General features: G+C 43.4%; 2 protein-coding genes across 3 annotated transcripts; both read right to left on the bottom strand.

The window, feature by feature from the left end:
- Positions 1 to 36040: 36040 nt before the first annotated feature.
- Positions 36041 to 37508, bottom strand: LOC120111641 (putative monogalactosyldiacylglycerol synthase 3, chloroplastic). 2 transcript variants are annotated; one of them, XM_039129323.3, is made up of 5 exons: positions 37289 to 37508; positions 37008 to 37177; positions 36844 to 36906; positions 36687 to 36761; positions 36041 to 36272 (listed from the first exon to the last, which is right to left on the bottom strand). In XM_039129323.3, exons 2-5 carry the CDS (start codon positions 37134 to 37136, stop codon positions 36207 to 36209), a joined length of 333 nt encoding a protein of 110 aa, XP_038985251.2. In that variant the 5' UTR covers positions 37137 to 37177; positions 37289 to 37508; the 3' UTR covers positions 36041 to 36206. The 2 variants fall into 2 exon arrangements, with proteins under 2 accessions (XP_038985251.2, XP_089784866.1); XM_089928740.1 differs by lacking the exon at positions 37289 to 37508 and having other exon boundaries at positions 36043 to 36272; positions 37008 to 37250.
- A 3535-nt stretch (positions 37509 to 41043) lies between these two features.
- Positions 41044 to 64303, bottom strand: LOC103708276 (uncharacterized). The gene is made up of 6 exons (XM_088713678.2): positions 63290 to 64303; positions 63034 to 63207; positions 61453 to 62559; positions 43143 to 44078; positions 42887 to 43060; positions 41044 to 42412 (listed from the first exon to the last, which is right to left on the bottom strand). Exons 1-6 carry the CDS (start codon positions 64176 to 64178, stop codon positions 41304 to 41306), a joined length of 4389 nt encoding a protein of 1462 aa, XP_088569804.1. The 5' UTR covers positions 64179 to 64303; the 3' UTR covers positions 41044 to 41303.
- Positions 64304 to 72089: the final 7786 nt, after the last annotated feature.

Here is a 72089-nt window from a genome sequence, read left to right as displayed (position 1 = left end):
TAGAGACCTATCTCACAGGAGGGAGGTCGTGTCGGAGATGGGTCATGGCCTCGATGGAGTCGGGTCCAACTTGGCCGAGGAAGAGTTGGAGTTGATCCGCGCCCGATTTTTCACTCAGTGCAGGTTTCGCCTTGAGCCTGCAGGGCCAGAAGACCGGGTGACGAGACCTCCTCCAGGTCGGATCGGGGTGTACGTAGAGACACTCTGGACCGGCCTGCAATTCCCCCTGCATGGGTTTGTGAACGAGCTTGTTCGTCCTTTCCTGTCTAACTAAAAATATGCTAGACAGATCGTTGTTAGAACCGACGAACAAAGTTAAATTTAAATTTCTACTCTTACCTGTTCTACTCGAAGGATAGAGGTTGTAAGAGGTCGATCCACAGGGAGGCGATTGGAGTTGCATAAAAATTAGAACGTTCACTCGGATTCAAAATCGATTTTTGAATGATTAAAGAAAAACATTATTTTGAGGATGTTGATGGATTCTCTAGTCTACCGAAGAATGTTTTTTTAATTGAAATTAACTAAAAGATAGGTATTTAAATTCGAAAAGCATTTATATATTTAACTAATCAAAGAAAAGCTTTAGCATAAATTAAAATGGATGAAAACAAGAAGATTGAAGTGAACACAATTTGCATAAAGGAAGATTTAATGTATTGCATAAAAAGAACAATTAAAAGATTGCATAAAAGGAACAATTAAAAGATTTCATAAAAAGAAAACAGAAATTAACTTGAATTTAGAACGGGGATTGCATGAAAGAAAATTGATGGATTTCATAAAACGAAAAACTGATTACAAATAAAAATGGAGATTAGAGGCCTAATACTCCTTCTACTTTGCAAATAAAACAAAAAAAAGAAAAACAAATCTCTTCTCTCTCTCTCCAAAAGAAACAGAGCTCCCCTGTTCTTGGACAAAAACCAGCCGAGCTCTCCTCTTCTTCTTTTGGCCACCCTATTTATAGGCTGAGGATGCTTGGGATTCCGGGATCGCTCGCGGAAGGAAGGAGGCGCGATCCATGGAGCTCGGGCGCGGGATGATTCACGGCTGATGCTTGGATCCCGGAACCGTTGCTGGAGGAGGACGCTGCTGTGAGCGGCTGGGACGTTGGCGTTGAATGCCGACGGCTGGAATGGAGGAGACGCGGGCTGAGGCGCAACGCATGGGCCGGCTGCAAGGCGGGGATGACGCGGACGTTGAGAGTTGGTGCTCGAAATCATTTGGAGGCTGCCGCGGGATCATGGGAAGACACCATTCACGGACGCGTGATGCTGGGAGCTTGATCCGTGGAGGGGGTGATTCACAGGCTGCTGGCAGTGGGATTGCTTGGATGCTGTGAGGAGGTGATGACCCGTGGGCTGGTCGCTAGGATTTCGGGATGAAAGCGGAAGGGAGGAGACGCGCATGGGATTTGGGGGAGAATCACGGGCGGCTGAAGCGGCTTCTTGAAGGCCTGCGGGATCGCCGGAAGGAGTGCTTCACGGATGGAAGAAGATCCATCTTCTTCTTTGGCTCTCGGACGGATACGGGATCCGTGATGAACGCGGACGGCGCTTGGTTCATTCTTTTTTTTCTCCCTTGCGCGGATGAAGCTGGGTGCGGTGACGGCTGGCAGCGATCGTGGAAGGAGGGAGGAGCCGGGAGCTTTGTGATGCGTGCGGATGGCTGGGAGGATATGGGAGACATCAAGTTCCATCCGATTAGTCATATAGTATGATATGAAATTTTGCTTGTAGACGGACGGGTCATCTATTCTGGCTGGAGGTCAAGTGCAATTCTCACGGGTCACCCAGCACCTCATGGCAAATTTAGCTTTTCCCAAAATTATTTTCCAAAGGCTCAAAAGAAATGGAGCCGATTCGGACCCGAACCCGACTCGGACCCGAACCCGACTCGGACCCGATTTGAAGTCAAATTTGTACTCAATGTGCATTTTATCTCTAATTTATACTAATCTATGTTAAACCCAAATATAATATTAATCTAGTGAATTTATCATTATTAGTTAGCAATAACACTAATTTTAGTAACATGTAGGTCGCACTTTTGTGCTCTCATCACACCCCCCAACTAGCTTATTGCTAGTCTCTAGCAATTCAGTGCGAAAATGATAAAATGAGAGAGCAAAAGTGTTATTTATTATATAAATATCCTAAGATAAATACTCACTTTCGTAGAGCATTACGATTGCACTTAGCATGTGCAACAAGCCGTTAAACCCCTAGGTTATCCTAGCGGACGAGTGTTGTCTCGTGAGGGTTTGCAGTGAAGTTACCCACAAACTTCATCAGTCAGGAATTTCCAAATTTTAACTCGAAATTTGAACAAGTATTACTGTATGAAACTAGAATTGCAAGGACAATAGAGACTTGTTGTTATCATATTTAAACAGACTCTAACTCAAGTTTCATTACACCCCATCTATCTGCTAACAAGTCAAGAATGTAGTGAGGTGCAAGATAGTATCATATAAATGAGTGGCTTTCACTTACTTCCAATATGATCATTCCAATTTTCAAGACTTTCTAGAGTTAAATGGTAATGAACACCCCGGATTTATTTATTCTTTTTTTTTCAGACTGAATGCTAAGAAGAATGACTTGTGCAATATCTAGCCTTATTAAGCTTTCTAGCTAACCCATGTAGCGAGTGTTAGGCCAATGACTCCCGATCCAGATGGCTCAGGGCACTAGGTGTAGAGACACCCTAACAGGCTTAATAACTCAAGTTAACTAGGCTTCAAGGCCAAATTAGTCACTCAGAGTTTAATCTCAATGTCCTTACCTTTTTACGCGAACACTCGCTGCTTGCCAGGCAGGAGGCCCGGTTACTCAGTGAGGAGACTTAAATTAAACTCATTATTTTATTTTATCTCTTCTTTTTTTTTTTTTTTTGGTTAGGTTAGGGTGTTCATCACACATATAACTCTAAATTATCCCAAAAATTAAAAGTATTCATATTAGTCGTAAGTTTACATACCCCACTATTCATGTGCTTACGTGTAGGTGCTAACTCATCTTGTATCATGTTAGCAGAAGATAGGTGGGATGAAAACTTAAGCTAGAACTGCTATCATATTTCTTAACTCAAAGCTATTGTCAGAGCAATTCCTAGTTTGTACAGCCAAAAAAATTAGAGTTTGAGTTAAAAATTTGAAATCCCCTTTTTTTTTAATTATTTTTTAATTTTAATAATTTTTTTAATTAATTTTTTTTTTAATTGCATAAAAAAAATCAAAAATATTCTCTCCCTTTTTTTATTTTTTATTTATTTATTTATTTATTTTTGAAGAAAAATCAGAAATATTCTCACCCCCATACCTAAATCTAACATTGTCCTCAATGTTAAAGAAAATTTAAAGCAGTAAGATAGAGGAGAAGGTACCTGATATGGGCGGGTAAATTGGGGCAAAATACCCCCAAACCTGCATTTTTTTTTTTTTGAAAATATTTACATGTTGGGTTGCCTCCCAAGAGCGCTAAGTTTTATGTCTTCAGCCAGACAATTTTAATTCATTCATGATAAACAGGGTCGGTCAGAAGTGTCTCCTCAACTTCTGGACTCAGATACTCAAGGTATGGTTTTAAACGATGTCCATTGACTTGAAAGGACCTACCATCCTTGGTATTGCATATTACTACTGCACCATGCGGGTGCACTTTCTCTACTGTGTATGGGCCAGTCCAGCGAGATTTAAGTTTTCCAGGGAATAGATGTAATCGAGAATCATATAGAAGGACTTTTTGTCCTTGGTGAAATTCCTTACGAATGATCATTTTATCATGCATGATCTTCATGCGATCTTTGTACTTCTTGGCACACTCGTAAGCATCGTTTCTAATTTCTTCAAGCTCATCGAGTTGAAGCTTCCTATGTTCTTCTGCTTTGTCAAGATCGAAATTTAAATGTTTAATAGCCCAATAGGCCTTGTGCTCTAACTCAACAGGTAAATGACAGGCCTTGCCATAGACAGTTCTATATGGAGACATTCCAATTGGTGTTTTGTAGGCCGTACGATATGCCCACAATGCATCTGTTAACCTAAGGGACCAATCCTTTCGAGATGGATTGACAGTTTTTTCAAGGATGGTCTTGATTTCTCTGTTGGAAATCTCAACTTGTCCACTTGTTTGTGGATGATATGGTGTACTGACCTTGTGATTAATGTTGTACTTTCTCATAAGGGCTTTAAAAATTTTATTGCAAAAATGTTTCCCCCCATCACTAATGATAGCACGAGGGGTGCCAAAACGAGCAAAGATAGATTCTTTAAGGAACTTGATCACCACTTTGTGATCATTGGTCTTACATGCGATAGCCTCAATCCATTTTGATACATAGTCAACTGCCACAAGAATGTACTGATGCCCAAACGACATAGGAAAAGGACCCATAAAATCAATACCCCAAACATCGAAAATTTCTATAATTAAGATAGGGTTCAGGGGCATCTCATTCTTTCTCGAAATTTTTCCTAATCGTTGACATCGATCGCAAGATTTACAATAGTCATGCGCATCTCGAAAAAGTGTGGGCCAATAAAATCCGCACTGCAAAACTTTTGCAGCAGTTTTCTTCCCACTAAAATGACCACCACAAGCATGGTCATGACAAAAGAAAAGGACATTCCTTTGATCGTGTTCAGGGATGCATCGTCTAATGATTTGATCAGGACAGTATTTGAACAAGTATGGTTCATCCCAAAAATACCACTTCACACGAGCTAGGAAGCGAAATTGTTCCTGTTTGGTCCAAGAGCTGGGCATTTGTTCAGTAACAATGTAGTTGACTATGTCAGCATACCATGGAACATTGGTGTGGGAAATCATCATTAGTTGTTCATCCGGAAAAGTTTCGGATACAGGTAAGGATTCCGCAGATGACTCAACAATCAGTCTGGACAAGTGGTCAGCTACTACATTTTCAGATCCCTTTTTATCTCGAATTTCGAGATCAAATTCCTGGAGCAATAGGATCCAACGAATGAGTCTCGCCTTAGCATCCTTCTTTGTGAGAAGGTACTTAAGGGCGGCATGATCAGAATAAATAAGGACCTTGGATCCTATTAGATAGGGACGAAATTTGTCTAGAGCAAAGACAACAGCCAACAACTCTTTTTCAGTGGTAGAATAGTTAAGTTGGGCATCATTCAGAGTTTTGCTCGCATAGTGAATCACATGGGAAGCTTCCCCACTCGCTGACCTAGGACGGCACCTATTGCATAATCGGATGCGTCACACATGATTTCAAATGGCAGACTCCAATCAGGGGACCTTATGATGGGTGCTGAGGTTAGTTCAGACTTTAGTCTTTCGAAAGCAGTTATACAAATTGGCGAAAAATTAAAAGTAACATCTTTCGCCAACAAATCACATAAGGGTTTCGACAATTTACTGAAATCCTTGATAAAGCGGCGGTAAAAACCCGCATGCCCTAAAAAGGATCTGACTTCCCTAACAGTCTTAGGAGGTGGCAATTTAGCAATTAATTCTACTTTGGCCTTATCCACCTCAATTCCTCTTTGTGACACAATGTGTCCCAAAACAATACCTGATTGGACCATAAAATGACATTTTTCCCAGTTAAGAACTAAATTTTTCTCTTTACATCGTTCTACAACAAGGGTCAAGTGATGCAAACATTCATTAAAGTTAGATCCGAATACAGAAAAGTCATCCATAAAAACTTCTAAAAATTTCTCCACCATGTCGGAGAAAATACTCATCATACACCGCTGGAATGTAGCCGGTGCATTACATAACCCAAAAGGCATGCGACGATAGGCAAAAGTACCGTAAGGACAGGTGAATGTGGTTTTCTCTTGATCCTCACGTGCAATTGGTACTTGGTTATATCCAGAATAACCATCAAGAAAACAGTAATGAGAGTGGCCAGCTAGACGTTCTAACATTTGATCAATGAAGGGTAGTGGGAAGTGGTCTTTCCTAGTCATGGCGTTAAGCTTCCTATAGTCGATGCATACTCGCCATCCCGTTTGGACTCGAGTAGGGACTAACTCATTGTGATCATTTTTCACCACAGTGATGCCAGACTTTTTAGGTACGACTTGAACTGGGCTTACCCACTGACTATCAGAAATAGGATATATAATCCCTGCATCTAACAGCTTGATGACCTCGGCTCGAACTACGTCCTTCATGATTGGATTAAGTCGCCTTTGTGGTTCTCTAGAGATTTTTGCATCTTCTTCTAGATGGATTTTATGTTGGACCACAGAAGAACTAATCCCCTTAATATCAGCTATAGACCAGCCGATCGCTTCTTGATTTTTCTGAAGGATATTTAACAACTTCTCTTCCTGTTCTTCAGTTAAATTTGATGCAATAATAACAGGTAAGGTGTTGTTGTCCCCTAGAAATGCATATTTTAAGTTTTCAGGCAGATCTTTAAGTTCGAGCTGGGGAGGTTTGACACTTGAAGGTACTAGCTGGGATTCAAGTATAGGTAATGATTCGAATTTAGTAGCCCATCTGCTAGTATCCATTACAGGAATAGAATCTAGTAATGCATTAACCTCCTGATTCGACTCTCCTTCCTCACAATCTTGACTGAATTGGGCCAAACATCTTTCTAGTGGATCAGAATAACTTGATTCCTCGAAGGACTTGCTGATTATGTTTTCAATCATGTGAATTTCTTCTAAATCGTCCATCTCAGATGGTTGATTACTACTGTAAAAGACATTGAGTTGGACGGTCAAGTTTCCAAATGCTAAGGTCATTATCCCATTTCGGCAACTGATCACAGCATTTGAAGTGGCCAAAAATGGTCTACCAAGGATTACCGGGATGTGACTACCTGGGTTTTTCACTGGTTCAGTTTCGAGGACTACAAAATCCACAGGGTAGTAAAATTCATTAACTTTTACAATCACATCCTCCACAATTCCTTTGGGATACTTCACAGTCCTATCTGCTAATGACAAAGTAATGTTTGTGGGCTTTAATTCCCCCAAACCTAGTTCGGTGTAGACAGAATAGGGTAATAGGTTTACACTTGCTCCTAAGTCTAATAGGGCTCTTCGAATGATGGTTTCTCCTATTTTAATTTCAATAGTGGGGCAACCAGGGTCCTTGTATTTTGGGGCAATCTGTTGTTGAATAAGAGATGAGGCTTGTGCCGCCATCACAGCTTGCCTAGGAATACTGGTTTTTCTTTTCACCGTGGTCAAGTCTTTTAAGAATTTTGTATAGGAGGGGATCTGTTTGATTGCATCTAGGAAGGGTAAATTTATTTGAACATTTTTAAAGACCTCCATGATTTCATCGTACTGAGATTTTTTCTTTGAGTCCTGAAGTCTACTAGGAAAGGGAGCCTTGGGTGTGTATGTCTCTATTGGTTTCTCCTCTATTCCTTGTGTTTTCTGTTCTTGTGCCTTTTCTGAGTGGGATTCGGTTCATGCTTTTCTTCTTTTTCTTGTATAGGAAGTTGAACCTTGTTGTCCACTTGCTTGCCAGACCGTAAAGTGGTAATTGCCTGGACTTCATGGGTAGGGTTTCCATTAGAATCAATCTGAAACTAGCCTCTCGGCCCTTGATTCTGTTGTCTACTAGGGTTAGGTACTGGCTGACTGGGTAATTCACCTCTCTTCCTATCCCCTAGAGAGTTAGCTATTTGGCTCAGACTAACCTCAAGTTTTGCAATTGCTTGCGCATGGAATTGATTAGTCTGGGTTTGAGCTATGTTGGTCTGTTGTTGCTGTTGGACGAAGTCTTGTTGCTGCTTCATCATGTTAGCCATCATGGCTTCTAATGATGTAGTTTGCTGAGGGATAGGGGCACTATAAGTAGGAATAGGTGGAGCCAATGATTGTTTTATTTGTGATGGACCTATCCTAGGAAAATTCTTCTGAAAACCTGGTGGACCACCTTGATGCTGAATAGGTTCATTTTGCTTGTATGAAAAATTTGGGTGGAACCTATTATCAGGATGGTAGACTGGGCTGAATGAATTGAGAGTGGGCTTCTTGAAGGCACTATATGAGTTAAGAGCATTTGCCTGTTCAGCCTTAATGTTGGGTAAACTAGGACAACACTCCACTAGATGCTCAGAACTATTACACAAGATACATAAATTATGTGACTCGTGATCCACTTTCATGATAGGATTTAACTCTTTATATGAACTCGGACTAGTGGAAACAGTGAAAGCATCAAACTTTTTGCTTAAGTTGTTCATTCCAGTCACCAGATTGGACATGACATTTTTTAGTTCTGGGTCTGCTTTCATTTCATAATTACCCGGTTTTCTAGACCCGAACTCATCTATATTTGTTTCCTCACCATAGCTACTCCAATTTTGGGCGTTTTCAGCTAAGTCAACAAGAAATTCATAGGCTTGATCCGGGGTTTGGTTCATGAACCTACCCTTGTGCATGGACTCAATCATGTTTCTATGTGCTGGAGGTAGTCCTTTATAAAAGAAGTGGACTAGATCAGCCTTATCAAGCCCATGGTGTGGGCATTTGACCAACAAGTCATGGAATCTTTCCCAAAGTTGGGAAAATTCCTCCTCAGATTTTCCTCTAAAAGTTCTTATGGCATCCTTAATTTTTTCAGTTTTTACCATGGGATAGAACTTAGCCATGAACTTCCTAGATAGTTGTTCCCATGATGTGATGGAATTTGAAGCAAGGGAATACAGCCATGCAACAGCACGATCCTCTAAAGTCATGGGAAATAACCTTAATTTAATACCCTCTTCATCTAAATTTTGATTTCTAAACGTTTGACAGATTGTCAAAAATTTGTTTAGATGAATGTAGGGTTGTTCACTCTCGAACCCATGAAACTTGGGTAACATGTTTATTGTTGCAGCCCGAATCTCGAATTGGGCTGCATTATTAATTGGTAATACTATGCAAGTAGGGGGACTAGCGGATGCGGGTGCAAACAATTCATTTAGGGTTCTAATATGTTCACCCATTGTAGAGATCGACGGTTGGTTTACAGTTCGCAGGTTGTGATGAAAAGTTCTTTCAATCTCAGGATCAAATGGGGTTAACTTATCCCTTAATGACCTTCTACCATGCATACATTTTCCACAACTTAATTAGATTCGACTCCTACAATGAACGAAATCCTAAAAGAAGAGAAGGGCTAGACACAGATGACCACAACCAACACCACACAACAATTTGACCCTATTAGTCTTAGAACTAAGTGAGGTTTAGTAGCTTCTTAAATCTAGTTGCACAGAGATGTATCAGGTTAAAAAGTTCCTGAAATTCTCTCCTAGATTAGACAGCTCCTAATCTCCCTTTCAGATTAAGCTTGAGCTTACCAGTTAAGCAATCCAGTAATCAGTGACCAGGAAAGTTCCGGGGTGTGTGGTGGTGCCAGAAGGGATACACCGATACCACAATATCCGTAACAGTTCTCACTGTTGTAAAACTTTCCTAGACATCACCAATTACTAAATTCTCACTGGAGTGGCTTTCAGCCGCTTCTTTCCAAGAGCCTAATTGAGCTCGAAAACCCTAAGGCCAACGTCTAATTTGATTTTAATTTAATTTGGTTTAGGATAAGTATGCAAGGTGGTGATTTTTGGGCTAAGGACAGGTAATGACTTTCCGACCTTATCTTTTTAATGGGTTTTGCCCTTAATTACTTTATGCAAATGCTTAATACTAAATGCAGCAAATAATCAATATTTTTTTTTAAAGTTTATGCAATGTCATTAGGTTGTATTGATTAAATGAGCAATCAATAAATTTTTTATTATTATTATTTTTTTATATAATTTTTTTATTTATTTTTTTTATTTTTTATATAGCAATAACTTGAATGTAAACTAAACACAATTCTTATGCGTCAGTCAATCTCCGAATGCCCGTTGAATAAGCTCTGGAGATTACTCCGTGAGGAGCCCTAATAGAGGTATGATCACCTCGGGGGATTGCGCCTTATCAATTACTAGCAAAAATAATATAGATTTTTAATTTTAATATTTTTTTTAATTAATTTTTTTTGAATTTTTTTTTAATATATTTTTTTTAAAATTTAAATTTAAATTTCAAATTTCGAATTTCAGAATTCAAATTTTGAATTTAAATTTTTGAATTTTTGAATTTTGAAATATTTTTTATATTTTATTTTTTTTTTGAAATTTTTTTTTTCAAATTTCAAATTTCAGAATTTAATAACTACGAATTGTTAACTGAAAATAATCAAAATAATAAAAATAAAAACTTACTACCGGAGTGCGTTCACTCCGGGCATCCAAAATCCAATTTGATCTTCGTGATCGTTCTTGCTTCTCGATTTGCCTCCCCGGCAACGGCGCCAAAATTCTGTTCGTCCTTTTCTGTCTAACTAAAAATATGCTAGACAGATCGTTGTTAGAACCGACGAACAAAGTTAAATTTAAATTTCTACTCTTACCTGTTCTACTCGAAGGATAGCGGTTGTAAGAGGTCGATCCACAGGGAGGCGATTGGAGTTGCATAAAAATTAGAACGTTCACTCGGATTCAAAATCGATTTTTGAATGATTAAAGAAAAACATTATTTTGAGGATGTTGATGGATTCTCTAGTCTACCGGAGAATGTTTTTTTAATTGAAATTAACTAAAAGATAGGTATTTAAATTCGAAAAGCATTTATATATTTAATTAATCAAAGAAAAGCTTTAGCATAAATTAAAATGGATGAAAACAAGAAGATTGAAGTGAACACAATTTGCATAAAGAAAGATTTAATGTATTGCATAAAAAGAACAATTAAAAGATTTCATAAAAAGAAAACAGAAATTAACTTGAATTTAGAACGGGGATTGCATGAAAGAAAATTGATGGATTTCATAAAACGAAAAACTGATTACAAATAAAAATGGAGATTAGAGGCCTAATACTCCTTCTACTTTGCAAATAAAACAAAAAAAAGAAAAACAAATCTCTTCTCTCTCTCTCCAAAAGAAACAGAGCTCCCCTGTTCTTGGACAAAAACCAGCCGAGCTCTCCTCTTCTTCTTTTGGCCACCCTATTTATAGGCTGAGGATGCTTGGGATTCCGGGATCGCTCGCGGAAGGAAGGAGGCGCGATCCATGGAGCTCGGGCGCGGGATGATTCACGGCTGATGCTTGGATCCCGGAACCGTTGCTGGAGGAGGACGCTGCTGTGAGCGGCTGGGACGTTGGCGTTGAATGCCGACGGCTGGAATGGAGGAGACGCGGGCTGAGGCGCAACGCATGGGCCGGCTGCAAGGCGGGGATGATGCGGACGTTGAGAGTTGGTGCTCGAAATCATTTGGAGGCTGCCGCGGGATCTTGGGAAGACACCATTCACGGACGTGTGATGCTGGGAGCTTGATCCGTGGAGGGGGTGATTCACAGGCTGCTGGCAGTGGGATTGCTTGGATGCTGTGAGGAGGTGATGACCCGTGGGCTGGTCGCTAGGATTCCGGGATGAAAGCGGAAGGGAGGAGACGCGCATGGGATTTGGGGGAGAATCACGGGCGGCTGAAGCGGCTTCTTGAAGGCCTGCGGGATCGCCGGAAGGAGTGCTTCATGGATGGAAGAAGATCCATCTTCTTCTTTGGCTCTCGGACGGATACGGGATCCGTGATGAACGCGGACGGCGCTTGGTTCATTCTTTTTTTTCTCCCTTGCGCGGATGAAGCTGGGTGCGGTGACGGCTGGCAGCGATCGTGGAAGGAGGGAGGAGCCGGGAGCTTTGTGATGCGTGCGGATGGCTGGGAGGATATGGGAGACATCAAGTTCCATCCGATTAGTCATATAGTATGATATGAAATTTTGCTTGTAGACGGACGGGTCATCTATTCTAGCTGGAGGTCAAGTGCAATTCTCACGGGTCACCCAGCACCTCATGGCAAATTTAGCTTTTCCCAAACTTATTTTCCAAAGGCTCAAAAGAAATGGAGCCGATTCGGACCCGAACCCGACTCGGACCCGAACCCGACTCGGACCCGATTTGAAGTCAAATTTGTACTCAATGTGCATTTTATCTCTAATTTATACTAATCTATGTTAAACCCAAATATAATATTAATCTAGTGAATTTATCATTATTAGTTAGCAATAACACTAATTTTAGTAACATGTTGGTCGCACTTTTGTGCTCTCATCACACCCCCCAACTAGCTTATTGCTAGTCTCTAGCAATTCAGTGCGAAAATGATAAAATGAGAGAGCAAAAGTGTTATTTATTATATAAATATCCTAAGATAAATACTCACTTTCGTAGAGCATTACGATTGCACTTAGCATGTGCAACAAGCCGTTAAACCCCTAGGTTACCCTAGCGGACGAGTGTTGTCTCGTGAGGGTTTGCAGTGAAGTTACCCACAAACTTCATCAGTCAGGAATTTCCAAATTTTAACTCGAAATTTGAACAAGTATTACTGTATGAAACTAGAATTGCAAGGACAATAGAGACTTGTTGTTATCATATTTAAACAGACTCTAACTCAAGTTTCATTACACCCCATCTATCTGCTAACAAGTCAAGAATGTAGTGAGGTGCAAGATAGTATCATATAAATGAGTGGCTTTCACTTACTTCCAACATGATCATTCCAATTTTCAAGACTTTCTAGAGTTAAATGGTAATGAACACCCCGAATTTATTTATTCTTTTTTTTTTCAGACTGAATGCTAAGAAGAATGACTTGTGCAATATCTAGCCTTATTAAGCTTTCTAGCTAACCCATGTAGCGAGTGTTAGGCCAATGACTCCCGATCCAGATGGCTCAGGGCACTAGGTGTAGAGACACCCTAACAGGCTTAATAACTCAAGTTAACTAGGCTTCAAAGCCAAATTAGTCACTCAGAGTTTAATCTCAATGTCCTTACCTTTTTACGCGAACACTCGCTGCTTGCCAGACAGGAGGCCCGGTTACTCAGTGAGGAGACTTAAATTAAACTCATTATTTTATTTTATCTCTTCTTTTTTTTTTTTGGTTAGGTTAGGGTGTTCATCACACATATAACTCTAAATTATCCCAAAAATTAAAAGTATTCATATTAGTCGTAAGTTTACATACCCCACTATTCATGTGCTTACGTGTAGGTGCTAACTCATCTTGTATCATGTTAGCAGAAGATAGGTGGGATGAAAACTTAAGCTAGAACTGCTATCATATTTCTTAACTCAAAGCTATTGTCAGAGCAATTCCTAGTTTGTACAGCCAAAAAAATTAGAGTTTGAGTTAAAAATTTGAAATCCCCTTTTTTTTATTATTTTTTAATTTTAATAATTTTTTTTAATTAATTTTTTTTTTAATTGCATAAAAAAATCAAAAATATTCTCTCCCTTTTTTTATTTTTTATTTATTTATTTATTTATTTTGAAGAAAAATCAGAAATATTCTCACCCCCATACCTAAATCTAACATTGTCCTCAATGTTAAAGAAAATTTAAAGCAGTAAGATAGAGGAGAAGGTACCTGATATGGGCGGGTAAATTGGGGCAAAATACCCCCAAACCTGCATTTTTTTTTTTTTAAATATTTACATGTTGGGTTGCCTCCCAAGAGCGCTAAGTTTTATGTCTTCAGCCAGACAATTTTAATTCATTCATGATAAACAGGGTCGGTCAGAAGTGTCTCCTCAACTTCTGGACTCAGATACTCAAGGTATGGTTTTAAACGATGTCCATTGACTTGAAAGGACCTACCATCCTTGGTATTGCATATTACTACTGCACCATGCGGGTGCACTTTCTCTACTGTGTATGGGCCAGTCCAGCGAGATTTAAGTTTTTCAGGGAATAGATGTAATCGAGAATCATATAGAAGGACTTTTTGTCCTTGGTGAAATTCCTTACGAATGATCATTTTATCATGCATGATCTTCATGCGATCTTTGTACTTCTTGGCACACTCGTAAGCATCGTTTCTAATTTCTTCAAGCTCATCGAGTTGAAGCTTCCTATGTTCTCCTGCTTTGTCAAGATCGAAATTTAAATGTTTAATAGCCCAATAGGCCTTGTGCTCTAACTCAACAGGTAAATGACAGGCCTTGCCATAGACAGTTCTATATGGAGACATTCCAATTGGTGTTTTGTAGGCCGTACGATATGCCCACAATGCATCTGTTAACCTAAGGGACCAATCCTTTCGAGATGGATTGACAGTTTTTTCAAGGATGGTCTTGATTTCTCTGTTGGAAATCTCAACTTGTCCACTTGTTTGTGGATGATATGGTGTACTGACCTTGTGATTAATGTTGTACTTTCTCATAAGGGCTTTAAAAATTTTATTGCAAAAATGTTTCCCCCCATCACTAATGATAGCACGAGGGGTGCCAAAACGAGCAAAGATAGATTCTTTAAGGAACTTGATCACCACTTTGTGATCATTGGTCTTACATGCGATAGCCTCAATCCATTTTGATACATAGTCAACTGCCACAAGAATGTACTGATGCCCAAACGACATAGGAAAAGGACCCATAAAATCAATACCCCAAACATCGAAAATTTCTATAATTAAGATAGGGTTCAGGGGCATCTCATTCTTTCTCGAAATTTTTCCTAATCGTTGACATCGATCGCAAGATTTACAATAGTCATGCGCATCTCGAAAAAGTGTGGGCCAATAAAATCCGCACTGCAAAACTTTTGCAGCAGTTTTCTTCCCACTAAAATGACCACCACAAGCATGGTCATGACAAAAGAAAAGGACATTCCTTTGATCGTGTTCAGGGATGCATCGTCTAATGATTTGATCAGGACAGTATTTGAACAAGTATGGTTCATCCCAAAAATACCACTTCACACGAGCTAGGAAGCGAAATTGTTCCTGTTTGGTCCAAGAGCTGGGCATTTGTTCAGTAACAATGTAGTTGACTATGTCAGCATACCATGGAACATTGGTGTGGGAAATCATCATTAGTTGTTCATCCGGAAAAGTTTCGGATACAGGTAAGGATTCCGCAGATGACTCAACAATCAGTCTGGACAAGTGGTCAGCTACTACATTTTCAGATCCCTTTTTATCTCGAATTTCGAGATCAAATTCCTGGAGCAATAGGATCCAACGAATGAGTCTCGCCTTAGCATCCTTCTTTGTGAGAAGGTACTTAAGGGCGGCATGATCAGAATAAATAAGGACCTTGGATCCTATTAGATAGGGACGAAATTTGTCTAGAGCAAAGACAACAGCCAACAACTCTTTTTCAGTGGTAGAATAGTTAAGTTGGGCATCATTCAGAGTTTTGCTCGCATAGTGAATCACATGGGAAGCTTCCCCACTCGCTGACCTAGGACGGCACCTATTGCATAATCGGATGCGTCACACATGATTTCAAATGGCAGACTCCAATCAGGGGACCTTATGATGGGTGCTGAGGTTAGTTCAGACTTTAGTCTTTCGAAAGCAGTTATACAAATTGGCGAAAAATTAAAAGTAACATCTTTCGCCAACAAATCACATAAGGGTTTCGACAATTTACTGAAATCCTTGATAAAGCGGCGGTAAAAACCCGCATGCCCTAAAAAGGATCTGACTTCCCTAACAGTCTTAGGAGGTGGCAATTTAGCAATTAATTCTACTTTGGCCTTATCCACCTCAATTCCTCTTTGTGACACAATGTGTCCCAAAACAATACCTGATTGGACCATAAAATGACATTTTTCCCAGTTAAGAACTAAATTTTTCTCTTTACATCGTTCTACAACAAGGGTCAAGTGATGCAAACATTCATTAAAGTTAGATCCGAATACAGAAAAGTCATCCATAAAAACTTCTAAAAATTTCTCCACCATGTCGGAGAAAATACTCATCATACACCGCTGGAATGTAGCCGGTGCATTACATAACCCAAAAGGCATGCGACGATAGGCAAAAGTACCGTAAGGACAGGTGAATGTGGTTTTCTCTTGATCCTCACGTGCAATTGGTACTTGGTTATATCCAGAATAACCATCAAGAAAACAGTAATGAGAGTGGCCAGCTAGACGTTCTAACATTTGATCAATGAAGGGTAGTGGGAAGTGGTCTTTCCTAGTCATGGCGTTAAGCTTCCTATAGTCGATGCATACTCGCCATCCCGTTTGGACTCGAGTAGGGACTAACTCATTGTGATCATTTTTCACCACAGTGATGCCAGACTTTTTAGGTACGACTTGAACTGGGCTTACCCACTGACTATCAGAAATAGGATATATAATCCCTGCATCTAACAGCTTGATGACCTCGGCTCGAACTACGTCCTTCATGATTGGATTAAGTCGCCTTTGTGGTTCTCTAGAGATTTTTGCATCTTCTTCTAGATGGATTTTATGTTGGACCACAGAAGAACTAATCCCCTTAATATCAGCTATAGACCAGCCGATCGCTTCTTGATTTTTCTGAAGGATATTTAACAACTTCTCTTCCTGTTCTTCAGTTAAATTTGATGCAATAATAACAGGTAAGGTGTTGTTGTCCCCTAGAAATGCATATTTTAAGTTTTCAGGCAGATCTTTAAGTTCGAGCTGGGGAGGTTTGACACTTGAAGGTACTAGCTGGGATTCAAGTATAGGTAATGATTCGAATTTAGTAGCCCATCTGCTAGTATCCATTACAGGAATAGAATCTAGTAATGCATTAACCTCCTGATTCGACTCTCCTTCCTCACAATCTTGACTGAATTGGGCCAAACATCTTTCTAGTGGATCAGAATAACTTGATTCCTCGAAGGACTTGCTGATTATGTTTTCAATCATGTGAATTTCTTCTAAATCGTCCATCTCAGATGGTTGATTACTACTGTGAAAGACATTGAGTTGGACGGTCAAGTTTCCAAATGCTAAGGTCATTATCCCATTTCGGCAACTGATCACAGCATTTGAAGTGGCCAAAAATGGTCTACCAAGGATTACCGGGATGTGACTACCTGGGTTTTTCACTGGTTCAGTTTCGAGGACTACAAAATCCACAGGGTAGTAAAATTCATTAACTTTTACAATCACATCCTCCACAATTTCTTTGGGATACTTCACAGTCCTATCTGCTAATGACAAAGTAATGTTTGTGGGCTTTAATTCCCCCAAACCTAGTTCGGTGTAGACAGAATAGGGTAATAGGTTTACACTTGCTCCTAAGTCTAATAGGGCTCTTCGAATGATGGTTTCTCCTATTTTAATTTCAATAGTGGGGCAACCAGGGTCCTTGTATTTTGGGGCAATCTGTTGTTGAATAAGAGATGAGGCTTGTGCCGCCATCACAGCTTGCCTAGGAATACTGGTTTTTCTTTTCACCATGGTCAAGTCTTTTAAGAATTTTGTATAGGAGGGGATCTGTTTGATTGCATCTAGGAAGGGTAAATTTATTTGAACATTTTTAAAGACCTCCATGATTTCATCGTACTGAGATTTTTTCTTTGAGTCCTGAAGTCTACTAGGAAAGGGAGCCTTGGGTGTGTATGTCTCTATTGGTTTCTCCTCTATTCCTTGTGTTTTCTGTTCTTGTGCCTTTTCTGAGTGAGATTCGGTTCATGCTTTTCTTCTTTTTCTTGTATAGGAAGTTGAACCTTGTTGTCCACTTGCTTGCCAGACCGTAAAGTGGTAATTGCCTGGACTTCATGGGTAGGGTTTCCATTAGAATCAATCTGAAACTAGCCTCTCGGCCCTTGATTCTGTTGTCTACTAGGGTTAGGTACTGGCTGACTGGGTAATTCACCTCTCTTCCTATCCCCTAGAGAGTTAGCTATTTGGCTCAGACTAACCTCAAGTTTTGCAATTGCTTGCGCATGGAATTGATTAGTCTGGGTTTGAGCTATGTTGGTCTGTTGTTGCTGTTGGATGAAGTCTTGTTGCTGCTTCATCATGTTAGCCATCATGGCTTCTAATGATGTAGTTTGCTGAGGGATAGGGGCACTATAAGTAGGAATAGGTGGAGCCAATGATTGTTTTATTTGTGATGGACCTATCCTAGGAAAATTCTTCTGAAAACCTGGTGGACCACCTTGATGCTGAATAGGTTCATTTTGCTTGTATGAAAAATTTGGGTGGAACCTATTATCAGGGTGGTAGACTGGGCTGAATGAATTGAGAGTGGGCTTCTTGAAGGCACTATATGAGTTAAGAGCATTTGCCTGTTCAGCCTTAATATTGGGTAAACTAGGACAACACTCCACTAGATGCTCAGAACTATTACACAAGATACATAAATTATGTGACTCGTGATCCACTTTCATGATAGGATTTAACTCTTTATATGAACTCGGACTAGTGGAAACAGTGAAAGCATCAAACTTTTTGCTTAAGTTGTTCATTCCAGTCACCAGATTGGACATGACATTTTTTAGTTCTGGGTCTGCTTTCATTTCATAATTACCCGGTTTTCTAGACCCGAACTCATCTATATTTGTTTCCTCACCATAGCTACTCCAATTTTGGGCGTTTTCAGCTAAGTCAACAAGAAATTCATAGGCTTGATCCGGGGTTTGGTTCATGAACCTACCCTTGTGCATGGACTCAATCATGTTTCTATGTGCTGGAGGTAGTCCTTTATAAAAGAAGTGGACTAGATCAGCCTTATCAAGCCCATGGTGTGGGCATTTGACCAACAAGTCATGGAATCTTTCCCAAAGTTGGGAAAATTCCTCCTCAGATTTTCCTCTAAAAGTTCTTATGGCATCCTTAATTTTTTCAATTTTTACCATGGGATAGAACTTAGCCATGAACTTCCTAGATAGTTGTTCCCATGATGTGATGGAATTTGAAGCAAGGGAATACAGCCATGCAGCAGCACGATCCTCTAAAGTCATGGGAAATAACCTTAATTTAATACCCTCTTCATCTAAATTTTGATTTCTAAACGTTTGACAGATTGTCAAAAATTTGTTTAGATGAATGTAGGGTTGTTCACTCTCGAACCCATGAAACTTGGGTAACATGTTTATTGTTGCAGCCCGAATCTCGAATTGGGCTGCATTATTAATTGGTAATACTATGCAAGTAGGGGGACTAGCGGATGCGGGTGCAAACAATTCATTTAGGGTTCTAATATGTTCACCCATTGTAGAGATCGACGGTTGGTTTACAGTTCGCAGGTTGTGATGAAAAGTTCTTTCAATCTCAGGATCAAATGGGGTTAACTTATCCCTTAATGACCTTCTACCATGCATACATTTTCCACAACTTAATTAGATTCGACTCCTACAATGAACGAAATCCTAAAAGAAGAGAAGGGCTAGACACAGATGACCACAACCAACACCACACAACAATTTGACCCTATTAGTCTTAGAACTAAGTGAGGTTTAGTAGCTTCTTAAATCTAGTTGCACAGAGATGTATCAGGTTAAAAAGTTCCTGAAATTCTCTCCTAGATTAGACAGCTCCTAATCTCCCTTTCAGATTAAGCTTGAGCTTACCAGTTAAGCAATCCAGTAATCAGTGACCAGAAAAGTTCCGGGGTGTGTGGTGGTGCCAGAAGGGATACACCGATACCACAATACCCGTAACAGTTCTCACTGTTGTAAAACTTTCCTAGACATCACCAATTACTAAATTCTCACTGGAGTGGCTTTCAGCCGCTTCTTTCCAAGAGCCTAATTGAGCTCGAAAACCCTAAGGCCAACGTCTAATTTGATTTTAATTTAATTTGGCTTAGGATAAGTATGCAAGGTGGTGATTTTTGGGCTAAGGACAGGTAATGACTTTCCGACCTTATCTTTTTAATGGGTTTTGCCCTTAATTACTTTATGCAAATGCTTAATACTAAATGCAGCAAATAATCAATATTTTTTTTTAAAGTTTATGCAATGTCATTAGGTTGTATTGATTAAATGAGCAATCAATAAATTTTTTTATTATTATTATTTTTTTATATAATTTTTTTATTTATTTTTTTTATTTTTTATATAGCAATAACTTGAATGTAAACTAAACACAATTCTTATGCGTCAGTCAATCTCCGAATGCCCGTTGAATAAGCTCTGGAGATTACTCCGTGAGGAGCCCCAATAGAGGTATGATCACCTCGGGGGATTGCGCCTTATCAATTACTAGCAAAAATAATATAGATTTTTAATTTTAATATTTTTTTAATTAATTTTTTTTTAAATTTTTTTTTAATATATTTTTTTTAAAATTTAAATTTAAATTTCAAATTTCGAATTTCAGAATTCAAATTTTGAATTTAAATTTTTGAATTTTTGAATTTTGAAATATTTTTTATATTTTATTTTTTTTTTTGAAATTTTTTTTTTCGAATTTCAAATTTCAGAATTTAATAACTACGAATTGTTAACTGAAAATAATCAAAATAATAAAAATAAAAACTTACTACCGGAGTGCGTTCACTCCGGGCATCCAAAATCCAATTTGATCTTCGTGATCGTTCTTGCTTCTCGATTTGCCTCCCCGGCAACGGCGCCAAAATTCTGTTCGTCCTTTTCTGTCTAACTAAAAATATGCTAGACAGATCGTTGTTAGAACCGACGAACAAAGTTAAATTTAAATTTCTACTCTTACCTGTTCTACTCGAAGGATAGCGGTTGTAAGAGGTCGATCCACAGGGAGGCGATTGGAGTTGCATAAAAATTAGAACGTTCACTCGGATTCAAAATCGATTTTTGAATGATTAAAGAAAAACATTATTTTGAGGATGTTGATGGATTCTCTAGTCTACCGGAGAATGTTTTTTTAATTGAAATTAACTAAAAGATAGGTATTTAAATTCGAAAAGCATTTATATATTTAACTAATCAAAGAAAAGCTTTAGCATAAATTAAAATGGATGAAAACAAGAAGATTGAAGTGAACACAATTTGCATAAAGAAAGATTTAATGTATTGCATAAAAAGAACAATTAAAAGATTTCATAAAAAGAAAACAGAAATTAACTTGAATTTAGAACGGGGATTGCATGAAAGAAAATTGATGGATTTCATAAAACGAAAAACTGATTACAAATAAAAATGGAGATTAGAGGCCTAATACTCCTTCTACTTTGCAAATAAAACAAAAAAAAAGAAAAACAAATCTCTTCTCTCTCTCTCCAAAAGAAACAGAGCTCCCCTGTTCTTGGACAAAAACCAGCCGAGCTCTCCTCTTCTTCTTTTGGCCACCCTATTTATAGGCTGAGGATGCTTGGGATTCCGGGATCGCTCGCGGAAGGAAGGAGGCGCGATCCATGGAGCTCGGGCGCGGGATGATTCACGGCTGATGCTTGGATCCCGGAACCGTTGCTGGAGGAGGACGCTGCTGTGAGCGGCTGGGACGTTGGCGTTGAATGCCGACGGCTGGAATGGAGGAGACGCGGGCTGAGGCGCAACGCATGGGCCGGCTGCAAGGCGGGGATGACGCGGACGTTGAGAGTTGGTGCTCGAAATCATTTGGAGGCTGCCGCGGGATCTTGGGAAGACACCATTCACGGACGCGTGATGCTGGGAGCTTGATCCGTGGAGGGGGTGATTCACAGGCTGCTGGCAGTGGGATTGCTTGGATGCTGTGAGGAGGTGATGACCCGTGGGCTGGTCGCTAGGATTCCGGGATGAAAGCGGAAGGGAGGAGACGCTTATGGGATTTGGGGGAGAATCACGGGCGGCTGAAGCGGCTTCTTGAAGGCCTGCGGGATCGCCGGAAGGAGTGCTTCACGGATGGAAGAAGATCCATCTTCTTCTTTGGCTCTCGGACGGATACGGGATCCGTGATGAACGCGGACGGCGCTTGGTTCATTCTTTTTTTTCTCCCTTGCGCGGATGAAGCTGGGTGCGGTGACGGCTGGCAGCGATCGTGGAAGGAGGGAGGAGCCGAGAGCTTTGTGATGCGTGCGGATGGCTGGGAGGATATGGGAGACATCAAGTTCCATCCGATTAGTCATATAGTATGATATGAAATTTTGCTTGTAGACGGACGGGTCATCTATTCTGGCTGGAGGTCAAGTGCAATTCTCACGGGTCACCCAGCACCTCATGGCAAATTTAGCTTTTCCCAAAATTATTTTCCAAAGGCTCAAAAGAAATGGAACCGATTCGGACCCGAACCCGACTCGGACCCGAACCCGACTCGGACCCGATTTGAAGTCAAATTTGTACTCAATGTGCATTTTATCTCTAATTTATTCTAATCTATGTTAAACCCAAATATAATATTAATCTAGTGAATTTATCATTATTAGTTAGCAATAACACTAATTTTAGTAACATGTAGGTCGCACTTTTGTGCTCTCATCAGAGCTCCAGGCGGCGTATCAGCTCGTCCCAGTGCAACTCGCTCCAAACTCGTGGAAAATCATTATCGATTTCTTATCCCTTTACCTTGCGCACGAGATACTGACCTCGGTGAACGTCTTTCAGCGTGCTTCATGTTGAAGTCTAACCCGGCAGACGGGGAATGGCTCTACCCGCCCTTCGGGACAGTAGGCCGTTCTTCCGAGGTGCTCCTTCCTCTATTCGTGGATGGAAGGAGAAATTTTTCTTTCTCTCATCCGAGCACACGTAGAGATTTGACCCGAGGTGGGGGTAGCCCCGGCTCAAGGCCATCAACAAGCCCCCCAAACTCTCGTCGCTCTCCACAGCCTCGAGGGAGATATCCTTCTGAACGACCTCCTGAGCGAGGAGGCTCTGGTGAGCGTCGGCCTGGACTCGGCGCGTCCCTAGGGTAAGGGCGGTTGTACTGCTTCTCCTCTGTTTTGTCATTCTTTGCTTTACTTGTTCCTTTTTTATCATCATTTCATCATTTGTGGTGCCGATCTGACACTTGAACTTTTTCTTCTTTTCAGACATTGCACAGATGGTGGCTAGGAATGCAGCTCTCCTCGCCCGATACAAAAAGAGGGTGGCCGAGGCCGGCGGAGCCCCGCCCGAGCCCAGAAAGAAGGCTAGGCCGGCCTCGACTCCTGCTTGGGCCGAGGCAAGGGATCCTGAGGCCGGGACTTCCGACTTCATCCGGAAGGAAGTTCCCCCCACCGAGCGCGTGAGCTCCAGCTCTTCCAGGGGCACGAGGGATCCGGTGGCCCCCACTTGCACATTCCCAATTTTCGAACGGCCAAGTCGCCAGGTCATTCGTTTGCGGCCTCGGGGTCCCGAGCCGGGCAGCGGCCTCAGGGTCCCGAGCTCTTCTCTGCCGAGCTCGGCAAGGTCTGACCCCCCGAGTTCTTCAAGGGCCAATGTTCCGAGCTCGCGAGGGCTGGGAGCCGCCCTGAGAGGAGGCCCTTTTGCCCAGAGAGGGTAGTCTACGAGGACGACTCGGCCCTCCATTACAGCCAAACTGCGCGCCAGGTATTCCGTTGCGCAATGCTTTCGGTCAACTGGGCCGAGTTCGAGGTTGCTGACTTTGGCAGCCTTGTCGATCAAACCTACTGCTCCGCCATCCTGGTAAGTTAACTTCTTGCCTTAACTTTCATATTCTTTTGAACTCTTGACCTCTGCTTACCCCTATTTTTCCTTCTTTACAACATCTTCACGAGGTCGACATGTTAGTCGCTGTGGCGGCCGACTGTCGGGACAAGGCTCGGAGGAGCCAGAGGGGGTAGGAGGAGGCCGAGAGGACACTCGGCGACGCCAAGGCTGCGCGGAGGGAGGCCACCGCAAGAATGGAGGCTGCCGAGGTCGAGCAGCTCGAGGAAGAGAAGGCCTCGCATGCTTTGGCCAGGTCGGAGCTCCGCACCGCCGAGGCGCATCTGGTCGAAGCCCGCTCCGCGATCACTGGCCATCAGTACGAGGCAGGGGTTGCCTAGCTGAAAATCGAGTGGCTTGAGGATAAAAATCGAGCGGCTTGATATCTCATACGGTATCTCATAAATCTTCATTAGTGTTTTCAATGCTTTTCATTCTATTTCTTTTTTATTTGATCCAAATCAATTATCTTTTCGTCTTTGGGCTAAATTTCGGTCATATTTTTGGCCCGTGACGGGGTAATCAGTAATATCATATTTTTAGCCTGTGATGGGGCAATCAGTAGTTTCAAATTTCTAGCCCGTTATGGGGTAATTAATAGTATTGCATTTCCAGTCTGTGATAGGGCAACCAGTAGTTTCATTTCTGGCTTATGACGGGGTAATCAATAGTATCATATTTTCAGCCTATGACAGGACAACCACTAGTTTTATATTTTCGGCTTATGATGGGGCAATCAATAGTATCACATTTCCGACCTGTGATGGGGCAACCAGTAACAAAATAAGCCCAAAGTTCCTATTCATTTAATCAAGTTCATATCCACACATAAATTCCTTTTTATTTTTATTTTCGGCTTTAGACTAACCACGGTCACGTTTTCAGCCTGTGATGGGGCAACCAATAATAACATAGTTAGTCTAGAGCACCACATCCATTAGTCCGATCATGTAAGTGTAATTTATGCTCATATATGCACCTATCATACTATCAATCACAAGCAAACATGATCAAAATATAAATTAATATCAAAACCATCATAAAACTATTCTTACTTTTTACTTATCTGGATAATAGCATTTCATACATAAACAAGTGCAAAAATATCTATATCGTGCAGGTCAGTGTACAAAGATTCTTACCTCTTTGCTGACAACCCAGGCAGACCACCATAATCTACGAACCGAGCTGCACAGTATACTGCTCAATATCCTCTTGTCCAAAAGATTGTTCTTCTATAGAACTAAGTCAACATCAAAAATTATCCGAAGTATCCGTCAAACTAGAATTCTCTATAGGTTCACTACAAGGTCTACTATCACGTAGCAACCTAGGACTATCCAACAACCCCCTCAACCAATTTTTTTTTTCAAATCAAGCTAAAGACAGAAAGTACCAACAATAAGAGAGAGACACTAGAGTATAAGATCTCGTTAGGCTTCTTCTTGCCCGATTGACAATAGCCATACAAAATTAGGGATGAGCATGACAATAGATTAATATAGGAAGATATACGAGGCTAGCTAGATGACAACACCCATTTGTTTAAATCAGTCAATACAACGTAACTCAATCCATCTAATCAGAAAGCATATATCCAAATCAAGGAAATAGATCAACGGTTATCAATTATGGGTTCAATGGTGGCTAACAATAGCTAGATGCAAGACGGACATGGTCGACTAGGTAGTAGCGTCCGATGATCCGGATCGGTCCGCTCTAGCCAATCCAACTAGTCAAATCATGAAACGAGAATCAGACCACAATACTAGTAATATAATAGAGATTCATGATGATAGAATCCAATGGCACTCAATGATGGTCTGGGTAAAGCTAGCACGACGGGTGGTCGGAGCGACATTGGTCTAAGACCCTCTACCGGAGTCGATCTATGTCTACAATAAAAATATCTGGGACCCTCCTACTCGGTCCATAGAGCCATGCAAAGAGAGAAAAATAAGAGAGAGAGAGAAACAATCTAGGTAGAGAGAGAAATAAGAGAGAGAAAATCAAAAGAAAGGAGATAGAAGAGAGAGGGCTCTCTTCTCCATAATAGGGGAAAGTTGTCCTCTCCCTTCCTCTTCTTGGATCATAGGGGGGCTGACCAAGGTGGGCCAACCCCTAGAGATGATGGCCTTGGGCGGCCCTTCGGCCATGGCAACACCGGCAACGGTGGTCGGCCGACGCAAAGAAGGGTAGAAAATCAATTGCACCACTCACCTTCAAACTCTTAAAATTGACTCTTTATCGTGGCTATCTCCCCAACCACAGTCACACGAATACAGGGGTCCCCAAGGGTGGCATAACTTGGCCTTTTTTCGATGACCGGTGACAATGAACACGGAAGGAGAAGACTGAAACAGGGCAAACATGGGATCTCTTTCTCGGTCCATTTTTGGCTGATTTCTCGGCTAGCGGCCGTGATTCCAGCTTGAAGGAAGAAGTGCAAGGAAAGAGGAAGAAGACTAGGATGATATGTCGGCCTTGGCGGCGTCCGGTGGTCCCGATTTTTGGTGAACACAATAATGGGCAACTGCGAGCTCAATGGAAAGTAGAAGAAGAATGAGGGAGAAAGAACAGAGATCGCTCGGAGAGGAGGCTTTGGAAGAAGAGAGAGGACTTGCGGAGCCTCTAAATAGAGGCGGTCGCGATCGGAATCCGACACGGAGTCGGATTCCATCCGGCGATATCGAGAGGAAGAAAACTCCCATCAGAAGTCCTCTCCCTCCAAAGGTTTTTTTTTGTGTGTGTTTTAGCACAAATTCAATTGGGCCGGTCAAATGGACCAGGCCTAATTTGCTTAAAAGGCTGGGTCGTATAGGGACACTGCAGCATGGGTTCTTAGAGGCTGACCATGAGCGGATTGTGGCATTTGTGATTAAATTTGAATGGATTTGAACTCTTAGCCCGACGAGGTTGTTAGATTTTATCTTTATCGACTCAACATGTCCGTCAGTGGGAGAGAGGTGAGTCGAGCCGAGTTGCAAGGTCTGACTCCATCTAGTAGATAACCATTCCATCCGAAGTTTTTGGTGGTTGAAGCATCGATAGAAGCAGCAAACCTGAAAGGTGTGAATTCAAATTCCCTCTCTAGTATTCAAGATAATGGGCGCATGAGGGATGACAGTCCGACATGGCTTAAGCCTCGATTCTCGGAATCCGAGCTGCGAATTGTGCCAGAATATGGAGCTGGGCCAGGATATGAAGTTGGGCCAAGTTGTTTCTCCTTGCCAACTGGGCTTGCCACATTCTACAAAGCCCATTGAACGGCGTCGCTCTTCGCCAGGTGGGCAGGTAAGTGGCTTCGGTCGGGCCCGTTTCAAATGGCCGGTCTCTTCACTCGCAGTCTCTTAAGAACCGCACTTAGAACCTCAACCTCTCTGACCAAGATCCCCTCCTCTCTCCGTCTTCATCGAGCCATCCGCCGGCTGCCCCACTGTCTCCTGAGGATCTCTCATTGTCCCTCGTTCATGGTTCCGTCCCGCAATCTCAGCAAATCTCAGCCTCCGTGGTGGGAGAGCTAAATCCCGTCCCCGTGAGTGTTCGAAGTGTTCAACGGATCAAGGCCCTTCCGGGGGTAAAGGGTGCCACGTCCAAACTCTTGCTGGGACGAAAGAAGAAGGTGCAAACCCCCTCTACCAACCATCTGCATTCTGACTTGGGCAAGGAGCCGGATGTTACACCGAATGAAAAAAAAATTTGCCGCTGCACTCTATAGACTCGACAAAGATCATTGATTGGGCAAGCAAATCTGGCGTAGAGATTGTGGACTCAGAGGCAGAAAAGATTATCAAGATTCTCCTGGGGTTAGAAGAGACCAAGGCAGCTTTATACTCAGTTTGAATGTTTTTGTTTCCCATTGTGGTTTTGCTGGTTACTAGCTACTTTAGAATGTTTCCTTCCTTGCCTCATCTTAGATGTGAGTATGGCTTCTTCATCACAATGTTCGAGTGTGTCTTCTGTTGCTACTATGGCTTTTGTGTCTCTTCTTTTGATGCTCGAGTGCATCTTCTATTATGGTATTTCTTGTGGCTGGTGTGCTACAAAGTTGTATGCTTTTGCTCAGAGGACAGTGCTTTTGCTCAGAGGTTGTATGCTTTTGCTCAGAGGACAGTGCGTGGGGAATTCCATCCAAAGTGAGCTTCCAAGGCAACTTTAATATATAGGATTCAAGCAAACAAACGAACTTGCCAAATGAGTTAACAAAATAATGTTCTCAAGCTCCCTAAAACTACGTATCATTTACAAGATGGCAAAAACCCTTGCATGCGAACTCCTTATCTCTACCGGGCTTGGACTTTATCCGAACACTCGAGCCCATCTACTCTCCCATCTAAACACGATTCCAAGATTTCCCTTTCCCTCGGCCGAGCCACCAAAGAGCTCGTTTAGTTCGCGGGAAGCATTTTCTCTCCTAGGAATATGATTCCTGAGAAACAAATTTCTAGAAAGAGAATGCTTAGAAAAGTACTTTTGGCAAGTTTGGTTGATCATGGAAAAGTGACAAATTTCCAAAGTGCTTATGTTTAGTTGGCCATCCACTTTCCTGAAAAAATTATGTATAATTCCTATTATGCCCTTAATAAAAATTAGGTCTTTAATGCCTCTTTAATGCTTCTTTAATGCTGAAGGGTCTTTTTGGAAAAAAATAAAAATAAAGTGATTCCCGCCTCATGGAAAATTAACTTTTCCATGTTTCTCATGGGAAAGACTTTCCCATGAATTGTAAGAATCATATTCCTATAGGAATACAACTTTTCCATCTCTCTCTTTTAAAAACTCTAACCAGCCCAAAGTAGTTAATTAAAGAGGAAAAAAAAGGCCCATTCTCCCTCGTCCTTGCTCCTCCATCCTAATCCCAATAACGTGGTGATGGAACACAACTAGAGTATTTAATTAAGCTTACTACCTATAATAATGTTGGCATATAATTATATATATCTTGGAAAATGGGGGCAGATTTACGGTCGAGGGGGCGTGTCGACGGTGTCTCATGTTGGGTTCCATCTTCCATGTCATGGCCACATCCAAAGCCTATCACAGGATCTTCAATTTCTATCTAAAATTTACGGATTCCTTTGCTCCTTTTTTTAACCTCTAAGGATCGGAACTATCTCTCTTTCTTGTAGATTTGAGACCAAGTGTAAGAAAATATAAAGTATATAAATAAATCTATCTCATTCTATCAACTTAAGCTTTTGGAACAAGTGGTAATTTTCATCATGGTATCATGGTACATGGTATCAGAGTAGAGGTCCTAAGTTCGAACCTTGATCAAAAGTGAAATTAAAAAATTTAATGTGACAATTCATTGGATAAATCACATTCTCAACATCAATTGGACATTCAGGTGCGTGTATGTATCCAACTGCACACAACCTTAGAACCTTTTCGGGAGAGAGTTGAAGTATGTACATTCCACCTTTCTTGGGCCTTGGATTGTTGGAGAGAATTGCAATGCCACCTAAAAAGTTCAAAAGTGGAATGTCCCTACGCAATGCCGGAAAATTTCAAGAGCTTTTATGTCCTTCATCAAAATGGCACATTAGTTGGATCTTCCTCTCAAACACTACAAAAGAAGGAATAACTCCCGGCGCTTTTTTTTGTCTCTACCGACGCTTATAAGCGTCGGCGAATTCCCAGCCCACGCGACCCAAAGCGTGGGTCAGACGTCGGGCAGGTGGGCGTGGGTCCGGTTTTTGCCGACGCTAAGAGAAAGCGTCGGCAAAAACATGGATTTGCCGACGCTAATGAAAGTGTCGGCAAAAACGGCTTTACCGACGCTTTAAAGCGTCGGGAAAAACAGATTTTCCGACGCTTTAAAGTGTCGATATAGAGCAACCAGTTTTGCATTTTCGCCGACGCTTTAAAGCGTCGGCAAATGTATTTTGGCCGACGCTTTAAAGCGTCGGGATTGCTCTTTTTTTTAAAAAAAATAAAAATACGAATGTAAATTATAAAGGTCAAAATACATATATACATGAGTTGTCTTGTAGCTTATTGTTTTACAAAAAATCAAAGAAGTTAAAACTTTATGCCGAATCACTGATGCTTCCTTTCCTATAATTTGAAAGACAAGCTTATATGATGAGATTAATGTAACAAATTGCTGTCATGCAGAAATTAAAATGCAATTATTTTCATAGCAAGTGGATATCTATTTGGCAGCTAGGCCATTTCAATAACTTCCTTCCGAAGTAGCATAATAATAATTCTAAGTTTCTGAGTAAGCTTTTCATGCCTTGCCCCCTGAAAAATAGCAAAATATGTAATAATCATAACTTTGAAAGATGCCCCTTCGAACTTATGATTTGAGATGTATATAGGACTCTTTAAAGGGAAGACAACTGAGCGGGTGTGAGCGGGTGCGCCAAAAATCGTGCTACCGGTGTGGCATTTCCCCGAACAGTTGGGGAGGGGGGTGGAGGATGGCTAACCGGGGGGACAAAGGCAAGGGGAAGGAGACGGAGGGAACGAAGTCGCCAATGCCTGGGAAGCGTCAAGGTCCGGGGAAGGCTGGGTCCTCGCGGTCCTGGTCGGAGGTGGCTAGGGGCTCGGCCCGACCTCCCGTGTGGACCAACCACGAGATCCCAGCCGAGGAGTTAGAGGAGGTCCAGCGGAGGTTTCCGAAAGTGCTGGAGCTGTCGCCGGAGTGGGTGGAGAAGGAGAGGGAGGCTTGGAGCTCCACGGCGGTGATTGGGAGGAGCTTGGGAAGGAGAGTTCCGGCTGAATGGGCTGCCCGGGAGATGAAAGCAAAGGGGAAACTGGACTACGAGGTTGAAGCTTTTCCTATGGCTGCTGGGTATTTCGCCATTCGTTTCCGGAATGAGGAGGACAGGGAGGCGGCGCTGGCAAGAGGCCCATGGATCATTGCTGGCCAGTTAATGGCGGTGGAGAGATGGCAGGCCGACTTCGTCCCTGGGAGGAAGGAGGTGAATAGGGTGGTGGTCTGGTTGCGCCTCCCGGGGTTGCCACTTGAGTACTGGCGCAAGGAGTCCATCTGGGCGATTGCAACGGAGGCCGGAGTCCCAATCGAAGCGGATGGCTTCACGGTGGATCGGCGTCGCATGGGGTATGCGAGGATTAAGGTTGAGGTGGACGCCGGATTACCCGTGCGGCCGGGGGTGTTCATCAGGGGGAAGGAAGGGAAGCTCTGGCAGACCTTCCAGTATGAGTTCCTGCCGCCGGTCTGTTTCCGATGTGGTCGGCTTGGCCATGGAGGAAGCGGTTGCCGATATACTACGCCGGGGTCGGCTTCCGGGAGTGGGGGGCCGGTGGACAAATCGACTGAGGGGGAGAAGGCTGGCCATGAGTCCAGTGGCCAGTCGGAACCGGCAGGGGATAGCGAATGCGGCCGACGAGTCTATGGCCCGTGGCTAGCCACGCACAGAGTGTCACCGGCGCCGACGAGCACGGGTGCCGGCCCAACACAGGAGCGTCCGGCCGTTCAGCCCGTGCCGAGTCCCTCCCACGTGGTGCCGACCTCCCCGGAGTCGCCTGCGGACACTGATGGGTGGCAGAAGCCAACCAAGGTGGCCAGGCGACGGTCGCCGGAGACGGGGGTGGTGGGCGACTCGGTGGCGCCGGACCTTGGGCAGACTCATCCTGAGTTGGGGCCGAGTCTTCACTCCGAGTCTACTGGGACTCTGGGTGAGCCGGACCAGGCGGAGCTGGGGCGGGTCGGTTTGGATGGGCTGGTGACCCGAGGTCGTATGGGCCAGGTGGAGACGGACCAGGCCGTTGCAATTGGACTGCCGTTGGGCCGGGGTCCAAGTCCGATGAAACGGGCTAGAAGCCCGACGAAGAAACGATCCGGAGCGGGATGGGGTGCGACTGGGTCGACCCTCCCCAGATCGGTCTCCTCCATCTCGTTCGACGATCTGGCGTCTCGCCGGAGGGAGGCAGGGAGGAGACACTTCCGGAGCGCCTCCCTGCCTCCGGCGAGGGACCCTAACCGCCCTCTACCGGCGGGTGACACTAACCGCCCTCTACCGGCGGGTGATGCTGCCGGTGGAGCACGGATGGAGAAGACGTCGACGGTGGAAGGTGTTCCCGTGCCGACCGGAAGGCGAGCGGCGGAGGAAGTACCACCGCTACAGACGGCCGCGAGGAGAGGAGACGGGAAGGCCACCGCCGACGGACAGGGGTTGGAAGGGGGTGAGACGGCTTCACGGACGGGTGCGGTTATGGTTGATGTGTTTCCGGTTGGGTGTATCCAGGAACAGGTCGACCGTTCCCGTACGCCATCAGGGAAGGGGAAGCCTGTGATGGGGCACACAATGGAGATGAAGAGTTCCATCCCATCGCCTTCAGGGGTTGTGGTGAGGAGAGGTTTGTCAGGAGGCTCCGGGCAGGGATCATCTTCACCGATTTTGGAGCACGGGAAGGTGGTAGATTTGCTGAGAGCTGTGATCCAGGGAGACACTTTGGCATCGATGGAGGGAGAAGCGACTGCTGCATCAGATGTGTTCGGCCCGGGGCAAGAGGGCAGTAACTCTTCTTCTGTGTGTTAATGAAGGTACTAGCTTGGAACTGTAGAGGGGCGGCCAAGCCGTCTTTCTTGTCGTCTTTTAAAAGATTAATTCAGATTCATTGCCCGGATATTTGCTTTCTTTGTGAAACCCGGGTGTCCGGAGATGGGTTACGCCGTGTGCAGCGGCGATTGGCAGTAGATTGGGAATCTTTTGCAGTTGAGTCTCGGGGCTTGTCTGGGGGCATCCTAGTGTTATGGAAGCGTGGGATAGCCTCAGTAGATATCATCTGCAACTGCTCTCAGCAGGTAGTGATGGTACTTTCGGAACCAAATGACCATCCGTGGGTTCTATGTGGGGTTTATGCCAGTACTGACTACCGGACTCGGAGAGCCCTTTGGGATGAATTGACGACTCTGTTGGCCCAGGGAGTACCGACTATGGTGGTAGGTGACTTCAACTGCATTTTAAGCCCCAGTGAGAAAAGAGGAGGTAGGGCCTACTCAGATTCTGTGGACAGAAGGGAGTTTCGGGAGGTCTTGGAGAGGAATGGGTTGGTAGACCTCGGCTTCTCAGGACCTCGTTTCACATGGTGCAACAATCAGCTTGGGCATGCTAGAGTGTGGGAGCGGATTGACAGGGCACTTGCATCCCCAGATTGGATTCAGCGGTTTCCATCCTATCAGGTTAGTCATCTACCTCGGATTGCATCTGACCATTGCCCTCTCCTGATTTCCACAGCTTCGGGGTCCACTCATCACAGTCCTTTCCGGTTCGAGAAGTTATGGTTGTCATACCCCCAGTCCTGGGATGTGGTCAGGGAGGCTTGGGGTATGCCAGTACGGGGGGATGCCATGCAGAGGGTGTCGCGCAGACTGGAGCTTACCAAGCGACGCCTTCGTCGATGGAACCGTGAGGTCGTCGGTAATATTTTTCGGAGATTGGAGGGGGTGGAGGCTCAGATAGTGGATTTCCAGGGGCGGGAGGATCGGGGAGAGGAGCTCACGGAGGCGGAGATGGTGGACTTACGACGATCACTAGCTACTCATCATTCCTTGCTCCGCCAGCAGGAGATCTTTTGGAGGCAGAAGTCCAGAGTTCAGTGGGTTAGGGATGGTGACCGGAATACTAGTTTTTTCCACCGATCGGCAGTCATCAGGAGGCAGAGGAACATGATTCGTTCCTTGAGGGTTGGAGTTGGTCCACGGGTGGAGGAGGATGCTGCAGTGAGACGGGTGCTGTTGGAGTTTTTCAGATCCAGGTGGACGGAGGATGGTGGGACACATGTCACAGGTCAGCTCCCTAGGCCGCTGGTGAGAGTTGAGGAGACAGAAAATGCAACTTTGATCCGGCCAGTGTCAGAAATGGAGGTGCAGGAGGCGGTATGGAGTCTGGCCGAGGATAAGGCCCCAGGACCGGATGGATTCCCACCTTTCTTCTTTCGGAGATATTGGTGCATTATTCGGAGGGGAGTGGTGGAGGCAGTACAGTTTTATTTTGGTCGGGCAGTGATGGCAGATGATTGGAAGGCCACCTTTATAACATTGATACCGAAGCGTCAGGATGCTTCGGAACCGAGTCACTATAGACCTATTAGCTTATGCACTACTATGTACAAGGTGGTTGCGAAGATCATGGTGAGGAGGATGAAAGATATATTGCCGAGGATCATTAGCCAGGAGCAGAGAGCTTTTGTGGGGGGGAGGAATATTTCTGACAATATTCTGCTAGCACAAGAGATGATGGGGGACCTACTGCGCGCCTCGAGGAGGCGGTGTTTGATGGCAGTAAAGCTGGACATGGAGCGCGCCTATGACCGGATACGGTGGGATTTCCTTCGGCGAGCGCTAGAGAGCTTCGGATTCCACCAGATTTGGATTGACTGGATATTGGGATGTGTGCACGGGCCTAATTTTTCCATCCTGATCAATGGCACACCATCGCCTTTCTTTCGAGCCACCATGGGTCTTCGTCAGGGATGTCCTCTCTCCCCGTATCTATTTATCATTTGCTCTGATGTACTATCACGTGCTTTGCATGTTGCTTGTGGGAATCGGGAGTTGGTAGCCTATAGCCCAGCCCCGGGTGCCCGCCCCATCTCTCACTTACTTTTTGCAGACGACTGCCTCTTGCTCGCCAGGGCGAGAGAGACTGATGCGAGAGCTCTTCAGGGAGTTTTGGAGGGATACTGTGAGATGTCTGGGCAGAGAGTCAACCTCCAAAAATCTGCCATATACTTCAGTCCGAGCACGGAGCGGAGGACACGACGGGAGGTACGGGCGATTTTGGGGATGCAGGAGGACGAGGGGACCCTGGTTTACCTAGGAGTCCCCCTCACAGGGAGGAGACTGCGGGTGGCGGAGTGCTCTATCTTGTTGGAGAGGGTGCGGAGCAGGCTAGAGGGTTGGAGAGCATCATCACTCTCTATGATGGGCAGGTTGACGCTGATCAGGTCAGTACTATTTTCCATGCCCATTTATCTGATGGCACATACTGTCTTGCCAAAGAGGGTCCTGGAGGAGATCGAGAGGCTCATGAGGAGCTTCCTATGGGGCTCTTGTGGGGGGGGTCATGGAGTACATCTGGTGGCTTGGGAGAGAGTATGCTTGCCCCTGCGTGAGGGTGGCCTCGGGGTGCAGTCACTCCTGGCGCGGCGCGAGGCCCTTCTGGCACGGCGAGCGGTGCAGTTTGTTCTCGAGCCACATAGTTTTTGGAGCCAGATCATGACTGCTAGATATGGTCGAGGCGGAGCCACTGTGCAGGCGGTCGGCAGCCGGAGGTTTTCCTTTATGTGGCGAGAGATCGGGAGGTATGTGCCGATGGCCCTGGCACAGTCCAGATGGCTGGTCGGCGACGGACGGAGCATTGATGTGATTGAGGATCCGTGGGTGGATGCACTCCCATTGAGATTATGGCCGACGATGTTTAGTGGCGAGGGAGTAGAGGGGCTTCGAGTTTCTGACCTTCTCAGGCCAGGGACGGCGGAGTGGGATGGTGACAGACTTGGCCAGTTGTTTGGAGAGTATTTGGCGGAGCGGGTTCGGACGCTCCCCATTCCGGGATCAGCAGGCCCAGATGTTAGGGTTTGGAGCACTACTTGTAGAGCGAGAGTTGGGGTCGGTGATGTCTCTCGAGCTATTCAGCGGATGTCAATGCCAGGCTTGGACTGTGGCTGGGTGTGGAGGTTTGGGCTACATCCGAGGGTCGCTCTTTTTCTCTGGAAGGTGGCCTGGGAGCGTCTGCCGACGTGCTCAGTGTTGAGTGGACGAGGAGTGAGTCTTTCCCCCCTATGCCCAGATTGTGGGATGGACGAGCCGGTGGATCATGTGCTTTTCCAGTGTGACCGGGCGCGAGGTGTGTGGAGCCTGACTGAGATTCCGGAGGAGGTTTGGAGCCGGAGGGATTGGTTTTTGGAGGCGGTTCAGCGATGGGCTGGTATTCCACAGATGCGCAGCTTGGCTATTCAGGCGTCCTGTTCAGCTTACCAGGTATGGTTAGCCAGGAACGCCCGGATCTTTGGCGAGGGCAGGCTATCTCCGCGGTTCGTGATGGAGCGGGCTCGAGCACAGGCAGCAGAGATCACACATGTAGACCTAGCCTACAGACCTTTGACAGCTCGGGACATCTGGGGCCCCCTCACTGCTTCGGCTGCTCCACATAGGGTATTCTTTACCTGGGAGCCCCCACCCCCGAGCTTCCTCAAGGTCAACTTTGACGGCTCAGTTTTGGATGGAGGTAGGAGAGGAGGGGCGGGATTCGTCATCAGGGGGCCGAGTGCTGGCGCAGTGGCAGCGGGGGGCTGCCATCTTTTTGACACTTCGGTACCTGGGGCAGAGCTGCGGGCGGCTTGGACGGGCTTGTGCTATGCGCGGCGAGTGCTTCAGGCGCGGTCTATCCTTTTAGAGGGAGATTCGGCTACTGTGATCAGCTGGGTCCGAAAGGGCCCAAGCAGCCATGGGGGGGTCCATCCCTTACTGTTCGACATTTTTGAGATGGCAAGGGAGTGTGTTACATTCCGAGCCATGCATGTATACCGTGAGGCCAATGGGGCGGCCGACTGGGTGGCGGCATATGTTGCGAGCCACTCAGGAGACACCCTATGGTATGGAGAGAGAGAGATGCCCGGAGCACTTCGGGACCTTTTGTTTTCTGACTCTATTGGGTGTATTCGTACCCGTGTTGTATGAATTACCCGCTTTAGCAAAAAAAAAAAAAAAAAAAAAAAAAAAAGGCCAATATCTGGTTAAAGTTTTTCTTTCTGATGTAAATATCTAGTTAACATAGGGAAAGAAAAAGAATATATTGTACAATTACTGTCTCATCATATATAATAAGGTATTTTTGATTACCTTGCTTACACATCAAACATATTAAACTATCTATATGTAATTTGTGAAGTCGGAACCGGAGGCACCTGCAATCACGGAAGCGCCAAGAGTCCAGCTCCAGCTCCATTGTCTACTACATATGGGATATTGCCAACCTCCTGCAAGACCAGAATGAGACCCAAGGCCAGAGTCATATTTCCAAGGAGTAAATGCAGATGGTCTTGTACTTTGGTTTTTATGAAGTTGGAGATACAGATATGCATGCACACACTTGTGTAGAGATTCATGCATCATGATACATCATCCATAACTTCATTTTCTTTCTTTTTTTCTTTTTTTCTTTGGATGGAAATAGCTTCATTCTCTAAATACCAGTCTTGTTACAGTTCTCCATGCACTTAGAACATGGCAGCTAACTAAACACCAATCTTGTTGATTCAGACTACAACCAGTAGTTTGAATAAGAGGCCTAGCTATGGCATATAGCCCTTTTAATGGAGAACATGTCAATGGGCACTTAATGAGGTTGGAATGAAACAGAGATGGCAGGACAGTAGGGAGTAGACACTGACCTGTCCAGGTATGAAGTCATTGAGGATGATAGGAAGTCCCCTGATCAATGCCTCAGCAATTGTACCAGGCCCTGCCTACAAACACGAGAGCACATTGAAGCCATCTGAAAAAAAACTCCTTAGCAGACTGATCTGGACATCTAGGAAACCATGGTACCTTTGTTATGATACAATCACAAGCACCCATCCATTTCTCCATCTGGGTCTCAAATCCTCTAATCTGACAACAAAGGCAATATTGAACAGCTCTCAACAAACAAAAGCTTAAAATGTACCAACAATGCAGGCTTGTTAATTATTATCTCAGACCAGCTACACCACCTTCACAGGGACCCTCCACTTAATTGACTGCAATGTGGAACTCAGTATCTGGTTGCGGCCGCATACGGCAACAATCTGCCCTATAGGTTTGCCGAGCTCTTCATCAAACAGGGCTTCTCCTAAAGCCATTGCAGTCTTCTTGACTGGATATTAAACTATCCCGGAAGCACCTGCAATCACCAAGAAAGGAAAGGGATCTGAAAAAACCCCCAAAAATCAACACAAAATACTAGAAGCGCCAAGAGCAAAAAATGCAAGAAACGAGAGAAGAAGAAGGGAACCGGAGGGCGAGGTCGACGGTGGCGGGGAAGTGAGATGGGGAGGCGATGGATTAATGTCGGCGCGGGACGCCGATCGGAGCTCGGAAAGCGAGATGGGGAGGCGATGGATTGATGTCGGCGTGGGGACGATGATCGGAGCTCGGAAAGCGAGATGGGGAGGCGATCGGAGCTCGGGGACGCCGATCGGAGCTCGGGAAGCGAGATGGAGAGGCGATCGGAGCTCGGGGACGCCGATCGGAGCTCGGGAAGCGAGATGGAGAGGAGAGGAGATGGGGACCCTTTTGAATGAGAGGAGAGGAGACGAGATGAGACTTTTTAAGGCAGAGAGGGTTGGAAAGGATTTGGCCTACGACGACGCTTATAAGCGTCGTCGTAGGTCCAGCTTACCGCGACGCTTAAAAGCGTCGTCGATTCTAAAGATGTACCGACGCTTCTAAAAAGTGTCGGTAAAATTTCGCGCTGATCAAAACTATCCCGACGCTTTTCCCTAGCGTCGGAAAAAAAGCGTCGGGAAATGTACCTTTTCCTGTAGTGAAAGGTCAAAGCTATACTTGGAGAAACCGAAGAGAATGTCCAATAATGGCAAAGTTAGACTATTAATCACCATTGAGATGGATGACTTGTGTCCTAATTCACTTCAAGAGGCACTACCTAACCCCTGTTATGATCATGTGCCAATTAAGCTATCCTTAAATGACTTGCAAAAACTAAAAGGGCTATTTAGATTTGATAGAAGATGGCTTAGTTATGATGGCATTCATGAGGTGGTTGCTTAGGCATGGTCCATGTCAAGCTTCTCGGATGATGCAGCTGTGAATCTTGTATTCAAATTGACATTTACAAGGAATGCACTTAAAGGTTGGTCAGCTCAGGCGAGATCTTTGGCTAAAACTGAGAAGATCAAGCTTATGAATATTATTCAGGATCTAGATTGACAGGAGGAACTCAACCCCATTACCCATGATGAGAGGGAGCTTCAGGAGTCATGCAAAGGGCAATTGTTTTATCTTTATAAAGCTGAGGAAATCTATTGAAAATAGAAGGCAAAAGTCAAGTGGCCGTCCGAGAGTGATAGCAATGTTGTGTTCTTCCACAAATCAGCTTTGTTAGAAGATAATTAAATTGGATATCTTGTGTTGAATGGCATGGATCAGAGTACTCGAACAAGAAGGATAGGAACAAGATTTTCGCAAAATTCTTCATAGAGAATTTTGATGACCTAGGGACTCTATTGATTGATCTTGATTGGGATCAGATTTATTCTTCTTCACCAGCATTGGATGTTTTGGGGGCTTTTTTCTCCCTCGAGGAAGTGAAGGATGTTTTGTTTAGTTTTAAAGGAGATAAATGTACAGGGTTTGATGACTTCTCTATGTGCTTCTTCCAAAGTTTTTGGGACTTGATAAAATTTGATATCTTTTTTCTCTTTCAGTAGTTATACAGTAGAAACCTGGACCTTGCAAGACTTAATTATGTCATCCTCACCCTTGTTCCAAAAAAAGAAGCAACAAAAGCACCTTCTGATTTTCAGCCCATCAATATTGTGCATAGCTGCATCAAGATCATATCGAAGGTTCTAGCCAACCGTCTCCAATGATCTCATTGTTCCAGCTCAAACAGCCTATATTAAAGGAAGGTATGCTATGGACAACATTCTATATGCCAATGAGATTTTGCACCAATCAAGGAGATCGGGTATTAAGGGGGCAATTTGCAAACTTGACTTCATGAAGGCTTTTGATAGAGTTAACCTCTCTTATCTCTTTGGACTTCTTGTTAAGAGATGTTTTCCTACAACATGGATTAATGGGATCTCCAATCTATTATTTTCATCCAAAATTGTGGTCAGCATGAACAGAGAACTTGATGACTAGATTTTCTACAGGTGGGGGCTCAAACAAGGTGACCCACTCTCTCCTTTCCTGTTCATACTTGAAGTGGATCCGCTTTAATTGTAGAATGCTTAATACTACGACTTTCGAAAAAAATTATGAGGGATTGGGGAACCCATGGATTTGTGGAGGCACTAAGATACTAAAGTATGCATATGATACATTGGTGTTCCTTAAGGTAGAGAAAGATCGTTGTGCAGTATTGAAGACCATCCTCTTTTGTTTTGAGCTAATCTAGGGTTGTCCATCAATGTCCAAAAAAGCTCAATCTCTTACATCGACTATAGACATAAAGATGAGCCAAAGTGTTGGAGGTGGCTCAATTGTCTCTAGATTCCAACCCCTCCCAAATACTTGGGTCTGCCACTCAGTGGTGCAAAACCTTCTAAGTCAGATTGGCTCATTTTATTGCAATGAATTGAGAGTAGATTAGCTTCATGAAAAATCAAGTATTTATCATTTGGAGGTAGGCTTACCTTGATCAATTCAATTCTTACTTCACTACATCTGTACCTTATGTGTCTATTCAAGCTACCAGCTTGGGTGATCAAGAGGATTGACAAGTATAGGCAAGCTTTTCTTTGGATCAGCACTTTTGTCACTCATAGCTTCTCTTGTAAAGTCAACTGGAAGACTATTTGCTTTCAAAAGGAAGAAGGAGGGCTAGGAATCAAGAATATTCAACAGTTTAACAATGAACTTTTGGAAGAAGGGGTAGGAGGTTTATTGTGAAAGACCCGGGCATTTAGAGGAAAACTTTCAATGCGTTGGAAACCGCCAAAGAGATGCTCTAACTTTTGGAAAGATGTCATTAAGGCTCTTCCGGCCTTATAGAATCGAATTCACTTCAGGATCGGCAATGGCCAAAACACCTCTTATTGGAAAGACAGTTGGCTTTGTGATGCACCACTCAAAATTATCTTTCTTGCCCTTTATGCTCACAGCACAAAGAAAAATGACACTGTATCTGATTTTTTTAATTGTAGAACTATGTCGTGAAAATTTAGACCATCGAGCAATCAATCGGCGAAGATCTTCCAACAGCAAAATCAATTGCTCTCTTTGCTTGCCATGGTAACTTTGAATAGAAATGAGGATAAGATTGTTTGGAAACTAAACAGTAAAGGAACGTTCACCTCTGCATCCTACTATCAGTTCATTAATTCTAGAGGAGTGAAGTGTAACTTTGCCTCCTCACTTTGGATCCTTTCAATCCCACTTAAAGTAAAATGCTTCTTATGGCTTTGTTAGAAAGAGCAGCACAATACTAGAGATAGCATCGGAAGGAAGCTTGGAAAAAATATGGGAGAATGTGCATTGTGTTGCCACTCTATCGAATCTATGGACCATTTATTCTCAGAGTACAACTTCTTTGCTACCATCTGGAGAGGGTTTTGTCTTTTAGCAGGTGTACTGCAATCGCATAGAACTTTTGAATGACTATGTTTAGATTAGAGGAAGAGAAAATTTTCCAAAGCTGCGCAGTCAGTGGTTCTGATGCTCATTGGTGCTATTTTATGGTCGTGTTGGAAAAAAAGAAATATCAAAATTTTTATGATTAAGCAATCTTCTATATGGTCAGTTGTTGCAGAGAGTTTACAACGGCTCTCTTTTTGGTCGAACCTTTGTAACCCAAAGTTGCTTAATGAGCATACAAAAATATGATACAAAATAAAAAAAATACCTATTTTGATAAATGGAGCTTGACATTGCTGGTACTTGAGTAAATAGATTACTCATTGTGGGACAGCAAGCTGGTTCTTTATTGAGCTGAAGTTGCATCATTTGTTTCTTTGGGTTTTTTTTTTTTTCTTCTATCTTTGCAGCTGCTTTGTTTTTATTATATTGTCTTGCTCTATTTTTTTTGCTGTAATTACTTTTTTCCATCAATAAAAGTTGGGCGGCTGCTTTACCGGCCTCCTTCATCATCAAAAAATAAGTGGATCCTTTTTAGCTCCTCTAATGAAAGAAGATTTTTTTTTAATAATCTGTATTTATCTAATGGAGGAACAAGTCGCAATAAGAACTCATGGTTTAAACTATTTATCAAGTACTTATTACATCTTTTATTCTTAGCACAGGATGCCGCTGTAGCAATTCTTCACAAATACCTCGGTAATGTTTCAATAAGTATGAGGCAATATTGCCGTTGGCCGGCTTCCATCAAGTGAGCTGTCTGTCTCCTCATGATCATTTTGCTCCCATGAATGCTGCTTGAATTTCCTTAGCTTTTCGAGTTCCTCCGCCACTTCTTTCATGGTGGGCCTATCTTCCCCTCTCCTATCTAAACATCGCCCCGCAAGGTCAGCAATCTGTTCGAGCAACTCTATCCCTCCTTCATCCTTGACTTGATCGTCCAAAATTTGCAGAAGCCTATCCTCGTTCATTGCTCTGTAGAAACTTGCTACAAGGCTGCGCTTCTCCTCGGATCCCTCAGAGTAAATTGCTCTCTTCCCTGTCAGAAGTTCCAGAAGAACCACTCCAAAACTGTAAACATCACTCTTGTTAGTTAATCGGCCATCTGCTTGGAATTCTGGATCCAAATAACCCAAGGTTCCTTGAATTACGGAAACGTACTGAGTTGGTCCGTTGGGAACAAGCTTTGAAGCCCCAAAATCAGACACTTTTGCAGTAAAGTTCTCGTCGAGGAGTATATTAGCAGACTTTACATCACAATGCAGGATAGGTGGAGAGGCCCAGGAGTGCAGATAGGCAAGTGCCTCCGCAGACTCTACAGCAATCGTGAGACGCATGTCCAAGTTAAGCGAGGAATTCTGATTTCTCCCATGGAGGTGATCGGAGAGGGTACCGTTGGAGACAAATTCATAAACCAACATGGGAACTTTAACTTCCAAGCAGCAGCCTAAGAGCTTAACCACATTTTTGTGGTTTATTTGGGAAAGGATAAACATCTCCTTCGCAAATTCTTCAATTTGGTCCACTTCCATTTTCTTAGGCTTCTTGATGGCTACTACTGTTTTGTCTTCGAAGATCCCTTTATAAACGGTGCCGAAGCCTCCTTGTCCTAACACTCGGTCCGTGTTAAAGTTGTTCGTTGCTCTTTTTAGTTCTTCAACAGTGTAAATCTTAAATGCAACACCTTTTGAACTGATTTGTTGCTGCAGCAGATACCCTCCATTTTGGTCGAAGAACTTTTGCTTGGTCGTAACGAGCTTTCTCTTTGCAAGGATATAGCAAATGAGAACTATGAAGAAAGTGCTAACACTGATGCCTGCAAATAGCAAAGAGAGCAAATAGTGAATCGAAAAATGCAAACGAGGAAATTCTTGGCACGGCACAGATTGATTTTTAAGAATACTTGGAGTACTTCTAAACTTTTGCAGAGAAAGTATATAGGTCAGTGCAATGTTTTGGTTCGAATGGGTTGGACTCTGTTGTTTGGAGTTTGACTTGCTTCTTTTAAAGTGCCCCATGAATCTTTTGTCTATTGGACCATCCCATCCCATCCCTTCCCACATATAAGCTCCCCTTCATGTATAAATTAATTAGTAATTGCAAGCAGCTATATGTATGTGCCTTATTCAGAATTTTCATGGCCCAATTTTCTGAGCACCAAAACCCATATTATTTTTTCCCCAGAAGTTAATGGCAGGTATGAGATCTGGTCGATTCATCGCATGGGTTGCGCGTCCGGTGGGTAGGTCATACATAGAATTGAACTGAACTGAACTGATAGAAGACTTACCTCCAGCCAAGATTGCTAGCAAGGGAAACTTGTCTTTGCCTCGGAGCGGCCTGCAGCTTTCCGTCGTTGCATTACCCTGCGTTCCTTGAGGGCAGGCGCAGCTATAATTCCCTGGTCTGTTCACGCAAATCCCATGGCAAGGATACTGCTCCGGGAGCTTGCACTCGTCGATGTCTGCAGATTCAATTGAAGCAATCATGAAACCACAAAAATGATAGGGATATATTAGTACAACGAAGGGTGAAGGTAGAGTAACCTTGGCATCCATCGTGAAGGTAGGGATTGCCATCATATCCCGGCAAGCAGCTGCAGAGATATCCGGGGCCATTGCTTGCGTCGCTGCAGATGCTGTTGTTGCTGCGGCATGCATAGGTTGTTGGATCCACTCTTGCATCCTGGCAAGACTGGTTCCGTATGGCCCAATCTAGCACCACCGGGGTATGGTTGCGGTGCTTGACGGCGAAATCGTAGGAGAGATCAGATCTGCTGAAGTTATACGAGTCCTGGGCCACCAGGAAGGCATAACTGCAGGGACTGATATTCCAAGTATCGCTGTAGCCATAGTTTCGGAAGTAGATATCTATGGAGCTTAGCTGCTTCGGGATGGAGACCTGGCAGCATCCCATGTTGGAGCAGGAGCCATTAGCGATGCTCTCCTCATTCCAGCAGTAGGAGACGCAGGCGCCGCCGTACTGGTAGTCATCCTCCTCGATGTAGGCAGCCAGATGCGCCAGGGTGAAGCAGCCCAAGGCGGTGAACTTGTTGCGGGTGCTCGAGAAAATGTAGGCCGGCCGCGTCGTGAGGTCGACCTTGGGCGTTACTTTGGAGACCATGGCGGTCTCGTTGTAGCACTGGTAGGACATGGGTATCTTTGCACGTACCTCGGCTGGTGCTAATGATATATCCGTGATCTCGATTTCCAAGTCCAGATCCGGGATGAGAGCTCTCGGGCTGCCGCCGTCGCAGGTGATGTCGAAGCCTCCTCTGAAGCAGCCGGGTCCGATGCCGAAGGGGTAGGGGACGGCGGTGTTCCCGCACTTATCATGGCAGCCGGGCAACGCCATGAGCTGCTCCGACGAGGATGCTGCTGCTACCAGCAGCTGCAACAACAGCAGGAGCAGCAGCAACTCTCTCTTACAAGCCATCTCTACTCTCCTCCTCCGTTTCTGAGCAACCGTATTTTTAGTAGTGTCTTCTAGTTCATATAAAGTATTATTTATAGCAACTCAAAATTTAATTCAAAATAGCTAGTCAACAAAACTTGATGGTGTGGACAGAAGTTGATGGTGTACCATCGCTGACTTCATGCCGAGGTGACTAGTCCTCCACCAAGACGGCTTTGAAAAACTTGAGATAATATAGAGTAAGGCTTGGCAACGTCTTTGAGACTAGTTTCAGTATTTTATTAACCAAGAAGTTTACCAGGAAGCGGCGGTTGGGGACTTTTCTCAAGTCCGGGCTAGAAAAATAAGGACAACTTGATATTATGGGTGGTCGGTATCTATGTTCTCATTAATGATTTCTTCTTTCACGGTTCGTTGGTCCCTCTGTACCGGAAAAAAATAAAAAAAAACCCTATCACGGCACTGTCAATATTTCACACCGATAGTTTTGTCCTAAATCCTCACCCTCACCCTCACCCTCACCCTCACATACTTTTAATTTAAAAATTCCGAGTCCGGGCTAGGAAAATAAGAACAACTTGCAGGGAAGTTTCTCGAGAAAAAGAAATGCGCCAAGGGAGACTGATTGGATTAGCATCTTGATATTTTTACAAACAACCAGTTAGCAACTCGGGGAGGTGTCTATATTTTTTATGACTTAATTTTGCGTGTGCATACGTATATGTGTGTGTATATATGTATATATATTTAACTACCACTTGATAGCTCGGCTTTTTGACCAGAGGGAGCCCTAAATGCCTGTTAAGCCCCGTAATCCCACCAATCTCTGGCGACAGAAATCGAAGGGATGGAGGATGCGATGGATCTCCTAGCCATGCGGAGAAAACGTCAGCCAAAGTAGGCTCAAGGCAACTTCAGTCTGCAGTTTTCATGCTTTCTTACGCTACGTGAATTGTGGACCGCTGCTTCACCCAAAACAAGGAAGATATTTTTTGAAAAAAAATCCTACTTCACTAAAATATTAGGAAATAATGTAACAACTATTATTTGCTATGTATTACATATATTTTAGAAAAAAAAAACTTAGGCATCTTTTTAATGTTGAGCTAGTTTTACGTAGTATCTCTCGAGTGCTAGAAAAATTCAAAGTGGCCCTTTAATTTAGTGAAGTAGTTCAATATACTTCCGCCGTCTGTATTTATTTATCTGGATTCATAGAATTCTATCATATTATGAACATATTAAACTTATAGGATTGAAATACCTTTGTGATCAGTGGTTATGATAGAAGGGATGGATGAGGAGGGATGGAGAGGATGGTTGACGACATTGGCAAGGTTTAGAGAGAATGAGGAGCAGATGTTGGAAGAGGAGGAGTTAGTAGGAGAAGATGAGGCTCGGAACAGAGTTAGATAGGGAGAAAAATGAGGACGACGGTGGGGTTTGGAGCAGAGGAGGAGGTGATGGAAGATGAGGAGGTGGTGGGAGTGGGTAAGGCTCAATGTTTCTCTTTTTTTGTCGGAATGGTATAACAAGTCTGCAGCTAGGCTAGGTAATTGCGTAGGAGTGCCATCAGCTTGTCACCGAAATTGAGAGAAGAAGATGCTGGCGTTTGAATGCTTTGAATCTTCAAAGACTTTTGGCTTCTACAATGCTACCTATAATTCTGATAATCTAAAGGATAACAAATTAATAAGAAATGGAAATACTAATGTTGCTGGAAATTGGACCCGGGGGTGACCACTGGCAGAGAAGGAGGAGCTTCGGCAGGTGGTGCGTCGGCGGGCTGCGTCCTCCGGAGGATCTGCAAGAATTCGGTGGCCGAGGTTTCCGGCGCCGGCCCTCTGATGCTTAAGTCAGCGGGGGCTTTTGTGGAGAAGGAGATAATTTGTATGTAGAAGTCAGAGTCAGAAGTTGGCCCATTCCTCGAGAGGAAGAAGTTCCTCTTTTTATAGGAGGGGTGTCATGGTTACCTACGATGTGACTGGACAAATTAATGAGTCATCGTCATGATTGGGCATGATCGTGTGAATTAATAAGTTGTCGTGGGTGACTGGACGGGATTGAGTGAGTCAACGAGTTGCCGTGGTTGGCCTGAGATTTTGGGCTGGCTGGAGATCCATAGAGATCGTGCGCATTTAATTGTTGGCAGTCGCTCAGGCGGAGATTATGGGATTGGATCCCGGATGAGAAGGAGAGGGGCTTGATTCCCGGTGGAGGGGAGAGGTCTGCTTCATCCTTTAACTAGGACTTCTTCGGACTTAAGGTCGATCGGGCTCAGCTTAGCCGAGATCAAGGCTGCAAGGCTGTGAGCTCTGAGGTCGGGCGTGCTGGGGCCGGACGCCTTTGAGGTCGGACGCCTTGAGGGTTGCTGCCGTGGCGCCCGTCATCACGTGCCGGCGATGCATCCACGTGTTTTGGGGCAATCCATTTTTTTTCCAACACTATCCTCCGACTTTCGAGTTCGAGCTGTTTACGAGCTCGGACGAAGGAAGTAATTATCTTTATCACACTGGTGGGGCCAGGTAGCTTTATATTGCTCCGCCGTTCCGCGCGCTTCGAGGCATTTTTAATGAGGGCACGAGGACGCCTTTTAATTTTCGAGGCAGTTTTGAGCCGTGGGTTAATGATGAGGCTCCGGGATCCTACGGGATGCCACCTTAATTCTGCTTTTAAAGTATCGATCTAGGTTGATATGCCACTTCGGTTTTCGGGGCCGACACGTGGTGCGATCTAGACGGAAGGCGGGATCTGGTTCTATCGATCTGGGCCATCGGAAAGGTCTATATAAAGCCCGGCGTGGCCCTAAAAGTTCTCATTTGGCCGCCACTGTTGTTGGTTTTTTCTTCTTCTTCTACTTTCTTCTCCCTTGTCTTTCGATCTTTGTTTAGTTTTTCCTGGCGGCGCTCCGAGGCGTTTCCCGGCAATCGTCTCAGTCCTTCACTTTCGGTTGTCGGCACCTTCGGTGAAACCCACAGTAGGTCCTTCTCTCTCGTTTGCTCAGAGGGTTTTTGCCTTTCTTTCCTTCCTCCTTTTTTGTCTTCCTCCTTCTTTGTCTTCCTCTATTCACAGCAATGTCAGGCGATGTCTCGTTCTCCGGTAGAGACCTATCTCACAGGAGGGAGCTCGTGTCGGAAACGGGTCATGGCCCCGACGAAGTCGGGTCCAGCTTGGCCGAGGAGGAGTTGGAGTTGATCCGCGCCCGATTTTTCCCTTAGCACAGGTTTCGCCTTGAGCCCACAGGGCCGGAAGACCGAGTGACGAGATCTCTTCTAGGTCGGATCGGGGTGTACGTAGAGACACTCTAGAGCGGCCTGCGATTCCCCCTGTATGGGTTTGTGAACGAGCTCCAGGCGGCATATCAGCTCGTCCCAGTGCAGCTCGCTCCAAACTCGTGGAAAACCATTATCGGTTTCTTATCCCTTTAACTTGCGCCCGTGATACTGACCTCGGTGAACGTCTTTCACCGGTGCTTCATGTTGAAGTCCAACCCGGCAGACGGGGAATGGCTCTACCCGCCCTTCGGGACGGTAGGCCGTTCTTCCGAGGTGCTCCTTCCTCCATCTGTGGGTGGAAGAAGAAATTTTTCTTTCTCTCCTCCGAGCACACGTGGAGATTTGACCCGAGGTGGGGGTAGCCCCGGCTCAAGGCCGTCAACAAGCCCCCCAAACTCTCGACGCTCTCCACAGCCTCGAGGAAGATATCCTTCTGAACGACCTCCTGAGCGAGGAGGCTCTGGTGAACGTCGGCCTGAGCTCGGCGCGTCCCTAGGGTAAGGGCGGTTGTACTGCTCCTCCTCTGTTTTGTCGTTCTTTGCTTTACTTGTTCCTTTTTTATCATCATTTCATCATTTTTGGTGCCGATCTGACACTTGAACTTTTTCTTCTTTTCAGACATTGCACAGATGGTGGCTAGGAATGCAGCTCTCCTCGCCCGAAACAAGAAGAGGGTGGCCGAGGCCGGCGGGGCCCAGCCCGAGCCCAGAAAGAAGGCTAGGCCGGCCTCGACTCTTGCTTGGGCCGAGGCGAGGGATCCCGAGGCCGAGACTTCCGACTTCATCCGGAAGGAAGTTCCCCCCACCAAGCACGTGAGCTCCAGCTCTTCCAGGGGCGCGAGGGATCCAGTGGCCCCCACTTGCACGTTCCTAATTTTCCAGCGGCCAAGTCGCCAGGTCATTCGTTTGCGGCGCTCGGATCCCGAGCCGGGCAGCGGTCTCGGGGTCCCGAGCTCTTCTCTGCCGAGCTCGGCAAGGTCTGACCCCTTGAGTTCTTCAAGGGCCAATGTTCCGAGCTCGTCAAGGGCTGGGAGCCGCCCTTGAGAGGAGGCCCTTTTGCCCGAAGTGGGTAGTCTACGAGGACGACTCAGCCCTCCATTACAGCCAAACTGCACGCCAGGTATTTCGTTGCGCAATGCTTCCGGTCGATCGGGCCGAGTTTGAGGTTGCTGACTTTGGCAGCCTTGTCGATCAAACCTACTGCTCCGCCATCCGGGTAAGTTAACTTCTTGCCTTAACTTTCATATTCTTTTGAACTCTTGACCTCTGCTTACCCCTATTTTTCCTTCTTTACAGCATCTTCACGAGGTCGACATGTTAGTCGCTGTGGCAGCCGACTGTCGGGACAAGGCTCGGAGGAGCCAGAGGGGGCAGGAGGAGGCCGAGAGGACACTCAGCGAAGCCGAGGCTGCGCGGAGGGAGGCCACTGTAAGAATGGAGGCTGCCGAGGTCGAGCAGCTCGAGGAAGAGAAGGCCTCGCATGCTTTGGCCAGGTCGGAGCTCCGCACCTCCGAAGCGCATCTGGTCGAAGCCCGCTCCGCGATCGCTGGCCATCAGTACGAGGCAGGGGTCGCCTGGCTGAAAATGGAGTGGCTTGAGGCTAAAAATCAAGCGGCTTGATATCTCATACGATATCTCATAAATCTTCATTAGTGTTTTCAATGCTTTTCATTCTATTTCTTTTTTATTTGATCCAAATCAATTATCTTTTCGTCTTTGGGCTAAATTTCGGTCATATTTTTGGCCCGTGATGGGGCAATCAGGAATATCATATTTTTAGCCTGTGACGGAGCAATCAGTAGTTTCAAATTTCTAGCCCGTTATGGGGTAATTAATAGTATTGCATTTTCAGTCTGTGATAGGGCAACCAGTAGTTTCACATTTCTGGCTTATGACGGGGTAATCAATAGTATCATATTTTCAGCTTATGACAGGACAACCACTAGTTTTATATTTTCGACTTATGATGGGGCAACCAATAGTATCACATTTCCGACCTGTGATGGGGCAACCAGTAACGAAATAAGTCCAAAGTTCCTATTCATTTAATCAAGTTCATATCCACACATCAATTCCTTTTTATCTTTATTTTCGGCTTTAGACTAACCACGGTCACGTTTTCAGCCCGTGATGGGGCAACCAATAATAACATACTTAGTCTAGAGCACCACATCCATTAGTCCGATCATGCAAGTGTAATTTATGCTCATATATGCACCTATCATACTATCAATCACAAGCAAACATGATCAAAATATGATTTAATATTAAAACCATCATAAAACTATTCTTACTTTTTACTTATCTGGATCATAGCATTTCATACATAAACAAGTGCAAAAATATCTATATCATGCAGGTCAGTGTACAAAGATTCTTACCTCTTTGCTGACAACCCATACAGACTACCATAATCTACGAACCGAGCTGCACAGTACACTGCTCAATGTCCTCTTGTCCAAAAGATTGTTCTTCTATAGAACTAAGTCAACATCAAAAATTATCCGAAGTATCCGTCAAACTAGAATTCTCTATAGGTTCACTACAAGGTCTACTATCACGTAGCAACCTGGGACTATCCAACAACCCCCTCAACCAAAGGTTTTTTCAAATCAAGCTAAAGACAGAAAGTACCAACAATAAGAGAGAGAAACTAGAGTATAAGATCTCGTTAGGCTTCTTCTTGCCCGAATGACAATAGCCATACAAAATTAGGGATGAGCATGACAATAGATTAATATAGGAAGATATACGAGGCTAGCTAGATGACAACACCCATTTGTTTAAATCAGTCAATACAACGTAACTCAATCCATCTAATCAGAAAACATATATCCAAATCAAGAAAATAGATCAACAGTTATCAATTATAGGTTCAATGGTGGCTAACAATAGCTAGATGCAAGACGGACATGGTCGACTAGGTAGTAGCGTCCGATGATCCGGATCGGTCCGCTCTAGCCAATCCAACCAATCAAATCATGAAACGAGAATCAGACCACAATACTAGTAATATAATAGAGATTCATGATGATAGAATCCAATGGCACTCAATGATGGTCTGCGTAAAGCTAGCACGACGGGTGGTCGCAGCGACATTGGTCTAAGACCCTCTACTGGGGTCGATCTAGGTCTACAATAAAAACATCTGGGACCCTCCTACTCAGTCCATAGAGCCATGTAAAGAGAGAGAAATAAGAGAGAGAGAGAGAAACAATCTAGGTAGAGAGAGAAATAAGAGAGAGAAAATTAAAAGAGAGGAGATAGAAGAGAGAGGGCTCTCTTCTCCATAATAGGGGAAAGTTGTCCTCTCCCTTCCTCTTCTTGGATCAGAGGGGGGCTGACCAAGGTGGGCCAACCCCTAGAGATGATGGCCTTGGGCGGCCCTTCGGCCATGGCAACACCAGCAACGGTGGTCGGCCGGCGCAAAGAAGGGTAGAAAATCAATCGCACCACTCACCTTCAAACTCTTAAAATTGACTCTTTATCATGGCTATCTCCCCAACCACAGTCACACGAATACAGGGGTCCCTAAGGGTGGCATAACTTGGCCTTTTTTCGATGACCGGTGACAATGAACACAGAAGGAGAAGACTGAAACAAGGCAAACATGGGATCTCTTTCTTGGTCCATTTTTGGCCGATTTCTTGGCTAGCGGCCGTGATTCCAGCTCGAAGGAAGAAGTGCAAGGAAAGAGGAAGAAGGCTAGGATGATACGTCGGCCTTGGCGGCGTCCGGTGGTCCCCATTTTTGGTGAACACAATAATGCGCAACTGCGAGCTCAATGGAAAGTAGAAGAAGAATGAGGGAGAAAGAACAGAGATCGCTCGGAGAGGAGGCTTCGAAAGAAGAGAGAGGACTTGCGGAGCCTCTAAATAGAGGCGGTCGCGATCGGAATCCGACACAGAGTCGAATTCTATCCGGCGATATCAAGAGGAAGAAAACTCCCATCAGAAGTCCTCTCCCTCCAAAGGTTTTTTTTTGTGTGTGTGTTTTAGCACAAATTCAATTGGGCCGGTCAAATGGACCAGGCCTAATTTGTTTAAAAGGCTGGGTCGTATAGGAACACTGCAGCATGGGTTCTTAGAGGTTGACCATGAGCGGATTGTGACGTTTGTGATTAAATTTGAATGGATTTGAACTCTTAGCTCGACGAGGATGTTAGATTTTATTTTCATCGACTCAACATGTCCGTCAGTGGGAGAGAGGTGAGTCTAGCCAAATTGCAAGGTCTGACTCCATCTAGTAGATAACCATTCCATCCGAAATTTTTGGTGGTTGAAGCATCGATAGAAGCAGCAAACCTGAAAGTAGAGATGAACATCGGGCCGTGCCGGGCCTGGCCCGGCCCAAGCCCACCGGGCCACAGACTAAACGGGCCGTGCCTAGCCCGGCCTATTACTAAAAGGGCCGTGCCAGGCACGGCCCACTTAGCCTAAAAGCTAAGCCTGGCCCGGCCCTAGGCCCGTGGGGTGGCGGGCCGTGCCGGGCCCTGGCACGAGATGGGCCGTGCCTGGCACGGCCCGTACGGCAAAAAAAAAAGTCGTTACGGGCCGTGCCAGGCACGGCCCGTCTGGCTAACAAAAAATAGCCGTTACGGGCCGTGCCTGGCACGGCCCGTCTGGCAAAAAAAAAAACCGTTGCCATAACGGCTATTTTTGGTTTTTACCCAAAATACCCCTCCCAACAATTATAAAACGGCTAATTTGAGGGATATTTTGGGGAAAAAATATTTGGAGTCCTATAAATACCCCTTTCCTCTCTCATTCTCACCACACCAAACCAACTCTTCTCTCCTTCTCTACTACTACTATTTCTCTCTTCTAGCAATATTTAGCAAGTGCTCTTCTAGCAATTTAATTTTTAGTTTGCATTTAGCAAGTGTTCAAGTACTATACAAGAGGAGGTTCTTGTTGAGAAGAGAAGGATGTTCTTGTTGAGAGCACAAGAGGAAGCTCACAAATCTCGGCTCTACCTCGGGTCCTCTACTCAATTTCTCCTTGTGGTTAGTTTTTATTTTTTGCATTCGTCAATTTAGATATGTCATCTTTTGAGGAAAGTCATTTTGGCATTCCTCCTGTTTCTGAGGGAGAAGAAACTAATCCCCAACCCCATGTTCCTAGTTCCTCTAGAACTAGTGAACCGAGTGAAGATCAAACCTCTTCTCGTAAGAAGACTAGTGCTATATGGAATGAATTTGATAGAATTATGGTTGATGGAGTCTGAAAAGCAAAATGTAAAAAATGTGCCAAACTTTATAGTTGTAGTAGTAGTGGGGGAACAGGCCATTTAAAAGAACATCAAGAGAGTCATAGGATGCATGATTCTCGTCTTCAAAGTACCCTTAATATACAAGGGGGATCACTTTTAGGTAATTTTGCATATAATCATTAAAATCAAAGAAAAGCACTTGTAAAATGGATAGTTAAGGATGAATTATCTTTTAGTTTATGTGAATCTTTTAATTTTGAAGAATATGTTCAATTAAACCTACAACCTACTTACAAAAGAACTAGTAGGCGTACATTTAGAAGAGTAGCTATGACTAACTTTTTAGCAATGAGACAAAGTTTAATTGAAACACTCTCTACTTTAAATGTAAAAGTTTCATTAACTTCTGATATTTGGTCAGCATCTGTAGGTAGTAATTGTTTTATTGCTATTACTGCTCATTATATTGATAATGATTAGCAATTAAATAAACGTATTCTTGCTTTTCGTGCTTTTGATTTTCCACATTCTGGGCAACAAATTTCAAATGCCATTTATCAAACTGCATGTTCATATAATATTAATGATAAAATTATGTCTATTACTTTTGATAATGCATCTAATAATAATTCTGCTGTTACATTATTAAATGACTTATTGCATCCCATATTAAATGAAAATTTATTGCATATTAGATGTGTATGTCATATTTAAATCTTTCTGTTCAAGCTGGCATGGGCATGGGCATGATTCAAGATGTCATTTCAAAAATTAAAAATGCAGTTTCTTTTATTCATGCTTCAAGATCAAGACTTCAAGAATTTAAGGAACTATGTATAAATCATGGTAAATATTTTAAAAAATTTAAACTTGATGTAATTACTCGTTGGAACTCAACATATAGCATGATACATGATGCATACCCATATAAAAACTTATTAAGTGCATATATTAATGATCGTGGATTAGGCTTTACATTGACTGAAATTGATTGGAATAAAGAAAAAATTTTGGAAGATTTTTTGCTTAGTTTTTATAATGCTACTAATGTTCTTTCTGGTATTTATTATCCAACTTCATGTTCATTTTTACAACAAGCATATATGATTAGTCAAAAATTTGCAGAACATAGATATGATGATGTTTTAATGCCTATTATTGAACAAATGGAATCTAAATGGAATGAGTATTGGGACAAGATATGTCCTATGCATAACTTAGCTGTCGTATTTGATCCAAGAGTTAAATTGAATGGCGTACTAATTTTACTTGATGCATATTGTGAAAATATAATTCAACCTGAACCTGCTAAAATTGAGGTAAAACAACTTCTTTATGATATTTATGCTATATATGATGAAAAAATTCGTGGATCTAGATTTTCCGTACAAAGCTCTATTTCTTCTTCTAGTAGTTCTCGTTCCTCATCTATTTTTTCATTCATTGCACAGAGAAAACACACACATGCTTCAAGTTCATCTTCATCTTCTTCATCTTTAAGTAGTGAACTAGAATTTTATTTACGAAATGATCTTCAGTCTGCATATGATGAAAATTAAATAGAGAGTCTAGATGTATTATCTTGGTGGAGGAGTGTTAAAAATCAATATCCTGTTATGTCCGCAATTGCACGCGATATTTTAGCTGTGCCGATGTCCACAGTAGCATCGGAATCCGCTTTTAGTGTAGGTCGGCATGTTCTTGACGAAAAGAGAAGTAGGATGACTGGCGAAACGGTTGAGATGCTTCTCTGCTTCAAAGATTGGTTTGATGCTGAAGCGAGACTTCAAGATAAAGGTGGACATGATACAACATCCTCTAATGATGATGATACAAACACTACAGTAAATACTGATGATTAGTAAGATTTTGATCATTTATTTTTATTTCTTAATTTTTTGTAATTGTACATTTTTATTTTTTTAATTGTTAAAGTGAGTCATCTCTATTTTTTTTCCTTTCTTATTGTATTCTGGAGGTCAGACCAAGGTCCAAACCTCCCTTCATGTACCAATTTGATTTAAATTAATAAACTGGTAGGGGTCTATGCCAAACCCCCCACTATTAAGGTGGCTTTATATTAATAAATCCTTAGTTCCCAATATTTATTAATTTATTAAAAAAATTTTATTTCCATTTATTTTAAGGGGGACGAGCCGTGCCTGGCCCGGCCCAGGCCCGGTTCAGGCCCTTATGGGCCGTTCCGGGCTGGTTCGCGGGCCGTGCCGTGCTTAGCCTACGAATCGTACCAGCCCAGGCCCTTATGGGCCGTGCCGGGCTGGCTCGCGGGCCGTGCCGTGCTTGGCCCACGAATCGTGCCAGCCCAGGCTCTTATAAGTCGGGCCGGGCTCGGCCCGCGGGCCAGAAAATCGTAACCCAGCCTGGCCCCCTTTTATGGGTCGTGCTAGGCACGGCCCGTTACTGTAGCAAGCGGGCCATGGGCGGCCCGGCCCAATGCCCATCTCTACCTGAAAGGTGTGAATTCAATTTCCCTCTCTAGTATTCAAGATAATGGGCGCATGAGGTGTGAGGATACGTGCGGGCGTGTGTTTAGTCCCACATCGGTTATTCGCTGGGTAGATCTTGGGTACTTATACAGGATCAATGAACCCAAATAAAACTTCCGGCTAGCCATTTTGGGTGAGGTCCTGGGTTGTTACAAATGGTATCAGAGTGGACCCGGCCCATAACTTATGTGGACTAGGGGACACTGCAGCACAGATCCATTGGGGTTGACCACGGACCGATCGTGGTGTTAATGATTAGATTTGAATGGATTTGAACCCTTAGCCTGACGAGGACGTCAAGGCTTGAACGGGGGGAGTATGTGAGGATACGTGCGGGCGTGTGTTTAGTCCCACATCGGTTATTCGCTGGGTAGATCTTGGGTACTTATACAGGATCAATGAACCCAAATAAAACTTCCGGCTAGCCATTTTGGGTGAGGTCCTGGGTTGTTACAAAGAACGAGCCTGGGCATATGAGGCAGGTGACTCTAAATCCTGCAGACGCGTTTTGGGTGGAAAACAAAACCGGGGAGGGGTGAAGGACGCTTGCGTGAAGCCCCAGAACCGGACAATATTTGGCAGGGGAGCCCCGTGTTCCCCCCCTCATGTGGCCTCCACGTGGGCACTGGGTGCCTCACGTGCCTCGCAGAGGCGGGGGCGTGACATTTGGTATCAGAGCCGAGGACGGCTCTTGTCCGATGGTGGGAAGGGTGTGAAGCCCAATAGTCCCACATCGGAAAAACTCGTTCCAGAGCCTGGGCATATGAGGCGGGTGACTCTAAATCCTGCAGACGCATTTTGGGTGGAAAACAAAACCGGGGAGGGGTGAAGGACGCTTGCGTGAAGCCCCAGAACCGGACAATATCTGGCAGGGGAGCCCCGTGTTCCCCCCTCATGTGGCCTCCACGTGGGCACTGGGTGCCTCACGTGCCTCGCAGAGGCGGGGGCGTGACATGAGGGATGACAGTCCGACATGGCTTAAGCCTCGATTCTCGGAATCCGAGCTGTGAATTGTGCCAGAATATGGAGCTGGGCCAGGTATGAAGTTGGGCCGAGTTGTTTCTCCTTGCCAACTGGGCTTGCCACATTCTACAAAGCCCATTGAACGGCGTCGCTCCTCGCCAGGTGGGCAGGTAAGTGGCTTCGGTTGGGCCCGTTTCAAATGGCCGGTCTCTTCACTCGCAGTCTCTTAAGAACCGCACTTAGAACCTCAACCTCTCTGACCAAGATCCCCTCCTCTCTCCGTCTTCATCGAGCCATCCGCCGGCTGCCCCACTGTCTCCTGAGGATCTCTCATCATCCCTCGTTGATGGTTCCGTCCCGCAATCTCAGCAAATCTCAGCCTCCGTGGTCGGAGAGCTAAATCCCGTCCCCGTGAGTGTTCGAAGTGTTCAACGGATCAAGGCCCTTCAGGGCGTAAAGGTTGCCACGTCCAAACTCCTGCTGGGACGAAGGAAGGAAGGTGCAAACCCCCTCTACCAACCATATGCATTCTGACTTGGGCAAGGAACCGGATGTTGCACCGAATGAAAAAATTTTTGCCGTTGCACTCTATAGACTCGACAAAGATCATTGATTGGGCAAGCAGATCTGGCGTAGAGATTGTGGACTCAGAGGCAGAAAAGATTATCAAGATTCTCCTGGGGTTAGAAAAGACCAAGGCAGCTTTATGCTCAGTTTGAATGTTTTTGTTTCCCATTGTGGTTTTGCTGGTTACTACCTACTTTAGAATGTTTCCTTCCTTGCCTCATCTTAGATGTGAGTATGGCTTCTTCATCACAATGTTCGAGTGTGTCTTCTGTTGCTACTATGGCTTTTGTGTCTCTTCTTTTGATGCTCAATTGCATCTTCTATTATGGTATTTGTTCATTGTTGTGGCTGGTGTGCTACAGTGCATTGAAAAGCATGGTTGTATGCTTTTGCTCAGAGGACAGTGCGTGGGGAATTCCATCCAAAGTGAGCATCCAAGGCAACTTTAATATATAGGATTCAAACAAACAAACAAACTTAGCCAAATGAGTTAACAAAATAATGTTCTCAAGCTCCCTAAACATACGTATCATTTACAAGATGGCAAAAACCCTTGCATGCGAACTCCTTATCTCTACCGGGCTCGGACTTTATCCGTACACTCGAGCCCATCTACTCTCCCATCTAAACACGGTTCCAAGATTTCCCTTTCCCTCGGCCGAGCCACCAAAGTAGTTAATTAAAGAGGGAAAAAAGGGCCCCATTCTCCTTCGTCCTTGCTCCTCCATCCCAATCCCAATAACGTGGTGATGGAACACAACTGGAGTATTTAATTAAGCTTACTACCTATAATAATGTTGGCATATAATTATATATATCTTGGCAAACGGGGGCAGATTTACGGTCTAGGGGGCGTGTTGATGGTGTCTCATGTTGGGTTCCATCTTCCATGTCATGGCCACATTCAAAGCCTATCACAGGATCTTCAATTTCTATCCCAACTTTACGGATTCCTTTGCTCGTTTTTAACCTCTAAGTATCGAAACTATCTCTCTTTCTAGCAGATTTGAGACCAAGTGTAAGAAAATATAAAATATATAAATAAATATATTTCATTCTATCAACATAAGCTTTTGCAACAAGTGGCAATTTTCATCATGGTATTAGAGCAGAGGTTCTGAGTTCGAATCCTGATTAAAAGTGAAATTAAAAAATTTAATGTGATAATTCATTGGATAAATCACATTCTCAACTTCAACTGGACATTCAGGTGCGTGTATGTATCCAACTGAACACAACCTTAAAAACCTCTTCGGGAGAGAGTTGAAGTATGTACATTTCTCCTTTTCTGGGCCTTGGATTGTCGAAGAGAATTTCAATGCCAACTAAAAAGTTCAAAAGAGGAATGTCCCTATGCAATGCCAAAAAATCAAGAGCTTTCATGTCCTTCATCAAAATGGCGCATTAGTTGGATCTTCCTCTCAAAGGTCAAAGCTATACTTGGAGCAACCGAAGAGAATGTCCAATAATGGCAAAGTTAGACTATTAATCACCATTGAGATGGATGACTTGTGTCCTAATTCACTTCAAGAGGCACTATCTAACCCTTGTTCTGATCATGTGCCAATGAAGCTATCCTTAAATGACATGCAGAAACTAAAAGGGCTATTTAGATTTGATAGAATATGGCTTAGTTATGATGGCATTCATGAGGTAGTTGCTTAGGCAAGGTCCATGTCAAGCTTCTCGGATGATGCAGCTGTGAATCTTGTGCTCAAATTGAGGTCAACAAGGAATGCACTTAAAGGTTGGTCAGCTCAAGCGAGATCTTTGGCTAAAACTGAGAAGATCAAGCTTATGAATATTATTCAGGATCTAGATTGACAGGAGGAACTCAACCCCATACCCATGATGAGAGGGAGCTTCGGGAGTCATGCAAAGGGCAATTGTTTCATCTTTATAAAGCTGAGGAAATCTATTGAAAATAGAAGGCAAAAGTCAAGTGGCCATCCGAGAGTGATAGCAATATTTGTGTTCTTCCACAAATCAGCTTTGTTAGAAGAAATTAAATTGGATATCCTATGTTGAATGGCATGGATCAGAGTACTCGAACAAAAGGATAGGAACAAGATTTTCACAAAATTCTTCAAAGAGAATTTTGATGACCTAGGGACTCTAATGATTGATCTTGATTGGGATCGGATTTATTCCTCTTCTTCACCAGCATTGGATGTTTTGGAGGCTTTTTTCTCCCTTGAGGAAGTGAAGGATGTTTTGTTTAGTTTTAAAGGAGATAAATGTCCAGGGCTTGATGACTTCTCTATGTGCTTCTTCCAAAGATTCTGGGACTTGATAAAATTTGATATCTTTTTTCTCTTTCAGTGGTTATACAGTAGAAACCTGGACCTTGCAAGACTTAATTATATCATCCTCACCCTCATTCCAAGAAAAAGAAGCAGCAAAAGCACCTTCTGATTTTTGGCCCATCAATATTGTGCATAGCTGCGTCAAGATCGTATCAAAGGTTCTGGCCAACCATCTCCGAGCTTTTTCTAATGATCTCATTGATCCAGCTCAGACAATGTATATTAAAGGAAGGTACATCATGGACAATATTCTATATGCCAATGAGATTTTGCACCAATCAAGGAGATCGGGTATTAAGAGGGTGATTTGCAAACTTGACTTCATGAAGGCTTTGGATAGAGTCAACCCCTCTTATCTCATTAGACTTCTTGTTAAGCTATGTTTTCCTACAAGATGGATTAATTGGATCTCCAATCTATTATTTTCATCCAAAATTGTGATCAACATGAACGGAGAACTTGTTGACTAGATTTTCTATAGGTGGGGACTCAAACAAGGTGACCCACTCTCTCCTTTCTTGTTCATACTTGCAGTGGATCCGCTTTGTAGAATGCTTAACACTACGTACGGCTTTAGAAAAAAATTATGTGAGATTGGGGAACCCATGGATTTGTGGAGGCACTAAGATACTAAAATATGCAGATGATACATTGGTGTTCCTAAAGGCAGAGAAAGATTATTGTGTGGTATTGAAGACCATCCTCTTTTGTTTTGAGCTAATCTAGGGTTGTCCATCAATGTCCAAAAAAGCTCAATCTCTTACATCGGCCATAGACATGAAGATGAGCCAGAGTGTTGTAGGTGGCTCAATTGTCTCTAGATTCCAACCCCTCTCAAATACTTAGGTCTGCCACTCAGTGTTGCAAAACCTTCTAAGTCAGATTGGCTCATTCTATTGCAATGAATTGAGAGTAGATTAGCTTCATGAAAAATCAGGTATCTATCATTTGGAGGTAGGCTTACCTTGATCAATTCAATTCTTACTTCACTACATCTGTACCTTATGTGTCTATTCAAGCTACCAGCTTGGGTGATCAAGAGGATTGACAAGTATAGGCAAGCTTTTCTTTGGATCAGCACTTTTGTCACTCATAGCTTCTCTTGTAAGGTCAACTGGAAGACTATTTGCTTTCAAAAGGAAGAAGGAGGGCTAGGAATCAAGAATATTCAACAGTTTAACAATGAACTTTTGGCAAGAAGGGGTAGGAGGTTTATTGTGAAAGACCCGGGCATTTAGAGGAAAACTTTCAATGCGTTGGAAACCGCCAAAGAGATGCTCTAACTTTTGGAAAGATGTCATTAAGGCTCTTCCGGCCTTATAGAATCGAATTCACTTCAGGATCGGCAATGGCCAAAACACCTCTTATTGGAAAGACAGTTGGCTTTGTGATGCACCACTCAAAATTATCTTTCTTGCCCTTTATGCACACAGCACAAAGAAAAATGACACTGTATCTGATTTTTTTAATTGTAGAACTATGTCGTGAAAATTTAGACCATCGAGCAATCAATCGGCGAAGATCTTCCAACAGCAAAATCAATTGCTCTCTTTGCTTGCCATGGTAACTTTGAATAGAAATGAGGATAAGATTGTTTGGAAACTAAACAGTAAAGGAACGTTCACCTCTGCATCCTACTATCAGTTCATTAATTCTAGAGGAGTGAAGTGTAACTTTGCCTCCTCACTTTGGATCCTTTCAATCCCACTTAAAGTAAAATGCTTCTTATGGCTTTGTTAGAAAGAGCAGCACAATACTAGAGATAGCATCGGAAGGAAGCTTGGAAAAAATATGGGAGAATGTGTATTGTGTTGCCACTCTATCGAATCTATGGACCATTTATTCTCAGAGTACAACTTCTTTGCTACCATCTGGAGAGGGTTTTGTCTTTTAGCAGGTGTACTGCAATCGCATAGAACTTTTGAAGGACTATGTTTAGATTAGAGGAAGAGAAAATTTTCCAAAGCTGCGCAGTCAGTGGTTCTGATGCTCATTGGTGCTATTTTATGGTCGTGTTGGAAAAAAAGAAATATCAAAATTTTTATGATTAAGCAATCTTCTATATGGTCAGTTGTTGCAGAGAGTTTACAACGGCTCTCTTTTTGGTCGAACCTTTGTAACACAAAGTTGCTTAATGAGCATACAAAAATATGATACAAAATAAAAAAAATACCTATTTTGATAAATGGAGCTTGACATTGCTGGTACTTGAGTAAATAGATTACTCATTGTGGGACAGCAAGCTGGTTCTTTATTGAGCTGAAGTTGCATCATTTGTTTCTTTGGGTTTTTTTTTTTTTCTTCTATCTTTGCAGCTGCTTTGTTTTTATTATATTGTCTTGCTCTATTTTTTTTGCTGTAATTACTTTTTTCCATCAATAAAAGTTGGGCGGCTGCTTTACCGGCCTCCTTCATCATCAAAAAATAAGTGGATCCTTTTTAGCTCCTCTAATGAAAGAAGATTTTTTTTTAATAATCTGTATTTATCTAATGGAGGAACAAGTCGCAATAAGAACTCATGGTTTAAACTATTTATCAAGTACTTATTACATCTTTTATTCTTAGCACAGGATGCCGCTGTAGCAATTCTTCACAAATACCTCGGTAATGTTTCAATAAGTATGAGGCAATATTGCCGTTGGCCGGCTTCCATCAAGTGAGCTGTCTGTCTCCTCATGATCATTTTGCTCCCATGAATGCTGCTTGAATTTCCTTAGCTTTTCGAGTTCCTCCGCCACTTCTTTCATGGTGGGCCTATCTTCCCCTCTCCTATCTAAACATCGCCCCGCAAGGTCAGCAATCTGTTCGAGCAACTCTATCCCTCCTTCATCCTTGACTTGATCGTCCAAAATTTGCAGAAGCCTATCCTCGTTCATTGCTCTGTAGAAACTTGCTACAAGGCTGCGCTTCTCCTCGGATCCCTCAGAGTAAATTGCTCTCTTCCCTGTCAGAAGTTCCAGAAGAACCACTCCAAAACTGTAAACATCACTCTTGTTAGTTAATCGGCCATCTGCTTGGAATTCTGGATCCAAATAACCCAAGGTTCCTTGAATTACGGAAACGTACTGAGTTGGTCCGTTGGGAACAAGCTTTGAAGCCCCAAAATCAGACACTTTTGCAGTAAAGTTCTCGTCGAGGAGTATATTAGCAGACTTTACATCACAATGCAGGATAGGTGGAGAGGCCCAGGAGTGCAGATAGGCAAGTGCCTCCGCAGACTCTACAGCAATCGTGAGACGCATGTCCAAGTTAAGCGAGGAATTCTGATTTCTCCCATGGAGGTGATCGGAGAGGGTACCGTTGGAGACAAATTCATAAACCAACATGGGAACTTTAACTTCCAAGCAGCAGCCTAAGAGCTTAACCACATTTTTGTGGTTTATTTGGGAAAGGATAAACATCTCCTTCGCAAATTCTTCAATTTGGTCCACTTCCATTTTCTTAGGCTTCTTGATGGCTACTACTGTTTTGTCTTCGAAGATCCCTTTATAAACGGTGCCGAAGCCTCCTTGTCCTAACACTCGGTCCGTGTTAAAGTTGTTCGTTGCTCTTTTTAGTTCTTCAACAGTGTAAATCTTAAATGCAACACCTTTTGAACTGATTTTTTGCTGCAGCAGATACCCTCCATTTTGGTCGAAGAACTTTTGCTTGGTCGTAACGAGCTTTCTCTTTGCAAGGATATAGCAAATGAGAACTATGAAGAAAGTGCTAACACTGATGCCTGCAAATAGCAAAGAGAGCAAATAGTGAATCGAAAAATGCAAACGAGGAAATTCTTGGCACGGCACAGATTGATTTTTAAGAATACTTGGAGTACTTCTAAACTTTTGCAGAGAAAGTATATAGGTCAGTGCAATGTTTTGGTTCGAATGGGTTGGACTCTGTTGTTTGGAGTTTGACTTGCTTCTTTTAAAGTGCCCCATGAATCTTTTGTCTATTGGACCATCCCATCCCATCCCTTCCCACATATAAGCTCCCCTTCATGTATAAATTAATTAGTAATTGCAAGCAGCTATATGTATGTGCCTTATTCAGAATTTTCATGGCCCAATTTTCTGAGCACCAAAACCCATATTATTTTTTCCCCAGAAGTTAATGGCAGGTATGAGATCTGGTCGATTCATCGCATGGGTTGCGCGTCCGGTGGGTAGGTCATACATAGAATTGAACTGAACTGAACTGATAGAAGACTTACCTCCAGCCAAGATTGCTAGCAAGGGAAACTTGTCTTTGCCTCGGAGCGGCCTGCAGCTTTCCGTCGTTGCATTACCCTGCGTTCCTTGAGGGCAGGCGCAGCTATAATTCCCTGGTCTGTTCACGCAAATCCCATGGCAAGGATACTGCTCCGGGAGCTTGCACTCGTCGATGTCTGCAGATTCAATTGAAGCAATCATGAAACCACAAAAATGATAGGGATATATTAGTACAACGAAGGGTGAAGGTAGAGTAACCTTGGCATCCATCGTGAAGGTAGGGATTGCCATCATATCCCGGCAAGCAGCTGCAGAGATATCCGGGGCCATTGCTTGCGTCGCTGCAGATGCTGTTGTTGCTGCGGCATGCATAGGTTGTTGGATCCACTCTTGCATCCTGGCAAGACTGGTTCCGTATGGCCCAATCTAGCACCACCGGGGTATGGTTGCGGTGCTTGACGGCGAAATCGTAGGAGAGATCAGATCTGCTGAAGTTATACGAGTCCTGGGCCACCAGGAAGGCATAACTGCAGGGACTGATATTCCAAGTATCGCTGTAGCCATAGTTTCGGAAGTAGATATCTATGGAGCTTAGCTGCTTCGGGATGGAGACCTGGCAGCATCCCATGTTGGAGCAGGAGCCATTAGCGATGCTCTCCTCATTCCAGCAGTAGGAGACGCAGGCGCCGCCGTACTGGTAGTCATCCTCCTCGATGTAGGCAGCCAGATGCGCCAGGGTGAAGCAGCCCAAGGCGGTGAACTTGTTGCGGGTGCTCGAGAAAATGTAGGCCGGCCGCGTCGTGAGGTCGACCTTGGGCGTTACTTTGGAGACCATGGCGGTCTCGTTGTAGCACTGGTAGGACATGGGTATCTTTGCACGTACCTCGGCTGGTGCTAATGATATATCCGTGATCTCGATTTCCAAGTCCAGATCCGGGATGAGAGCTCTCGGGCTGCCGCCGTCGCAGGTGATGTCGATGCCTCCTCTGAAGCAGCCGGGTCCGATGCCGAAGGGGTAGGGGACGGCGGTGTTCCCGCACTTATCATGGCAGCCGGGCAACGCCATGAGCTGCTCCGACGAGGATGCTGCTGCTACCAGCAGCTGCAACAACAGCAGGAGCAGCAGCAACTCTCTCTTACAAGCCATCTCTACTCTCCTCCTCCGTTTCTGAGCAACCGTATTTTTAGTAGTGTCTTCTAGTTCATATAAAGTATTATTTATAGCAACTCAAAATTTAATTCAAAATAGCTAGTCAACAAAACTTGATGGTGTGGACAGAAGTTGATGGTGTACCATCGCTGACTTCATGCCGAGGTGACTAGTCCTCCACCAAGACGGCTTTGAAAAACTTGAGATAATATAGAGTAAGGCTTGGCAACGTCTTTGAGACTAGTTTCAGTATTTTATTAACCAAGAAGTTTACCAGGAAGCGGCGGTTGGGGACTTTTCTCAAGTCCGGGCTAGAAAAATAAGGACAACTTGATATTATGGGTGGTCGGTATCTATGTTCTCATTAATGATTTCTTCTTTCACGGTTCGTTGGTCCCTCTGTACCGGAAAAAAATAAAAAAAAACCCTATCACGGCACTGTCAATATTTCACACCGATAGTTTTGTCCTAAATCCTCACCCTCACCCTCACCCTCACCCTCACATACTTTTAATTTAAAAATTCCGAGTCCGGGCTAGGAAAATAAGAACAACTTGCAGGGAAGTTTCTCGAGAAAAAGAAATGCGCCAAGGGAGACTGATTGGATTAGCATCTTGATATTTTTACAAACAACCAGTTAGCAACTCGGGGAGGTGTCTATATTTTTTATGACTTAATTTTGCGTGTGCATACGTATATGTGTGTGTATATATGTATATATATTTAACTACCACTTGATAGCTCGGCTTTTTGACCAGAGGGAGCCCTAAATGCCTGTTAAGCCCCGTAATCCCACCAATCTCTGGCGACAGAAATCGAAGGGATGGAGGATGCGATGGATCTCCTAGCCATGCGGAGAAAACGTCAGCCAAAGTAGGCTCAAGGCAACTTCAGTCTGCAGTTTTCATGCTTTCTTACGCTACGTGAATTGTGGACCGCTGCTTCACCCAAAACAAGGAAGATATTTTTTGAAAAAAAATCCTACTTCACTAAAATATTAGGAAATAATGTAACAACTATTATTTGCTATGTATTACATATATTTTAGAAAAAAAAAACTTAGGCATCTTTTTAATGTTGAGCTAGTTTTACGTAGTATCTCTCGAGTGCTAGAAAAATTCAAAGTGGCCCTTTAATTTAGTGAAGTAGTTCAATATACTTCCGCCGTCTGTATTTATTTATCTGGATTCATAGAATTCTATCATATTATGAACATATTAAACTTATAGGATTGAAATACCTTTGTGATCAGTGGTTATGATAGAAGGGATGGATGAGGAAAAAATACCTTTATGTAATGCCACTAGTAGTTACTCCCGGCTGATCAAACGACTTGCCAAACAACAGTTTCTAGCTAACGTATCTCGCCTTTAAGCCATTTTTGCCATGTACCACAAGCAGCACAACTAATCCTTCCACATCATGGGTAGTAATAACTGCAATCTGGCAATCATCCTTGGACTCCGCTCCACTAAGCCCTCATCCTAGGTCGGTAGCTCTTACTTTCCTAGGTCTACATGTCAGTTACTTGGTCTGCACCCTTAGTATATCAACCTACATCACTGGTATTTTGGCATGTTTTTCTGATTTTTGGTCTCAAGTTGGCATCGTTCTTGGAGTACTCGGCCTACTAATTGTGCATCCCGTTTTACTATCTATGTACAACTCTATCTACTAGCTGTGTATTTCAGTCGGCCGAGTACCTCAACCTACTGATTTGTCCCTTAGTATTTGATCGAAGGTTGAAATCCTTCCAAATCCTCTTATGTGGCTGCAAAAATGTTTCTTTTGGAGACATACCAGTACTCGATTTATACTAGATGGCTTTATGAGGCATGTTGTTGACCAGTCTTTGCATCATAGCCATCAGAATGGATGTGGTATAAACAATAACCCTCACATCCCATTAGTCAACAATAAGGAATGTGAAGGGATGTATCTAGCACCACAAACATCGTTCTAGTTTTGGATTTGGTAATAATCCAACATGGTCCATTTGAAGGAAAAGCTAACCAGGATCATCATTCATTGGCTTCACTTACTAAGAAGGATGATAGCTTTAACTCTTTGGAAAGGTGCTTGCTCTCTATCCCATAGATTGAGGGATATCACTGACTAGATTAAGGTGGTTCATTCTCCCAGCCCATGGATTTTGGGAAACATTTTCCATTGTGAGATAAAACATTGCCCCCAACCTGGTTTAGATATACTAGATTGAAGATTGGAGCAATCACTTGCCCCTTGACCGTGACTCTTGTATTAACATTTTCTCTATAACCATGGATCTGCTTGTCCAAAGTCCAATTTGAGTTCTAAAGTCGGCCTATTGTTAACCGAAGAGTCAATAGCCAAACTTAGTGCAATTGTATTTTTCACCAGGACATCTTCTTGATCGTCTTGATCTATAAATTCTAAAAGTTTCATGACATAGCAATCAACCTTGCCTTCCTCCTTAACCGTATACCCGTCGATGGTTTTTTGATATTCAAACATTCCCATATTGTTTTGCAATTATGGTCGAAAGAGTTTCCTGATATTTGAGTCTTCTATGAATCAACTTTGCCATTGGTAGACTTATGAAGTCCAATTGATCTCCGATTAATTCTGTCGAGTGGACCAAATTTTGCTAGACTCGACTACAATTAGGCAAGTTTTGATTTGGGATAGGTCGTTGGATAGGTCTATAAGGATTCGACTGCTATAGTAGGTTCTAATAGATATTATAGACACCCATTCTCAATAAATGAACTTGAGGAAAATGCATCCACCGAGGCACTCACCCCTGAGGCAGAAGATTGTGAGGGTAGCATTTAGGTTGTGTGGTGAAAGGTTGTCCCCCAGTGTTTGCAATAGGGACCATATTAATCAGTGGATTAACATGCCCCCATCCACTGGAATCTACCCTTTGGTTCCCTAACGTGATGTACCAGGTTCCATCCAAGCCACCATGTTCGGCCTTGGGCCGGCTGACCTAACAATAGGTGCTCAAGAGACTTGATTCATGGCATTTGTGAACATGGCATTATCTTGAACATGCCCTTTTTCTCGAGAGGGTTCACCCAACTGGGTAGAATTTGGCCTTTCCTTTATTATAATACATCAGCTTCTGCAAGTCCGCCCTTTCTATAATCTTCACATTCCTGTATTGTAGATCAAGGCATAGGCATGGTGGTTTACTAACCACATTGGAATGGCTTTCAGGCATTTGTACAACTAAGGATGTACTGAAAGATAAATATGGCGACCAAAGCTGAGTGGCTAAAATTGTACCTAGCTTCTCAACTTGTTTAGCAATTGAGTTGAAGAAATTTTCTGTTGATTGACAAACAGCCCTATGACCATAGTAACCTCACTTATTGATGTATCTAGGTGATCCCTCTGGCCTTCATCCAAATGAAACTTAACATATATAATAGCATCATGAAACTAACCCACCATCCATTGGAATGACTCCACATAAGGGGGCCAACCATCTTGACCAGATCCCTTGGCGTGGTTGTTTCCCATTTTAGTATCACAACCAGCAGCTCGAAGCTGCCACATTAGTGGAATATTTCCAATGGCTCTACTCATAACACCTACTATTCCTCAGTAGCAGCAACATTTTCCATAGGATTCTTAAATTGAGCCATTCTAGAGGTTGATGTATCGCTTATTTTCTTTGGTGGCATTCGAACTAGTTTGTCCTGCTGGACATACCAAAAACTTGTTTTCCTTTTATCATCGGGACGGGATAACAAGCCTACAGCTAGACTGTTGAGGAGAAGGAAGAATTCCTTCAATTCGGTAAACTCGAATCTCTTGAAAAGATTTAGAAAAAGGTAGAAAGATGGCAAAAGTAGGGTTTAGGTCTCCTTTTCTTTGATTAATCCTCCAAAAGTGAGAAACATAGCCTACTTATAATAGTAAGATTCACACTCGTACAATTCAGATCATATGCCTCTCCTAGTTTAAAAAATGATTAGCTTTTCCAAAATATACATGACTAATAAAAATAAACTTGAAAAGTTGAAATTCTAAATAAGGTAGACCTCAACTCCTATATCGATTGTATCTTCAGTCACTCTACCTAATTCTTTCCAAACTAAGAAATATGCCTGATCAAAATATTTTTTAAAAAAGAAAAATTTTGATTTGATTGACTCATTTTGGAGCCCAAATAATGAAACTTGGGCCTAATGGCTAGTTGCACCACATCCATTTGGGGTTGGTACCATGTCGTAAAGTGCAAAAATTATCTTTTTTTTATTAAAAAAAGGATCAATACAAATAAGCATCGTATAGATAAGTTATAACCTCCAAAAGTTTGACATACGATTTAGCTTCCTGATGTAGTGGATTTCACTTTTGGACCCTGTCTAGTTCTAACCATAATAGTTAAAATAGTTCACATCAAGTTTGGTGATTCTCTTGCATCACTTATCACTAGAATTGAGAGGAGAAAATGTTAGGGTTCGAATATCCTAAATCTTCAAAGACTTTTAGCTCCTGGAGTGCTACCTAACCTACTGAAAAACTAAACGTAACCAAAAAGAAATAAAAATACTCAAGAAAAAAAATTCATTCATTATGATGTTTGAAAGATAACTTTTCCATGGTTACAAATTGATACCTATAAGTGACTCTCCTTAATTGGTAAGATAGATGCCACTGATTATTTTAGACTCTTGTCCTTACTATTATGTGCCATATGGGTTACTATTTCCTTACATAGTAGGTAGTACTACCATCCTCCCACATCATGCATAGAGGAAAGATGGATATCATTACTCATTATGGACTCTTATCCTTTCTATTGAGTGCCACATGGGCGATTATTACGATACATAGTTGATAGTGCTACCTCTCCTCTCACGTCATGAGTAGTAGAAAGATGGGTATCGCTACTTATATTGGATATTTGTTCTTGCTATTGTATACCACATCAGCCACTATTGCCATGCATGGTAAATAGTATGACCACTTTTCCCATGTTATGGGTAGTGACAACTGTTGTCTAATTACCATCTTTGAACTCTGCTCTACTAAGACCATTTTTTAGGCTAATAATTCTCACCCTATAGGTTTACATCCCAATTACTTGGTCTGCATCTTTGGTGTATTGAAATACATTTTTGGTGTATTGATCTACATCTTTGGAATAGAACACACTTGCTATACCGGCCTGCAACCTTGGTTTATCAGCCTACATATCCTCTATATTTCAACTTATACCCTTGGTGTGTCATCCCGCACTTTTGGCGTATCAGCCTGCACCTTAGCATTGGCATTCTTGGTCTGTCATCCTTCATCTTTAGTGTATAGGCCTGCATCCTTAATGTTTTAGCTTGCTTTTCGAATAATGGATCTGAGGTTGACATTTTTCTTGTAGTACTCGATCTACTAATCCTATATTTCATCCTATTGTCTGAGTACATAATGGCCTACTACCATAAACTTCAACCTACCGATCCGTACCTTGGTATTTGACTGAAGGCTCGCATCCTTCTAGAACCTCTTTTTTAGTCTACAAAAGATATTTCTTTCAAAAACCTACTAGTACTCAGTTTATACTAAATAGCCTTTTAAGTAGAGGTGGCAATTTATGACCCGATCCATCAACCCGACCCATGAACAACCCACTTTAAGCAGGTTAGGGTTTGACATAAATAGGTTTGGGTCATAAATAAGTCTCTCGTCTAAACCTATTTGTTAAATAGGTTGGATTCAAGTTTTAGACATGTGATCCGTTTAACCTATTTTGACTTGTTTAATAATTGGATAGGGTCATAAATCGACCCATTTAGCCCATTTAAGACTTGTTTAATCGGTTTAAAATCTACTTGACCTATTTCTATCCTATTCAACCTAATCCGTTTAATTTGTTTAACCTATTATAAATCTATTTAATCCGTTAAAAATCTACTTAATCTGTTTAACCTAACTTGACTTATTTAATAAATGGATTAGAAGAGTTGGGTCAAGTTATTAATTTAATAAATAGGTCAGGTTTTGATCTGAATTTTTAGCCTGTTTAATAAATAGCTTAAGTTTAAGTTGATGAATTTTTGATTCGACCCCCATCTGACCCAACCTGGTCTAATTGCCACCCCTACTTCCGATGCCTGATGTTGACCAGTCTTCATATTATAGCCATTGATATAAATATAGCGTAAACACTTTGGTGGGGCTCAGGACACTAAGAAAAAATAGCTTTCTCCGATTGTGATTTGTGGACACTAGAAAGAAGCATGAGCAATTTAGTTACCGCGCCAAAATTTGCCGACAGTTTTTAGTAGCATTGTCATGAATTAGACTAAGACGATGCTTATAAGCATCGTCGGAAGCCAATATTAAAACGACGCTTATAAGAGTCATCAGAAGTCAAGAGATTAAGACCAAGTTAGATGGAGAGGAGGAATGAAGATGATGACAAGATTTAGAGAGGAGGAGGAGGATATGTTGGAAGAGGAGGTAATGGAAGTGAGTGAGGCTCAGAACCAGGCTAGATAGAGAGAAGAGATGGAGAGGATGGATGAGGGTGGCAGCAAGGTGTAAAGAGGATGAGGAGGAGGTGCTGGAAGAGAATGTGGTGGTAGGTGCAGATAGCGCTTGGGTGGAATCAGGTTAGATGCATAGGAGGGATAGAGAGGAAGGATGAGGACGGCATTAGGATTTAGAGAGGTTAGAGGATGTGTTGGAGGAGGAGGAGGTGGTGAGAGTGAGGAGGAATAAAAAGAAGAGAAGAGAGGGCATTTTTTAATAAATAAGTCATTCTAAGTGAGGGAAAAATTATTCTTTATGACGGTGGCATAATGGTGTTGGACATCGAATGGAGCTCGGGACCTACATGTACCACCACTTAACTAATTTCAAAGGTCACTTTGAAACTTTATAAACTTAAGGAGTATTAAGTGAAATCAACCCTAAATTGAGAGGATAGAAACAAATGGTACATCATTTTTAAGTACAAAAACCATTAAATAACAAGAATAATGCTTCTATATTGCATCTGAACTATCAAATAAGTAAATTGATAATATTTAAAGTTAAAATTATCATATTGGCTACAAAAATAATGTGACAAATAATGATTTATCAAATAAGTAATTTTTACTTACGAAAAAGCATAATGATTAGGTCAACAACCCACTTTTTTTGTCAATTGTTGTTATGGTAAACAAAAAAAAAAAATAGCAACACCTGTTTAGAATAATATTTTTACTTTTATTCAGACAAATAATATGTTATCAAATAATGTCACTATTTGACTATTAATCCTCGTTATAACAGGTTAACAATCTAGAACAACCTAACATCAAATGATAGGAAGTGATTTAGCCCTTTCATGTCCTTGGTACCGGCGAAGCAACCAAATGAGGTAGGGTGGATAAAGACTGTGGCGGAAATCTGATGCCCCCATGCATTTGACATACATGCAATTCAAGAAAAGAGTGCACTAACATATGGGGCATCAAATCTCACGCATGCTCCATTCATTCACCATTGTTCAGCTGCAAGATGTGACAATCTAAACCATTTTCCAGATAGCGTCCAAATAAGACAAGTCCATGGGGAATTGCATATCTAGTGACCATTATTTCCATAATAATAGGAAATAATAGCTTCAAAAAAGGGCTACTCTATCTGTATCATTGAAATTTGATTGATGTGGAGATTTAATTTTAATTTGGGGAAGGACAATCTAACATGATGGATATAAAGAAGTTGCAAAGCAGCCCATTGATCTCAGCATATGTTAGATATTGTAATGGGAGGTAATGGGGGGTGAAATGGATCATTCAGCCCACAGCTAAAAGGTCGCCCAGTTCTGGCCCAATAAACGCCAATACGGTCCGATCGAATCCCCAGTCTAGCCCGGAACCAACTCGGCTTTAGAGATTCGCCGACTCCCCCGACCGAATTCGG

Source organism: Phoenix dactylifera, chromosome 2 (assembly GCF_051530095.1).
Source record: "Phoenix dactylifera cultivar Ajwa chromosome 2, Ajwa_hap1_PhDact_Kaust_v1.1, whole genome shotgun sequence".
In the NCBI taxonomy this organism is placed as follows: domain Eukaryota; kingdom Viridiplantae; phylum Streptophyta; class Magnoliopsida; order Arecales; family Arecaceae; genus Phoenix; species Phoenix dactylifera.
The sequence above is the reverse complement of the archived record's forward strand: the minus strand, read 5'-3'. Positions and strand labels throughout refer to the sequence as shown.

Coding starts and splice junctions, on each gene's coding strand:
- LOC120111641 (XM_039129323.3), bottom strand. CDS start 37,136: ATGGCTTTAGGAGAAGCCCTGTTTGATGAAGAGCTCGGCAAACCTATA. Junction 36,907..37,007: donor AGTGGAGGGTCCCTGTGAAG/GTGGTGTAGCTG, acceptor CTTTGTTGTCAG/ATTAGAGGATTTGAGACCCA. Junction 36,762..36,843: donor GTGATTGTATCATAACAAAG/GTACCATGGTTT, acceptor TCGTGTTTGTAG/GCAGGGCCTGGTACAATTGC.
- LOC103708276 (XM_088713678.2), bottom strand. CDS start 64,178: ATGGCTTGTAAGAGAGAGTTGCTGCTGCTCCTGCTGTTGTTGCAGCTG. Junction 44,079..61,452: donor AATATTGCCTCATACTTATT/GAAACATTACCG, acceptor ATGAACTAGAAG/ACACTACTAAAAATACGGTT. Junction 42,413..42,886: donor GCTAGCAATCTTGGCTGGAG/GTAAGTCTTCTA, acceptor TGCTATTTGCAG/GCATCAGTGTTAGCACTTTC.